Source organism: Apodemus sylvaticus, chromosome 21 (genome assembly GCF_947179515.1).
Source record: "Apodemus sylvaticus chromosome 21, mApoSyl1.1, whole genome shotgun sequence".
Classification (NCBI taxonomy): domain Eukaryota; kingdom Metazoa; phylum Chordata; class Mammalia; order Rodentia; family Muridae; genus Apodemus; species Apodemus sylvaticus.
Window position 1 is genome coordinate 31,510,312 of NC_067492.1, and position 72,089 is coordinate 31,582,400.

Sequence of the window (72,089 nt, forward strand, 5' to 3'; positions counted from 1 at the left end):
CTGAGTTACACTCAATTGACTTGTTTGCCAAGGGGATTGTGTAGAAATCCCCAAACAATCCAGACTTAGGCTAAGACAGAGTTATTCTCCACAAACCGACAGAGGGTTCTCATCAAAGAGGACAACATTCAGACAGGTTATAGAACATGTGGAGTTCAAGCTTCTATCTGCATGCAGCCTTCACCCCTACAATCTAATTTCTTGGATGTGAGAAGGTAATATGCAAGATACTGAAAAAAATTAGACACCAACCCAGCCACAAAACATTTGATGTACGATATGTCCTGTCGGCAAAATAAGCTAGGGCAGTGGGGGTGCAAAACTTGGGGGATGGACAATAATGTGTGATTGAAGTTGATGCTCTCTCCATGAGAGGGAACCCATGCCTGTTGTTGAACCAATGATCAGGAACCAGAGACCTGATAGCCCAGATACAACTGACAAAAAATAAATAAGCAAATAAATAAGTACATCGATATCAATGCAATAATACATGATGATATTCTGCTACACTCATAGCAAGGTGCCTTATCCAATCATCCCCGGAAGGCTTCCTCCTACAGTACATGAAAATGAATGAAGAGGCAGACAGACATTAGGCAGAGAGAGTCTAAACTGGTGATCTCCATCAGGGCCCCTCCTTTCAGAGATCAGAAATCTTATTAAAGATGGGAAGGTAAGATTGTTGAAGTCAGAGAAGAAGAAGGCTACCAGGAGAACAAAGTCCACTCTATCAACTGAGCAGAGTTCATATGGACTCAGAAAGACTGAAGCATCAAGCAAAGAACCTGCATGGGTCTGCCCAGGTCATATATATGTATATGTATGTGTATGTGTGTGTGTGTGTGTGTGTGTGTGTGTGTGTGTGTGTGTGTGTGTATGTGTCTGTGTGTGTGTGTGTGTTTGTGTATGTGTATGTGTATATATAATGATGTGGCTGTAAGCTTGATGTTTTTATGGGACTCTTTTGGAGCACTTCTCTCCAACTCTTTCATCTGGTCTTGGGATTCTTTTATTCCTTTTGGGTAGACATGTCCAGCCTCAGTGTGTTTTGTGTTTTATTATATTTTGTTTTGCTATGTTTGATCGCTGTTTCTTAGAGAACTGTTCTTTTTAAAAGGGAGCCAGATGGAGAGTGATCTGGGGATGAGAGGAAGCCATGGGTAGGTGGGAGCCATGGAGGATGGGACACTGTTGTTGGGATGTATTCGGGAAGGATCTATTTTCAGTTGAAAATTTAAAAAAAATACATTTTTCTAGACAAAAATTATAAACCAAATATTTGATGTGTACTGCCATAAAACCAAAGTAATAAGACAGTGAGTATTGATACAAATATGCATTTTACATTAAGAATTTCACAGACATTGGAACAGGCGAGAACTATGTAAAAAACATAACGTTTTGCCTGCTTAGAAGGTATTTCAGTTCTCAGACAGACAAGGAAATAAGCTGATTTCCCTTAGATACTACAAATAAAGGTACAAAATAAGCTGAGTGACCACGAATTCCAGGAAGCTGGGCTATCTTCTAAATGCAACCATGTTTGTAATTGGTGGTTTAAGGTTAAAATTATATTTTACAATAGACAATCAGTAAATAAATTAATTCCTTAATGTAAAAACACTAATCATTTGCTGTTGTTTTGAAACATTCCTAAAAATATTCCTGTGTGGAACATTCATGCCTGTTAAAAATGCAATTCATTTATTCTCAAAGTCAGAAGTCAAATCATTTTAATCCCATTTCTACCTAAAAAATAATTTTTACTTGTCAGGATCATAAATAATAAAATGTAAAAGTCTGAGAATGATGTTATTATAATGGTTTCAAAATCAGATAAAATGATTAAATTTAAGTAAAATTACTTAATCGATGTATATAAAAATAGCCTACAATCAATTTATATAACATGAATTATTATTTAGAATTATTATAGCAAGGCAGCTGCTCACATTTGTTAATTAACTTTGGCCATAACTATTTATTCAGTAATCATCACAAAATAAACAAACAGAAGTACGCTTATTTGTGTATGTCTGTATGTGTGTGGGGGGGGGGAGTGCATTTGTATAGCATGAGTGAATCTTTCTACCTCTGCAGTTGAAATGATTGACATACTTTGAAGACAAAAATCAAAGATTGTCTATCCACAACCTATCAGAAAACACACTTTATCCTAATACTCTTTCATCATTAGGGAATGCTATCATTCATGAGTTTTCTCCATTTGAAATAGCAGTGAAAAGTGAATTGCTCCTCTCACTATAAAAGTAGAGCATGCATGAGGGAGGGTGGATGGGAATGTGGAGATAAAGAGCAGAAAAAACATGAATCGCATCATAGAATTCAGAATGGAGCCTCCTTTAAAATCCTGCTGTGGATAGTGTACTTATAGACAGGAACCTAGCACAGCTGTCCTCTGAGAGACCCAATAAGCAGCTGACTGAATCAGATAAAGATACTTACACCCAACCAATGGACTGATGTCAGGGACCCCTGGGGTTGACTTAGGGAAAGGCTGGAAGAAGTTGAGGAAGACAGTGACCCCACAGAAAGACCGGCAGTCAACTAACTTGGATTCCCCCAAATCTCTCAGACACTGAGCCCCCAACCAGGCAGCATACACTAGCTGATATGAGGCCCCTGATACATATACAATGCCTGACATCAGTGAGAGAATAAGCACCTAACCCTTGAGAGACTTCAGGCCCCAAGGGAGTAGGGAGGTCTGGTGGGGTTTGTGGAGTGGGGGCATCCTCTTGGAGACTGAGAAGGAGGAATGGGTTGAAGAACTGTTTGAGGGCAGAACTGGAGGGTAATAAGGACTGGACTGTAAAAAGAGATTAAAGATTAAAACAAAAGAGCCTTCTGTGGTTTGCTGAATGCTTCTTTGTTGTCTTTTTTCCCCAGAAGACTTTTTTATCTTATTTATTTTTAATTTTCTATAATCTTTGTTTATATTCCAAATGCTTTCCCCTTTCCCAGTTTGCCCTTCCCCATATGCCCCATAAGTTCTCTTCTCTCCACCCATTCTCCAATCACCCCCATCCCTTTTCTTTGTCCTGGTACACCCCTACAATGCTGGATCAAGTCTTTCACGGATCAGGGCCCTCACCTTCCTTCTTCATGGGAATCATTTGCTACGCTAATTTTGTCTTCAGTATTCAGAGCTCCTGGGCTAATTAATATCCACTTCTCAGTGATTGCATTCTATGTGAATTCTTTTTTTTTTTATTATTCGATATAATTTATTTACATTTCAAATGATTTCCCCTTTTCTAGCCCCCCCACTCCCCGAAAGTCCCGCAAGCCCCCTTCTCTTCCCCTGTCCTCCCACCCACCCCTTCCCACTTCCCCGTTCTGGTTTTGCTGAATACTGTTTCACTGAGTCTTTCCAGAACCAGGGGCCACTCCTCCTTTCTTCTTGTACCTCATTTGATGTGTGGATTATGTTTTGGGTATTCCAGTTTTCTAGGTTAATATCCACTTATTAGTGAGTGCATACCATGATTCACCTTTTGAGTCTGGGTTACCTCACTTAGTATGATATTCTCTAGCTCCATCCATTTGCCTAAGAATTTCATGAATTCATTGTTTCTAATGGCTGAATAGTACTCCATTGTGTAGATATACCACATTTTTTGCATCCACTCTTCTGTTGAGGGATACCTGGGTTCTTTCCAGCATCTGGCAATTACAAATAGGGCTGCTATGAACATAGTAGAACATGTATCCTTATTACATGGTGGGGAGTCTTCTGGGTATATGCCCAGGAGTGGTATAGCAGGATCTTCTGGAAGTAAGGTGCCCAGTTTTCGGAGGAACCGCCAGACTGATTTCCAGAGTGGTTGTACCATTTTGCAACCCCACCAGCAGTGGAGGAGTGTTCCTCTTTCTCCACACCCTCTCCAACACCTGCTGTCTCCTGAATTTTTAATCTTAGCCATTCTGACTGGTGTAAGATGAAATCTTAGGGTTGTTTTGATTTGCATTTCCCTAATGACTAATGAAGTTGAGCATTTTTTAAGATGCTTCTCCGCCATCCGAAGTTCTTCAGGTGAGAATTCTTTGTTTAACTCTGTACCCCATTTTTAATAGGGTTGTTTGGTTTTCTGGAGTCTAACTTCTTGAGTTCTTTATATATATTGGATATTAGCCCTCTATCTGATGTAGGATTGGTGAAGATCTTTTCCCAATTTGTTGGTTGCCGATTTGTCCTCTTGATGGTGTCCTTTGCCTTACAGAAACTTTGTAATTTTATGAGGTCCCATTTGTCAATTCTTGCTCTTAGAGCATACGCTATTGGTGTTCTGTTCAGAAACTTTCTCCCTGTACCGATGTCCTCAAGGGTCTTCCCCAGTTTTGTTTCTATTAGCTTCAGAGTGTCTGGCTTTATGTGGAGGTCCTTGATCCATTTGGATTTGAGCTTAGTACAAGGAGACAGGGATGGATCAATTCGCATTCTTCTGCATGCTGACCTCCAGTTGAACCAGCACCATTTGTTGAAAAGGCTATCTTTTTTCCATTGGATGTTTTCAGCCTCTTTGTCGAGGATCAAGTGGCCATAGGTGTGTGGGTTCATTTCTGGATCTTCAATCCTGTTCCATTGATCCTCCTGTCTGTCACTGTACCAATACCATGCAGTTTTTAACACTATTGCTCTGTAGTATTGCTTGAGGTCAGGGATACTGATTCCCCCAGATTTCCTTTTGTTGCTGAGAATAGTTTTAGCTATCCTGGGTTTTTTGTTGTTCCAGATGAATTTGATAATTGCTCTTTCTAGCTCTGTGAAGAATTGAGTTGGGATTTTGATGGGTATTGCATTGAATCTGTATAGTGCTTTAGGCAAAATGGCCATTTTAACTATATTGATTCTGCCGTTCCATGAGCATGGGAGGTTTTCCCATTTTTTGAGGTCTTCTTCCATTTCCTTCTTCAGAGTCTTGAAGTTCTTGTCATACAGATCTTTCACATGTTTGGTAAGAGTCACCCCAAGATACTTTATACTGTTTGTGGCTATTGTGAAGGGGGTCATTTCCCTAATTTCTTTCTCAGCCTGCTTATCCTTTGAGTATAGGAAGGCCACTGATTTGCTTGAGTTGACTTTATAACCTGCCACTTTGCTGAAGTTGTTTATCAGCTGTAGGAGCTCTCTAGTGGAGTTCTTTGGGTCACTTAGGTAGACGATCATGTCGTCTGCAAATAATGATAGTTTGACTTCTTCCTTTCCAATTTGTATCCCTTTGACCTCCTTATTTTGTCGAATTGCCCGAGCTAGTACCTCAAGTACAATATTGAAAAGATAAGGAGAAAGGGGGCAGCCTTGTCTGGTCCCTGATTTCAGTGGGATTGCTTCAAGTTTCTCTCCATTTAGTTTGATGCTGGCTACCGGTTTGCTGTATATTGCTTTTACTATGTTTAGGTATGGGCCTTGAATTCCTGTTCTCTCCAAGACTTTAAGCATGAAGGGATGCTGAATTTTGTCAAATGCTTTTTCAGCATCCAATGAAATGACCATGTGGTTTTGTTCTTTGAGTTTGTTTATGTAGTGGATTGTATTGATGGATTTCCGTATATTGAACCAACCCTGCATTCCTGGGATAAAGCCTACTTGATCATGGTGGATGATCGTTTTGATGTGTTCTTGGATTCGGTTGGCAAGAATTTTATTGAGTATTTTTGCATCGATGTTCATAAGGGAAATTGGTCTGAAGTTCTCTTTCTTTGTTGGATCTTTGTGTGGCTTTGGTATCAGCGTAATTGTGGCTTCGTAGAAGGAATTGGGTAGTGTTCCTTCTGTTTCTATTTTGTGGAATAGTTTGAAGAGTATTGGTGTTAACTCTTCTTTGAAGGTCTGGTAGAATTCTGCACTGAAGCCATCTGGTCCTGTGCTTTTTTTGGTTGGAAGACTTTCTATGACTCCTTCTATTTCTTTAGGCATTATGGGACTGTTTAGATGGTCTAGTTGGTCCTGATTTAATTTTGGTATTTGGTATCTGTCAAGGAAATTGTCCATTTCCTCCAGATTCTCCAGTTGTGTTGAGTATAGGCTCTTGTAGTAGGATCTGATGATTTTTTGGATTTCCTCAGTTTCCGTTGTTATATCTCCCTTTTCATTTCTAAGTTTGTTAATTTGGATACTTTCTCTGTGCCCTTTGGTCATTCTGGCTAAGGGTTTATCTATCTTGTTGATTTTCTCAAAGAACCAGCTCCTGGTATTGTTGATTTTTTGTATGGTTCTCTTTGTTTCTACTTGATTGATTTCGGCCCTGAGTTTGATGATTTCCTGCCTTCTACTCCTCCTGGGCGAAATAGCTTCTTTGTGTTCCAGGGCTTTCAGGTGTGTCATTAAGCTGGTAATGTATGCTCTCTCCATTTTCTTTTTGGAGGCACTCAGGGCTATGAGTTTTCCTCTTAGCACTGCTTTCATTGTGTCCCATAGATTTGGGTATGTTGTGTTTTCATTTTCATTGTGTTCTAAAAAGTCTTTAATTTCTTTCTTTATTTCTTCCTTGACCAAGGTATCATTGAGTAGAGTATTGTTCAGTTTCCACGTGTATGTGGGCTTCCTGTTGTTTCTGTTGCTATTGAAGACCACTTTTACTCCATAGTGATCAGATAGGAGGCATGGGATTAGTTCGATCTTCTTATATTTGTTGAGGTCTGTCTTGTGACCAATTATATGGTCGATTTTGGAGAAGGTACCATGAGGTGCTGAGAAAAAGGTATATTCTTTTGTTTTAGGATAGAATGTTCTATATATATCTGTTAAATCTAATTGGTCCAAAGCTTCAATTAGTTTCATTGTGTCCCTGTTTAGTTTCTGTTTTCCTGATCGGTCCATTGAGGAAAGTGCAGTGTTGAAGTCACCCACAATTATTGTGTTAGGTGCAATGTGTGCTTTTAGTTTTAATAAAGTTTCTTTTACAAAAGAGGGTGCCCTTACATTTGGGGCATAGATGTTCAGGATTGTCAGTTCTTCTTTTTGTATTTTTCCTTTGACCAGCAAGAAGTGTCCCTCAGGGTCTCTTTTGATGACTTTGGGTTGAAAGTCAATTTTATCTGATATTAAAATGGCTACTCCAGCTTGTTTCCTGAGACCATTTGCTTGTAAAATTGTCTTCCAGCCTTTTACTCTAAGGTAGTGTTTGTCTTTGACCCTGAGGTGTGTTTCCTGTAAGCAGCAAAATGTAGGGTCCTGTTTACGTATCCATTCAGTTAGTCTGTGTCTTTTTATTGGGGCATTAAGTCCATTGATGTTAAGAGATATTAAGGAATAGTGATTGTTACTTCCTATCATTTTTGACGTTATTTTTTAAATTTGAATGCTTAACTTCTTTTGGGTTTGATGAAAGGTTACTATCTTGCTTTTTCCAGGGTGAAGTTTCCCTCCTTGTATTGGTGTTGTCCTCCTATTATCCTTCTTAGGGCCGGGTTTGTGGATAGATATTGGGTAAACTTGGTTTTGTCATGAAATATCTTAGTTTCTCCATCTATGGTGATTGAGAGTTTTGCTGGATATAGTAGTTTTGGTTGGCATTTGTGTTCTCTTAGAGTCTGCATGAGATCTGCCCAGGACCTTCTAGCCTTCATAGTCTCAGGTGAAAAGTCTGCTGTGATTCTGATAGGTCTTCCTTTATATGTTACTTGGCCTTTTTCTCTTACTGCCTTTAGTATTCTTTCTTTGTTTAGAACATTTGGTGTTTTGATTATTATGTGACGGGAAGTATTTCTGTTCTGGTCCAGTCTGTTTGGAGTTCTGTAGGCTTCTTGTATATTCATGGGCATCTCTCTCTTTAGGTTAGGGAAGTTTTCTTCCATAATTTTATTGAAGATATTTGCTGGCCCTTTAAGTTGTAAATCTTCACTCTCCTCTATGCCTATAATCCTTAGGTTTGGTCTTCTCATTGTGTCCTGGATTTCCTGGATATTTTGGGTTACAAGCTTTTTGCATTTTGCATTTTCTTTAACTGTTGAGTCCATGGTTTCTATGGAATCTTCAGCATCTGAGATTCTTTCTTCTATCTCTTGTATTCTGTTGTTGATATTTGTATCTCTGTCCCCTGATTTCTTCCCAAGGCTTTCTATCTCCAAAGTTGTCTCCCTTTGAGTTTTCTTAGTTGTTTCTACTTCTGATTTTAGATCCTGGATGGTTTTGCTTAGCTCCTTCACTTGCATGTTTGTGTTTTCCTGTAATTCTTTAAGAGATTTTTGTGTTTTCTCTTTCATGAGCTCAGCCTGTTGACCAAAGTTCTCCTGTATTTCTTTAGGAGATTTTTGTGTTTCGTCTTTCATGACCTCAGCCTGTTGAGCAAAGTTCTCCTGTATTTCTTTAAGTGTTTTTTGCATTTCCTCCTTGTTGGCTTTTGTATTCTCCTGGATTTCTTTCAATGATTTTTGTGTTTCCCTTGCAAGGGCTTCTACCTTTTGATCCATTGTCTCCTGAATTTCTTTATGTATGACCTTCATGTGTTCCTGTACCAGCATCATGACCAGTGATTTTAAATCCAAATCTTGTTTTACTGGTGTGATGGGGTATCCAGGACATGTTGGTAGAGGAGAATTGGGTTCAGATGTTGCCATATTGCCTTGATTTCTGTTAGTGACGTTCCTGCGTTTGCCTTTTGCCATCTAGATCTCACTGGTGTTAGTTTATCTTGTCAGTGCTGGACTCACCAGTGCAAGCTGCCCCTTCCCAGTTGGCCTCTGGTGCACAGCTTACCTCCTGCACTGCTTGTAGACAGTGTGCTGCTGCTCAGGCTGTTCAGATCCCAAAGCAGGCACCCGAAGGCTCCCGCTGGGGCCCGCTGGATTCACTGGAGCACACTGACTTCTCCCGGCTGGCCGCCCGAAAGCCCAGCTAGCCACTTGCAGGACTTGGAGATGTAATGCTGCCGCCCAGACTGATCTGGATCCGGAAGCGGAGAGAGTAGAGCTAAGGGCTTCTGCCTGAGGCCTTGCCCCAGATTGTGTCTGTGGAGCAGATGGAGCCCGTGTGCACTCCCAGGGAGTGCCGACGGTGTATGCTACTGTGACCTCCCCTGAGTTCCGCTCACTCCGCTTGGCAGCCGATCTGCCAACCGGGCTATCGCACACAAGGTTAGCCTGGCCGCCCAGTCCCTGAGTCCAGGCAAAAGCCTGGGAGGCCAAGGTCCGAGCAAAGTTCCCCTACGGCTTTGACTGTTAATTGGGTTGGATGGCGGGCGTGTGCGCCCGCGCTCCCTGAAAGCGCCGGGAGAGTCTGCTTTGCTAACAATCACCTGGGCGGGTTGACTCACAGATGGCCCACCAAGCCGCCCAGTTCTTGGGGTCAGTCCTGTGCCTTTTGGGGCCTGGACCCCCGCTTTGTTAGCCTTAGGCTATGCCTGTTACAGGTCTGCCCGCCTGAGCTCTCTGTCGTCCTGCAGGCAAAATGGCGGCGGCGCGCTCGCAGGCCTGGGCAAAGAACCTCCTGGTTGGGTTGGCACCCCGATGGCCCCCCAACCCGCCCAGGGCCTGGGTGCAGGCCAACGCCCGTCGGGCTCAGACCACCGCGGTGTTGGCCTCGGATTATGTTTGTGTACCTCAGTCTGTCCGATTCCTGGAGTATGGAACCAAGATGGATCCTCCTCTCCTGACTGGTGGGAGGCCGAGTTCTGAAGTGGCCTCCGTGCAGGAAAGGCGCCGCACAACTGCAGCTGCTTGCTGTCCGGCTGGTCAGCGAAGGTCAGTGGTCGTGGGCGCAGGGCCTAACTGGTCCCTGTGACGCCTTGGTTCCACTGCTGATGGCCCTTCAGCTGGAGCAGCCACTGCTGCCGCTGCTGCCGCCGCCTCCGCCGCCGAAAAAAAAATCGTGAATTCTTTTGTGATTGGGTTACCTCACTTAGGATATTTTCCAGTTCCAACCGTTTGCCTAAAAATTTCATGAATTCATTGTTTTTAATTGCTTAGTAGTATTACATTGTGTAAATACACCACATTTTCTGTATCCATTCCTCCATTGAGGGACATCTGGCTTCTTTCCAGTTTCTGGCTATTATAAATAAGGCTGCTATGAACATAGTGAAGCATGTATCCTTATTGCATGCTGGGGAAACCTCTGGGTATATGCCCAGGAGTAGTATAGCCAGGTCCTCCGGAAGTGTAATGCCTAGTTTTCTGAGGAACCACCAGACTGATTTCCAGAGTTGTACCATCTTACAATCCCACCAGCAGTGGAGGAGTGTTCCTCTTTCTCTACATCCTCGCCAACACCTGCTGTCTCCTGAGGTTTTTTTTTTAATATTTTTATTATCTATATTCTTTGTTTACATTCCAAATGATTTCCCCGTTCCTGGATTCCCCCTCCCCATATGTCCCATAAACTTTCTTCTCTCCATCCCTTCTCCAATCACCTCCCTCCTTTTTCTCTGTCCTTATAGTCCCTTCCCATGCTAGATCAATCCTTCCTTATCCATTCTGACTGCTGTGGGGTGAAATCTCAGGGATGTTTTGATTTGCATTTTCCTAATGACTAATGATGACTTAAGGTGTTTCTCAGCCATCCTAATTTCTTCAAGTGAAAATTCCTTGTTTAGCTCTGTAACCCATTTTTAATAGGGTTATTTCGTTACCTGGGGGTTTAAATTCTTGAGTTCTTTGTATATATTGGATATTACCCCTCCTCAGAAGACTCTTGAAACATTTACTAATGAGAATCAGGGCACAAACCATACAATGGTGGAGAGATTTGTTTTCCGAAGCTTACATTGAAGCTAAAGAAGTTTGAACTTTCACGTCCATCACTTCTAGAGAATCATCCAAGGTTTTAACATAACCTGAGCATTGTTGAGCAATCTTCAGTAAATAAGTGGAACTATCAAGATGAAAAGGAATATATGATCTTCCATGTGACTTTCATCCTGAAGGTAGAAAAACACAGAGATTTCATGTAGAAACTGATGTCAGTACCACCTGAACACACTACTGAGTACTTAAGGATTTCCATTTGGGCAAAAGGATTCATATATGAGAAACACATGCATAGAATTATAAGAGTTGTCAATAACTCTTTGCTCCTTGCATGAAAATACTAAGCAAAAACATTTAGTGAGCAACGGACTACTCAACTTGAAGAATTAAATATACTTTTCAGAAGTCACCACATTGTCATCAAATTTTACAGTGTGCATTTTACCATTCTAAAGTATTGCATAATATCTCTTATTCAATGTTAATCATACCATCCATGTATAGGTCTGCCTTAAGGTAGATGACAAACCTTATTGGATATGGTTTGTCTGTAGTCTTACTACCAATTATTTTTCTAGTATTTAAGAGGCTAAGATTTCACCTGGGAGTCTAGTTAGGAGGAAGTTGAGTGTGTTACTTTTAGTTTCATTTAAATAGTCTATAAATGGGTAGTTAAAATTATTTTGTTCCTACTATAATTGCAGTTGTGCTAGTAGGCTTCTTTATGTTCTTTTCTTGTGTTGATGAAATGAGAAAACTTTCTAGATATATCTGATGCATCTAAAAAACAGCACAGATGGCTTCACTAATTGAAGCAGACCTCTAAGAAGCATAGTGTTTGAAGGAGTAATAAAACATTTCCTGGCAACCAACACAGTTCAGGTCCAGAGGGATTAACATTACAATTCTACCATAGAGTTAGTGCAGAATTACAAACAGTACTACCCAACCACAAACTGAAATAGAAGAAATACCCTCAAACATCTTCTATAAAGCCAATATTTACTGTTAAAGTCAAATAAAGAATCAACAACAAAGAGAAATAAAAACCAATATCCCTGATGAGCATAGTGGAAAAATTTGAACAAAGTCCTTAAAACCAAATGTAGATTCATATCAAAAATTTCACTCACCTTGATAAAACTGGCTATATTCCAGAGATGTGGATCTGGTTCAATAGGTGAATGTAAATAAATGTAATAATCATATAAATGGACTCAAATCAAAAACTTGAAAATTAGAATACAAAAAACCTAATTACACATTAATAAAAAATGTTTAAAGAATTGGAACAGAAACCAGACTGCCCAGAGCTCCCAGGGACTAAACCACCAACCAAGGAGTACACATGGTTCCAGCCACATATGAAGCAGAGGAGGGCCTTGTTGGACATCAATCGGAGAAGAGGCCCTTGGTCTATGAAGGCTCGATGCTCCAGTGTGTGGGAATGTGAGGGCACAGAGGTGGGAATGGGTTGGTGGGTGAGGGAGCACCCTCATAGAAGCAGGGGTGTATCCAATAGGGAGTCCTTGAGGGTGCAGAGACTTGGAAATGGGAAAACATTTGAAATGTAAAGAAAGAAAATATCCATTAAAAATGAAACAGATATGTCCAGTTTTCTGAGGAACTGCCAGACTGATTTCCAAAGTGGTTGTACCATCTTGCAATCCCACCAGCAGTGGAGGAGTGTTCCTCTTTCTCCACATCCTTGCCAACACCTGCTGTCTCCTGAGTTTTTAACCTTAGCCATTCTGACTGGTGTGAGGTGAAATCTCAGGGTTGTTTTGATTTGCATTTCCCTTATGATTAATGATGTTGAACATTTCTTTAGGTGCTTCTCAGCCATCTGAAGTTCTTCAGGTAAAAATTATTTTTTTAGCTCTGTACCCCATTTTTCAATAGGGTTATTTGGTTCTCTGGGGTCTAACGACTTGAGTTCTTTGCATATATTAGATATTAGCCCTCTATCTGATGTAGGGTTGGTGAAGATCCTTTCCCAATTTGTTGATTGCCATTTTGTCCTTTTGACAGTGTCCTTTGCCTTACAGAAACTTTGTAATTTTATGAGGTCCCATTTGTCAATTCTTGATCTTAGAGCATAAGCTATTGGTGTTTTGTTCAGGAACTTTTCCCCTGTGCCCATGTCCTCAAGGGTCTTCCCCAGTTTCTATTAGTTTCAGCGTGTCAGGTTTTATGTGGAGCTCGTTGATCCACTTGGAGTTGAGCTTAGTACAAGGAGATAAGAATGGATCAAATTCGTATTCTTCTGCATGCTGACCTCCAATTGAACCAGCACCATTTGTTGAAAAGGGTATCTTTTTTTCCACTGGATATTTTCAGCTCCTGTGTCGAAGATCAAGTGACCATAGGTGTGTGAGTTCATTTCTGGGTCTTCTACCCTATTCTATTGATCTACCTGCCTGTCACTGTACCAATACCACACAGTTTTTAACACTATTTCTCTGTAGTAATGTTTGAGGTCTGGGATACTGATTCCCCCAGAAGTTCTTTTACTGTTGAGAATAGTTTTAGCTATCCTGCCAATCTTGAAACCATATACACACAAACAGCAAAAATAGACTCAGTAGGATGTGCTTGTGTGTATGAGTGCATGTGTATACATACATCTGTGTATGTAATAAAATCAAAGCAAAAGAGGCTATCAATTTGTGAGTGGGAGTATGGGAAGGGTTTGAAGGAGTTGCTGGGCAGAAAGGAAGTGGAATGTGACTTAATTCTCTTTTAATTAAAAACATTAAAAGTAAAATAAATGTCCAAATTCTCTCTGAAATTAAAAAAATGAAACATAAAATATCAAAAAAAGAAAATTTTCGAAAGAATAAATAACAACAATTTGAGAGTTTGTCTTCTTCGAGATGGAAGGACTGTCATCAATAAAGCAAATAATCAATGCTGGGGAGAAGGTGAGAAAAGAAGAAACCTTATTCACTACTGAGAAAATCCCTCTTCACTGCTGAGAGAAACCCTATTCACTACTTATGGAAGTACAAACTATTATAGCTTCTGTGGAAATTACTCAAAAGTTACTCTGTGAAGATTCCTCAAATAACTAGAAATAAAGGGGTTGCAGTCCCATAGGAAGAACAACAATATCAACTAATTGGTCTTTCCATGGTTCCCAGGGACTAAACCACCAACAAAATATACACATGGAAGGATCCCATGGCTCTAACCATAGCTGTAGTAGAAGATTGCCTTATCTGACATCAGTGAGATGTGAGGCCCTTGGCCTTACAGAGGTTTGAAGCCCCTAGCAAAGGTGCTTGCTAGGGCCATGATGTGGAAGAGGGTGAGTGGGAGGGGGAAAAACTCTCATAGAGGCAGGGAAGGGGGACAGGATTGGGGGCTTGCAGAGGAAAAACCAGGAAGGGGGACAACATTTGAAATATAATAAATAAAGGAAATAAAAATTTCCATACAATCCAGTTCTTTCATCCTGGGCACATACCCAAAGGACTCTCTATCCTAATACAGAAACACATGCTCACCCATGCTCATTAACATAACTAGGAAAAGTAGTCATTGTAGAAGCTTTTGAACTAATGGCTGCATAGTGAAATTATGCTACATATTCATAAAAGAAATATATTTGGGTATAAAGAAAAATAAAATTATGAATATTACAAATAAATGAATGGAACAGAAAAGCATTTATGCTGTTAAGTAATCTTGACATATGCTACATACTCTCCATTATATTTGGATCCTAGCCTGGATCTCTGATTTTTTGAAGTACTTGTAGAAGCTATGATATTGCAAGAAAGTCTTTGGGATTGGAAATACTTAAGGGATTGAGTTAATAGAAGTGAGGAGACATAAAAATTGAGAGAGGGAATACTGAGGATGGTAATCTGTAAGCAGAGAATGATTGGACATAAATGCTAATGAGGCACTATTATGTACTTTGAATTGCTTACTCCCTGACCTAACAAGCTTCTCTATAGGATGGGATATTTCAACTACATTTAGAACATTCTGTGTATTAAGAACTTCCCTACAAGTTGAATAATTTTATCTCAGAGGATATTGATATATACAGGACTTAGGGTAGAGGAAGAGGAAAGAAAGAATTAACCAGAATGAAGAGCTATGAAAAGCCATACTGAAATGTACAAAGTTTTAGCCTAATTAAGAAAATATGATTTATGATTTGTAAAAGAAAGGCTTACTAAAAGATGCCGTGATACCTGCTAAATGCTACTCCTAGAAGCCATAGGTTACTAAACAAATACCCTAGTGCCAGAGTGTGATACTTCTGTAGGAATATTGGTCAGAAAGACCCCAGAGGACCCCAAAACAATATGTGATCTTGTCATTTCTCAGGGTGGCTAAGTATGTAATACAACTCAATTTCTGAAAATGCTCTGTACCTCAATGCATAATGCAGATGCATGAACAAGCTGGAACAGATATGGACATTTCCTGCCTCCTAGCTGACTTTCATAGTACCCCCTGCCCCCTGTCAAAAATATCTATCAAAGCTGTGGAGTGAGAAAATCTCTAAACGGTTTTTTCAGCTTTGAATTCTATTATTTACAGGTAAGATAAACCTTTGGCACAACAGGGACAGTACTGTTTTGATGGTACCCAAATTCTCTATGACTAGATAGATGTATGGTCCACTCCCCAAAGGGACTGCATGCATTGTACTAGGAACCTGTACCATAGCAAAGAAGATGGTAAGCTCTAGGAGATGACTGCATGGAAGTGCAACAATGGTATTAAATGGGCACACCACCATGTTGACTTTCACTTTTTATGTCTCTACTCATAGACAAATGCTACCTACACTATTATTCCAGTGAATGGTGGTTGCTTATTGTTGCCTATGGTATGATAGATGGCTGTGAAATATCATGTTCTGAGAAAGACAGTCATTCAGTTCCAGAAGATGTGATATCTACACTAGGTCTTCACAAGAATGGGCCTGTTAACTGGCAGATGAGGGTAGCAGAGGGGCTCCCGGCACTCCACCACTTCCAACTGAGCTATTCTGTAATAGACTCATTGATCTTAGTTGCTTTCCTATTAATGACCTCACCAGGGTCTAATGGGTCATAATAACCCATTTTGTCACAAAACTAGTACTTCTTAAACAAATGAATCACAAAATAACATGAAAAGCCACTAATTTGGGAAAGATACTAGTGGGGAAGAGGACGGTTGATACTGAAGGAAGGAATGGATGACTCAGTGTTGGATGGGAAGAGAATAATCAGAAGGCATGGCACGCATGCAGGAAATTATAAAATAACAAAGCTAATCTCTTTGTAATGATCAGAAAAGAACACTTGAGTTTAATCCTTAGAAAATATACAGAAGAAGCAAACTGGCTTTTGAGAGACAGTAATGTAATGGCATTAGAATGTTTCTCTCTCTCTCTCTCTCTCTCTCTCTCTCTCTCTCTCTCTCTCTCTCTCTCACACACACACACACACACACACACACACACAAATTGTATACAAAATATATTAGATAATTATTGATATATGTACCATTTTCCATCTTCTCCTTGTCCTGGATGTTTTTGCATTTGTACTGTTTTCCAATTTTCTGTACAGTTTATAATTTATGACTGATCCAAATAAGTTTTCTTTCTTTTTTTTTTTTTTTTTGGATTTGGGTTTTTCAAGACAGGGTTTCCCTGGCTGTCCTGGAACTCACTCTGTAGACCAGGCTGGCCTCAAACTTAGAAATCCACCTGCTTCTGCCTCCCAGAGTGCTGGGATTACAGGCGTGCGCCACCACCACCCTGCTAAGTTTTCTTTTCATTTCTATATTTTTTAACCTGGGAATCTTATGTCCCTTTAAGATTAAAATTTACAGACTTAACATCATCCTTTTGGGAGAAAAGAACATTAGAAGAGAAATGGTGCTCTGAATTTTGATTTCATTAGTAGCTTACCATGTCATATTAGAAAAGTTCATTCCTTTTCTTCAGCTTCATTATACCTTAGTGTTTGGAACCAATTATTATTTTTTAATCTTTTTTCATATGTGATTTAATAAACAAAACTATTAATATATGATATGAATATGATATATGAAACGATATGTTTAGAGATGTTATATGTCTTTTCTTTTTCGACATTTCCCTTCAGTGGAAATATGGAAAAAACTTCAATTGAATCCATCTCCACATCCTCTGATACACAACTGGAATTTATTCTGCAGGTGAGGAACATTAAAACTGTTACTTCCCATGAAAAACTATAAATGATGGAACTAATGCCTTTCTGTCACTGTTGGCAGATGCTTTCAGAGAGATCACAGTAACTCTGCACTCTATGTCCATAAAGAGAAGGAAAAAAAATCAAACAATGTAAATTGAAATAGAAATTGCATCATTTCGTTAGAAAGCACTTTCACTGAATACTTGTTACTCATAATAAATAGGCTCTTTTGGATGACCTGATTATTTATTTAAGCCTTTAGTAGCATTACATTAAAAGAACTCTCACCAAAGGCCCCACTCAACTTGGCTGTTATGATTCAAATTACCAGACAAAACAATTTTAAATGAAAGTTCTACCATGAGCTGTACCAGTGACATTTTAATCCGACCATATTTTTTTTAAGGACTGAAATGTGACCTTGTTGCAAGTTCATCTTCCCAATAGTTCAGCACACACACACACACACACACACACACACACACACACACACAATGACACACTCAAAGGCATACACACTGACACAGGTACACATACACGGGAACAAACACATATTGTGCACGTGTATAAAACACTTATACCATATCTACCCAGTTCAAACATCTGAGTTGGCAATTTCTTGTCAACAGTACTATGCCTGGATCAATATCGAGTCATACAAGATTTGGATTTAGAACTGTTTATGAAATTTTTAGAGCAAAGGCCCAAGCTTCATGGGACAGAGATGACTTCGTCCCTGTAGCTTCATCATTGAAAAAGGAGAAATCCATTTATCAGTGAGTGCATACCATGAGTGTTCTTTTGAGACTGGGTTACCTCACTTAGGATGATGTTCTCCAGCTCCATCCATTTGTCTAAGGATTTCATGTTCATTGTTTCTAATGGCTGAATAGTACTCCATTGTGTATATATATAACGTTTTCTGTATCCATTCCTCCATTGAAGGACATCTGGGTTTTTTCCAGTTTCTGGCTATTATAAATAGGGCTGCTACCTAGAAGCTGGGAATATCCAAGACACAATGCACATATCAAATGATGCCCAAGAAGAAGGAAGAGGTGGCCCCCGGTCCTGGAAAAGTTCAGTGCAGCAGTGTCAGGGAATACCAGGACAGGAACGTGGGAAGGGGTAGATTGGGGAACAGGGGGAGGAAAGAGGGTTTATGGGACTTTCGAGGATGGGAGACCCAGGAAAGGGAAACTCACTTGAAATGTAAATAACGAATATATCAAATAAAATACAAGAAAAAAGAGAAAAAGGAGAAATCAATCATAGGTACATCTACTGTAATATTCATACAGTACTACTACTAATACTAACAACAAGAGAGATGCAAAGGGTCAAAGGTCCTGCACCTAAGGTTTTAGTAATTTCTTCTTTTTGTTTCCTGGTTGGACATGATCTCAGGAGATATTTATATTATAGTGCACAATAACTAATGGAGGAACTCCATGATGGCATTGGTATGAATCCAACAACTATGTTGAGATATGACCTGGTGATGTAATAGTTTTTTAGTCTCTCATGCTCATGTTAAGTCATCTTTCTCCAAAGTTCAAGTAAACAAGCCCAGTAAATGCATTGGCTCATTATGTTGTGTTGCAATTGGTATCATTTCTTCCTTTGTTGTACCATTTAAGCTAAAGGAAGTTGCTGTCTTCTCATTTCTTATAATAGTAAAGTCTATTACAGTAGCCACTATTGTCAGAGATGTTAGGGTCTGTATCTGGAGTTTGGTAATCCTAAAACTCCATCGTTGACGTCATTAAGTAAATTAATAGGAAAAAATAATAGCAAAATCAGAAAAAAAAGATTTTTTTCAATATAGCTACATTTCAATATTTCAGTATAGCCACACAGGGAAGAAGAATTAAACAGTCAAGGGATCCCTCCCCCTCGTCCACCTTTTTTGGTTCTAAAATAAGCTTTAGGTTTGTATCATGATCAGATGGAAGTGTGGTGCCACCCATCATCGTTTTGTCTAGATTTTTCTTGCAAGGCAATGTGATACATTGTTGCAATTGTATGGCATTACTTATAGAGAGATGAATTTTATCTCTGGCAGACACTACACCCCTAGCATGTGATTCCTGGGTAAAATTTTGATTTCTTGAGGTCCATTGTTTCAATAGTCTGATAGTCAAAGGGATACATTATGTATCTCTTCAAATATTTTTCACTCTTGCCAGGATAGTTATACTGCTGCTGCGATTACTACTACTACTACTACTGCTACTACTACTACTACTACTACGAATACAAATACGAATACGACTACTAGTACTACCACTACCACCACCACCACCACTACCACCACCACCACCACCATCACCATTATAACCATCACCATCACCACCATTGCCATAATCATCATCATTATCACCATCACCATCATTACTACTACCACCAACCCTCTAGTACTACTATTACTACCTCTACAATCTGCATGTGCTAAACCTTTGCTCAAGTAGATAAACCTCCACTACTTTGTCTCTTCATTTAAGATTGTCTTGTAAACTATTTCCTCTCCTCATCCCATGTCCTAGTTTTAGGGAGAAGACAATTATCAAGGGTCAGGAAGAGAATAGGTCTCAATCAAAAAATGCCCACAATGTAAAAGTGGTGAAAAAGGCATTCTCCACAAAAAAGAAAACTAGTTCATTTCCAACCAAATCTTACTAGACAAATGGCAGGATGCAATCCAACCAATCACTGTTAAGTATAAACAGAATACCACAGTGTTGCTATCATATTAACCTAGCCTCAACCTGGAATTAAATACTGACTAATTAAAATACTGTACTTTGCATTATGGAAATCATATTGGAGGTCACCCAGCTGTAGTATTTTTGAATGAAATTTGAACTAAGTTAATAGGTTGTACCTGCTTGATGGTCAAAATTGATTAGGGAACTTTTCAAAACTACAAATGAGGAAAAAGGAGAGAGAGAGAGAGAGAAAGAGAGAGAGAGAGAGTTGGAAATGGAGAGAGGGAGAAAGGGAGGGAGAAAAAGGATTAGGAAAGACAATGCCTACTTCCATGAACTTCCAGTTTGAATCATAATGGTGGCCATTTCTTGCAGTCTTAAGAGTATTCTGTTGGTCATCCCACCACTGCTTCCAATAAGTCACTTCTGAGATGATTGATACCATGTTTTATGGAATGTCTTTCTTCTGCAATAAAAACAACTCATTTACATTCCTTTCAGCTGTTAGAAATCTAATTTAGACATGAGTCAAAATAAACATAGTTTTCAGAAACTTTCATAAAAACATATGCCTACTTTTATATTTCCATCTTTCTACTTGGTTTTCCAAAATAGTAACATATGGTGGGATTATCACAAAAGTTACAGGAACAAAAGACCCCCTCCTGCTATACCACTCCTGGGCATATACCCAGAGGATTCCCCACCATGTAATAAGGATACATGCTCTACTATGTTCATAGCAGCCCTATTTATAATTGCCAGATGCTGGAAAGAACCCAGGTATCCCTCAACAGAAGAGTGGATACAAAAAATGTGGTATATCTACACAATGGAGTACTATTCAGCCATTAGAAACAATGAATTCATGAAATTCTTAGGCAAATGGATGGAGCTAGAGAACATCATACTAAGTGAGGTAACCCAGACTCAAAAGGTGAATCATGGTATGCACTCACTAATAAGTGGTTATTAACCTAGAAAACTGGAATACCCAAAACATAATCCACACATCAAATGAGATACAAGAAGAAAGCAGGAGTGGTCCCTGGTTCTGGAAAGACTCAGTGAAACAGTATTTGGCAAAACCAGAACGGGGAACTGGGAAGGGGTGGGAGGGAGGACAGGGGAAGAGAAGGGGGCTTACGGGACTTTCGGGGAGTGGGGGGGGCTAGAAAAGGGGAAATCATTTGAAATGTAAATAAATTATATCAAATAAAAAAAAAAGAAAAAAAAAAAAAAAGAGCATTCCACATACTCCTTGGTAATAAACAAGACAGAACTAAAGCAAAGTGTCAAAGTGTTTGATTGTATGGACAAGTATGTTCTTAAGACTCACTGTTATTATTCATGAAATGATTTCTTGAATGCAGATAATTGCTAGTTAAAGCGATTAATATTTATGCCATTAAAATACAACTCTAAAAGCACAGTGCTAATTGTTCATTTTAAATAGTAAATTTTGTGCTGTTATCATGGTGCTTCCTATAAGTAGAATACTGTCATGAAAAAAACTTAATGCCATGGCCCAATCTCTCTCTCTCTCTCTCTCTCTCTCTCTCTCTCTCTCTCTCTCTCTCTCTCTCTCTCTCTCTCTCTTTCTCTCTCTCTCCCACAGTGGTAGAGAGACACCTGTGTTTGTAATAACCTTTGTTGTTGCTGTCTGCTGTTCTCTTTTTCCTCATTCTGTTCTTCTAACTCTTGCAGATGATAAGACATTGACAAAGTACATAAAATCATATTAGCTCTGATCAAACATTATCATTGTCATAATGGGAAAGAATGAAAAGCAATTGTGAGGAAATAACTTTCATATTGTTTTTAACCAATGTGATTTGATTTTTGATTTGAATCTCATTAATATAAATTTATGATCTTTAGTAGAGGAAAGCCATCTTTCTGATTTGTAAAACATATCCATCTATTGTTGATTACTTTTGGTTCATTTTGTTTGCCTTTTAATGTAAGGATTTTGGTGGAAAATAAGTCACCCAAAATATAAGCGATGCATTTCTTGTGTAGAGAAATTTGGAGTAGAGATCAGGATCTAATGACTTGCTCATGTGCCTTAATCCTCACTCATAGCTAGGCACACCTTTGAGATTTGGTAGCCTTTAGTGTTTCTCCAGTGAGTGAAGGTTTTGAAATATGATCAGATTTTATTCTTATCGGCAATTTAGAGTATATTCTTGAAGGAACATGTGTGTATGTGTGTGTGTGTGTTTGTGTTTGAGTTGATATATAGTAAATTGTTGTGAATATGTATAATACTCCCTTCTTTAATGTAACTTCGCTGTGAATTTAGTAAGCAATAAATATGGTTTTCTCAGCCCATGGTCTAACCAAGTAAACTTAATTATAATCAAAAGTTATTTACTAAAATAGACATTTTGAATGATATATTTCCTTAATAGGATGTACCTGTGGCAGATAAAAGGTCTCTCTTACTGATATTTGGTTTGTATAATAATAAATCATTTTTGAAAGTATTTAGTTTCAGTATGTCAGAAGTAAAATAGTGTACATAGTTTTTAGAATAGTACACAATATGTACCAAAGGAAGGCTCATTAATCTCAGATTCCCTTTTTGTGATAGGTAAAAAATAAGCAGAGCATCATAGTTTTAAATTCTAAACCAGATCTTCAAAGAGGAATTCCTCCAAGAAACAAACAGCTTCATTATAGTGGATGGGACATGTGAGTTGGAAAACAAAAACAACGAAAACTTCTAAAGCATTTGTTTACTCTACTAGATAATTAATTTCATTCAAGAGAAGATGCTGGGCACTGAAACAAGATATGTGGCGTCTGTCCTTGTTCACAAAATCACTGAAGTTTCAATTTATGGTGTGTGTGTGTGTGTGTGTGTGTGTGTGTGTGTGTGTGTGTGTCTTTGTATGTCTTTCTATATTTGTGTCTATGTGTGCATGTATGTGTGTGTGTTATATCCTAAAATGGAAATTTATTCAAAATGAGATCACACCAGAAAACAAAGCTACTAGATGAACAGACATAAAAAGATTCAGAAATACATGGGGACAAAGGTAATTTTTAAAATCCTTCAAAAATAAGGATGTTTTTTAGTATGCAAAGGAAGTGTAATGTTGAAAGACACAAGCAAGTACCTTTTATTTACTTAGCTTATTTTCAGAATGGAAAGATGCAGATAATTTCCAGGAATATTTCAGATCACAATTTCACCACCCGCATTCTAGTCACTGAAAGATGTACAGCTTCTTTAAGGACATTTTATGAAGTAAATGATAGATGTACTAGATTACAGACTGGACCTTGAAAAGAACATCGTAATTCATAAATATGTGCAGCTTCTAGCTGCAGGTAATACTAGCCATGGGAGTGCCCTGTGTATTTCTAGAACATTAGCGAACACCCATAAAGTCCAGGGATAACTTAAATATCACAAAACTGTAAGGGATTGTGAGTGTAGGGGATTGTGTGTGGGGGGTTAGCTGATGTGTCCAACATGACTCTTCCCATGATCTTACATCTAACAAATGTAGTAGAACTTGGATGTCTGCCGTGTCCACACCGGAAGGACTGCTTCTAGGACATAGCATGGCTAGCGATAAATGAGTGTTTCTGGGCATGAGGAGAGCTGGCAGGAAGTTGGGGAAGGTGAAGAGCAAGAGCATTCTGGCCTTGTTTGTTTTCTTTTCTTTATTAATGATTTGATCGACATGAGGAAAGTGGGTGGCAATCAAATCTGCAGATGGTGTGACACAGGGATCAGTGTGAAAACATCTGAACCAGCCTGGCCAGAACCTAGGAGTTCAGTCAAATGTGATAATTAGAACATAACACTGGTAAGATAGACCTGAGGGCATTTAAATGGGTTAAACAATTAAGTTGGAGAGGAATGTGCCAGAGGATACAGAAGTGCCTGAGGCACCCTGAGTTCAAAGAGAAACTACTGGACCCTGTTAGTGTAAATTGGGAATCAATGTTCAATCTTTTTAAACTTGATGATTTTGTGACTTATTTTTTCATATTGAAATATACACTTAACTTTCAAGGAGGGAGACATATTCTCTGGGAGCAAGATATATATATATGTGTGTGTGTGTATATATCTATATATACACACATATATAAAATTCATTATATATACACACATATATACACATACACATACACTTACATTTACACTTACACATACACATATACATCGTATACGTATATGTATAAATATATATGCCACTAGCATGGTAAGTAGGTGGAAGTTATTAATACAAAAAGCATGATGTCCAAACTTTGGGCATCATTGACTCCAGTTTTAAAATAAGTGCTTTATGCTTTTTATTAACAAAACACTGGGGAGGGGGGGTTGGACAAAGAGCTCTGATTAGGTTAATTTAACAGTTTTCCTAGCCCAAAGCAAGCACATTCATATGCTTGTTAATTTGTGTGGCTAAATTGAAGTGAATAATTCGTGGTAGAATGGCAGAATATTAATTGACTAAGTTGTACTCCCAGGAGGCCCCAGGCATTTGAAAGCATGGTTAAGAGTCGCCTAGACTCTGCTAGCCTGAATTTTGTATCTAATTTGTTCCACTACCCAGTTTATTTACCTAGCTTAAAAGAAAATGACAAAATTTCAATTAATGAATAAGCTTTGTGGCCATTGTAGAGGACAGGTTATGTACCATTCCATGCTACATATGGGTTATTAGAAGGTAAATACATTGTGAAAAGAGATCCTGGACCAGCTCTCACTCTTCCTCTTTCTGGAAATTGAGTGTTTAGTCTCTGGAAATTATCTAAATCAGGCCATACAGATCCATATACTATCACTTTACTTTTCGCACACTGCAAAATAAATCAGTAAACAGATTGGTTAAAAAAAAGATATTTGGATTTGTTTATGGCCTTGCCCAAAATTAAATGAGAGAATGTATTATTTCCCCACTGTACCTGTGGATGTTTATAGAAGTTTATGGAAGGTTTATAGAAGTCTTAAAGTTTATAGAAATCCATTAGACAAGACAAAATTATAAGTAGATTTAAATATCAGACCGTTTAGCTGCTTCTGAACTGTGGGGGAGTTGACTACGCCTAGAGCTGTCTACACTTTAGTCCTGACAGGTGCTTTGGAAGGAAAAGTCCATCATGGAGTGAAAATAGCAATAGGAAATTATATGCATGGACAAACTTTACTATCTAGGTACTGATAAATATTACTCCTGTACATCACCTGTGTAGGGGAAGCAACAATGGAAAAGCCAGAATGTTAAATGGGGCCACCAAGCACACTTACCTCAGAAAGCATTCCTCACCAGAAAATTTGTGGCTGTGGCGGTAGACTCAACGGTGAATGAGCAGAATGCAATGGCCAGGTTAAATTAGTACAGATAAGAACCAAAGATTTGTCATAGGCATCATGGGAAATATGTGATAAATAGTGACAAATAAACTAACTCAGTCTGATTATTTAAGACTGGCTACTGCTCACTAATCAGGATTGCCCTCATGAAGAAATGGAAATCACAGGAAGTAACTTGTGACATGTCAGAGGACTTTCCCCAGTACAGAATCCTCCAGAGCCCCTTGGCAGGCACAGATGGTGTCTACTGTTCTATTCACAATAGATAGAACTTTTCTATCTCTTCTGGAATAATCTACAAATTCTTTCAACCACGTCTCCAGCCCTCTATCCACATTTTCAGATGGCTATCTTTCCCTGGTTATTGGTCCTAAATCTGAGATTTCAATGCTAACATCTTAACACATTTTTGGTTTTGGCAAAATCCTTGTAGTTTTCTTAAAATACTGTGTTAGTCCAAGATGGAGGGACCTTTAAGAATCATCCCTCAGCTTAACAGCTCAAGGTACATGTGGGATGCCCTTACTGACAACATCTCTTTTGTAAAGCTGCTTTTCTTCAGTCACACATCCAGACCCCCTGCCAAGGGTGTGGAAATTATAGAAAACAACAACAACAACAACAAAACCAAGAAACAAAACAAGAAACAAACAAACAAAATCAAGCAAACAAAAAATTTTTCTTGCTAGGGAAACAAAAAACACCTTGGTAGGGGATTTAATATTTAGTAAGTTTTGAGTTTGTTTTGCTCGTTTATAACATATTTTATGGATTATTTTGGGAATTTCACTTAATATACCCAATCACACTCATTCCCAAGTCCTCACTGGTCTACAATCTGTCCCCACTTCTTGTGACCTTCCCCAAGAGGGATAAAAAAGGAAAGTGTGTTTGTGTGTGTGTGTGTGTGTGTGTGTGTGTGTGTGTGTTCCTATTGGCTTATGTATTCACAGGAGTGTGGTCAATTTCCCAGTGGCCTGCCCCTTATCAGTTATCTTGTTGTGGTTATTTAAAACCTAAGGAATCTATATTTACAATCACATTGTTAATTTACTGTTAACATCTTTTAGAAGAAAATGTACAATGATGTTTTTCCCATACTTTCCACTTTTGAGCATGATATTTGGATCACATGTCTATTGAAGTGTCTGCCAATGGGGATCTTAACTAGTACCATCTGAACCACAAGCTTCATCTCTATGGTAATAAGATGAAACAGTGTTTATCTTTTGACCTCAATGGTGTCTTTCTTGTTATCTCACTACTTGTTGCCCTTCTTCTTGTTGACACACATTTCTCTTGGATTTCCCATAATTATTCCCTCTGCAGACCTCTGGGCCCTCAGGGACCAGTTCGATTACATTATACACTTTCTGTTACTTATGTGCTTTGAGTCATTTTGTACTGTTGGACTACATTTCCAGGAAGTTGATGTCCCCAAATGGTGACTGTGGTATGGAAGCTTGTGGAGCCTGCAGAAGGTGCATCCTCACAGGAGAAAGTAAGTAGATAGTGGCTAATCTTGGCGTTTTTATGGCTTAGAGCCACTTTCTGTCTGCTACATGCTTGTGTTTGCACTCGAAGCATGACCAGTTGCCTCCGCTCCTGATACCAGGCCTTTTTTGCCGTGAGGATTGTATCCATCCTTAAATCATGAGCCAAAATTAGCCTATCCTCCCTCCAGATGATTTTTAGGTCTCATATTTGATCATATCAGTGACCAAAATAATATATTGGGAAAGTTTTCCAGATAATAATCTGAAGGGCCACAAATTATTTTTGGGCGGGACAGTTTTATGTCAGCTTTGTTTGACACAGCTACAGTCATCAGAGAGATGAGAGTTTCATTCAAGAAAATGCCTCTACTGATCAGTAGAGAAAATCTCTTATAAATATTATCAATAAAAAAGACGATGGCCAATGAGCTGAGGCTGGCAATAGGAGGTGGGGTAAGGAGTAAGTATATTCATATACACACACATATAATACATGTATATGTACACGTACACACACACACATATATGCATACACATATGCACACATACACATATGTATATATTCAACAAAGAAGCCTGGCTATCAATGGATAATTCTCATTTATATTACCTTTCAATTCATATTTAATTTATATTCATTCTTAATTCTTTCGTGTGTCCTTACACTACCCCATGACATAACTGGAGAACAAAACATTATGTACTTGTCTATGTTTAACAGATGGAAAGACATAGCTGTAAAATGACAGTCTATCTCAAAATGTCTGTGTCCATGTGTAATACTGCCCACTACAAGACAGGGAAAGTGTTCTAGAACCTAATGTAATAACGTCTATCGGCAAACAGTGCTTACCAACTGTTACAAAGACCAATTGCTCTAGATGACTGGTAGGCATCCCCAACCACATGAGGACTCGTAGTTTGGTTGACTGGGTTTGAGACTATTGTAGTTGCTCTGATTTTCCTCACATGCCTCGTCTCCTATCTTCTTATTTTTAGTTTTTTTCCTTAAGATATCATCATTCAATATTTTTTTTTTACTTTGATTACAGAGAGTACCCACATTTCCATATAGTGAGAGATTATTCTATACCTTTGGCATCAAATGAAACTCCAAATGTAATATAAATGTGTTCTATTTAATTTATTCTGAAATCATTATTCTGTTTTGGTACCAGCTTACAGAAAGTCATGATGTGTAATTATTTCTTCCTCCACTTCTTCCTTGATTTTTACAACAAACAATGTAAGGATGGAATTTTTTCCTTTCTCCTCAACCCTCCTCCAATATCTTACTTTATTTTTTTAAATAGAGACTATTTTATAAATACACATTTTTAAAATATTTTAAATGCATGTAGGGTTGTGGGGTCCTGTGTCTACTCAGTCATAGGGCTTGGCCTCTTGGGGAGGCAGGGCACAGAAAGTTTGATCTCATTTATCCCAGGCTGTCGCAGGGCAGGTATTGGGCCAGAAGGCAGCCCCAGTTCAAGGATGGGGAGCACAGTCTGAGGTCCTGGAGATGGGGGTTGGGGGGAGGAAGGTGGGAACTTCAGCTGGTCCTTCAGGGAGAGTTCTTGGCTTGAAGACAGCAGGCTTGAGCTTGGCTTGGTGGCTGCTGTGGCTGGGAGTACAGAGAAGACTTCTAGGAGGGATTAGAAAACTATGGAGAAGCTAGGTGAAGGCTTCTCCATTGTTTCCCGCTGTGGATCCTGATGAAAAGAGGCAGTCCATGGATTTAAGGCATTTACTGTCATGGTGAAAAGCTGATGAGTAAAACTGTACTCGACTTCTCAGGGCGGGCCTGAGGTTAAATGCCTTTTGCAGGGAATAGTGTCTGGGAAGGAAGATTTATTGGCTAGGGCTTCCAAGCCTCAGGAAAATGGAGATCTGTCTTGAGTCTATGTGACCAGAGGTCATGTCCTCTACCTGTGGAGGGTTTTGGGACATTGGCCTTACCTTACTGATGGCTACAAATCTATGGAGAGCTGCAGCTAGTGACAGAAGCCTGGTGCCCTAAAACAGGTGAAATGCCTTAGCTCAACCGGGAAAAAGGCTGCCTTTCACCATCCTACAAATACAGAATTTATTTATTTATTTTTAAATACAGAATTAGAACTCTGGTCTGGCTATCATAGTCAAAGCCCCAAACTGACTATCACAAGTTATTCTCCTGCCTCTTGTACTATCATTGACTGCTTACTTTTTTTTTTCTTAACGTCGGCCATATTGATATCCAGAGCATATTGGCTACTTTTATGGCAACGTGACACCAACTGTAATTATGTGAGAGAAGAGAACCCCAGCTGAGAAATTGCATCTGTAACTTCTGGCATGTGGGACATTTTATTAATTAATGATTTTTGAGAATTATGACTTATACCACCTCTGAGCTGCTGCCCCTGAGTTCTATAAAAAAAAGGATAAGCAAACAATCTAGTAAGCAGCACTCCTCCATGGTCTCTGCATAACTCCTGTCTCTAGATTTCTGCTCTATTTGGTTCTGGGTTTTTTACTTCAGAGAGCAGAAATTTGGAAGTATAAGCCAAATAACCCCTTTCTTACCCAAGTTGCTTTTGGGGATGGTGTTTTATCAATTTCAGTTAAATAAATAAATAAATAAATAAATAAATAAATAAATAAATAAATAAAATAAAGATCATTTGCCAGCAAACCCATTGAGATTTATTTGTTTGTTTGATTAATGTTCTGTGCTGACTGATGGAACAATACTTTGTGTCACTAATTTGAAAGTATTTCCATATTTATTGTGCAATGGTTGAAAGTATTTCCATATTTATTGTGCAATGATTGCTATAGGTTAAATGTAAAATGGCCTTCACAGGCTTGCATGTGTGAATGCTTATTCTCAGTTGGGGGGGCAGGGCTTATGCTTTGGGAGGTGGTAGATATTTTTGACAGTTGGTACTAGCTAAAGGAAGTGTGCTACTGGTGCCAAGCTTCAAGAGTTATAGCCCTTACTAATTTCTATTCCTAGTCTGTCTGCTTCTTGGTTGGCAGTGGAGACCTGAACAAGCCTTTCTACATGTTTTCCTTTTCATGGCCAGTGCGCCAACTGCCATGTCTTTCTATCCTAGGCTGGGTTATAATCCTTCATCCATGAGTTAAGGAAATAAAATCAAAGAGACAAAGAAACACCTCTTTCTTTGATTAAAGTATTTTGCCTCACTGTAAATAAAAGTAACTAACATTTGTAGACTCTGAAAGGTTAACTCTGCTAGTCCATGACAAATACAGAGGGGTCACTCTCTGCCAGCCATTGAACTGAGCACAGGGTCCCCAATGGAGGAGCTAGAGAAAGGATACAGGGTCCCCAATAGAGGAGCAAGAGAAAGGAGCTGAAGGGTTTTGCAGTGCCATAGGAGGAACAACAATATGAGTCGCCCAGTACTCTCAGAGCTTCCAGGGACAAAACCATCAATCAAAGAGTACACATGGAGTTGCTCATGGCTCCAGACACATAGCAAGTAGAGGATGGCCTTGTTGGACATCAAAGGGAGGAGAGGTCCCTGGTCCCGGGAAGACTCCATGCAGCAGTGTAGGGGAATACCAGGACAGGGAAGCAGGAGAAGGCTGATTGGAGAACAGGGGGAGGAGAGATGGGTTAAGGAATTTGGGGGGGAGAGCAGAAAATGGGAAAATATTTGAAATGTAAATAAGGAATATGTCCAATAGAAAAAGAAAAGAACAGAAAAGAAAAAAAGAAAAAAAGAAAAGAATAAAAAGAAAAATATGGTTAGCTGTGTGAAATCCTCCTCGTGTGGAATGAGATGCTCTGGGCTGCAAAGTTGGTAGCACCTAGAGAAAGTCCCGATGCGAGGCTCTACACAGCATATTGCCTGAGATCTACTTCTACCACTTGCACAATCACAAGAACTGACTTGTAATCCACAAATCTATTCACCCAATTCCCCTTTTTATATCTATAAAACAGCAACACCACCACTGCAACAATATACAGCCTTACCACAGCAGAGTGACCGTGGCCCTTCGATTAGGATTTAAAGAGCAATTTTGCCCCCTTAGTAAAACAGACTAGGCAGGCCATCTCAAGTTAAAGTAAGATTTGGACCTAAAGTGGAACTAAAAATTATAGTAAAGACATAAAATTTAATTGTAGGACAACTTTCTATAACCCATGTGATTTTCTTTTACAGTGTTGTTGTTATTATTTTTGTTTTGCTTTGCTTATTTTATTTTTGCCTGTGCTGTCTTTCTTCTGCAGGTGCCTGCCTTTCTTGTATTATCTCTGTGTTGTTCATTTCTGATCTAATAGAATAGGGTTTTTATTTTTTGTTTGTTTTGGTTTTTTGTCTCTGTTTTTGTTTTTGATTTATCTTTCCTTTCCATGAAAAGATTGAAGTTTCCTTCATAAAGATCTATCCATTGCCTCGATTTACTCACAACTGCATGGTTATTAATTTTGTTGGAATTTCAAATCGCTTATTTTGAAAATGTTTTGATGCTTCAAAGTGATACAAATAAATAATTAATTTTTGTTAATGGATCCAAATATCTGTGTAAGTTTTCAGTCCCAGTAGTTTATAGTCAGCTTGTTAAACCTCCAATCACTTTCTATAGCGAGACATAGCTATAGGGTTCTGGTCAATGACCAGATTAGGTAGAGAAAGAGAGAGACAGAGAGACAGAGAGAGAGAGACAGAGACAGAGACAGAGACAGAGACACACAGAGAGAAGAATAAAATTAAATGAACACAAAGAGCTGCAAGGTAATTAAATTTTTGGTCTCTGTTATAAATCTTAGTTCTACTTCCTTTGCAAATAATAAATAAAAACCATGTATAATCACCTACCAAGAAAAATTTGTTCTATAATTTATCAGGTTAAAAGAAATCTTATTTCTGAAATTATAGTTCCATGGAGAAGTATGTCAATTAATCCTGTCTTTTACCTTTCACAGGTAATATGAAATCACATCTGTCATTCACATGATTCAAATCATGTTGGGTTTTCTCTGAACACATTCTACCATCTCACAAAATAATATGATTTTAAGACTGTGCCAATGAGTTTGGTTTGATAGTTGAAGGGAAATTTTGTTTCTACATTTTCTTTGTGTATGGGGGGAGGGGCTATAGGGATGTACCATGTATATGGGTAGATCTCAAAAGTGTTGTATCTAGCAGCCAGGACTGAGACTTGAGGGAGGTTGTGTTGATTGGGCAGAGAACCACAGGTATTTCCCTGTCTCTGCCTCCCCAGGACTAGAATTAGATGGCCCAAATGAGTTCAACTTTTTTACTCGGGTTTTGGAAATCAAGTACTGGTCCTTATGTTTATGCAACAAGTGTCATGCTGACTGACCTCAGTCCTTCTCCTTAGATTTTTAAGTGAGATAATTGTTAAATCTTCCTAGACCTTTGTCTTTAAAAAGGTTTACATTAAACAGTAATAAGTACATTGCTGTTTAATGTCTCAGTGCTACTAAGATAAACACTTGCTTCCTGCATATTAAAACATTAATTGCTTTTTTGATTTTCTTTCTTTTTTTATTCGTTTTTTTTCCCTGAAATTAAAAAAAAAAATTGGAACACACAAAACTTATGCTCAGGCTGTTTGTTAGACTTAAATAAAATGTCACATGTGAAAGTGCCCAAGGCCATGTGTGGCACATTGGAGGTCTGCTCTAAGAAGCTCACTTGCCCTTTCCTTTTGGCTATATGTTTTTAAAAGGAGAACAGGCAAGTCGGGCAGTTCTCTTTTGTAACAACAGCTTAAAATAGCCATCAACACTGGAGTCAGCAAGTGTGTTTGGATTCCATCAAAAATGTTACTTGCAGAAAGCACACAGTGTTCTTTTGCATCGTTAATCCCCAGGCTAGACGCCTTTCCCAGAGGGGTTATTATTACTTAAATCTAAGCCAGTTTATTAGGGAACACATGGTGAACTCTTTGGCTTTCTTTCCCTTCCTTTACATGGATTGCTGCAGGTCCAGGTTTCAAACTGAAGCTTGACCTATGTTCCAACACAGGGAAATACAGGTAAACCAACTTGTCTTTAGGAAAGTTCCAGGAATTTGAAAGGACTATATGGAGGCCCTGTATCATCTGCATTTTCCACTGACTTGGTAATTGGCAAAATGATTTTCACTATCACTTTAAGACAAGCACCCTGTGTTGTCTTTTGGTATTAAGTTGTTGAAAAAGGCAACTGATGTTTCTGGGATTATAGAAGACCATTGTAACAAAGGGCAGACTGTTATATTAGTTCCCGCTCCACCATTTCTCTCTGTGTTGGAGATGACACAAAGAAAAGAAAAAGAAAAGAAGAAGATACTACACCCTGAAACTAATACTTAATAGGAAAGGAGTATACAATAAAAGATATCAAAAATCATGAAGTTTCTCACCACATTATTTTTGAAAGGAGGGAGGGAAGGAGAGAGGGAGAAAAGACAGACAGAGAGAGAGAGAGAAAGAGAGAGAGAAACAGACAGACAGACAGACAGAGACAGACAGAGACAGAGACAGACAGAGACAGAGAGACAGAGAGGCAGAGAGAGACAGAGAGACAGAGAGGGAGACCTAAGAATATATCTACAAGGTGAGATTTGTGTCTGAGAAAGGAGAAACAGGAAAGATGTGATCCAGTATGTCTTTCTTGATAGGATGTTTCTTGATCAGGATGTTACCTAAAATGCAGGGGACTTAGCTCTTTTCATGTCTTCAGGACTCCTCAAAGTGTCTCAGGTATTGCTATCGATTGTATAAGAAAACTGAGTTCTAAGACCATTCAATTAAAAGTTATAAGTTGTGGTATAATCCTCACCTAGCTGAATTGCTAGGATGTCATGTCTCCCTCCTGGGAAGCTTACTGCATTGGCTATTCCATTTCTAAGACTGTAAAAATGAGCCAGTCAAGATTAGGAACTGTGCCTGTGGGCCAGTAAAGGGATTCAAAATGGATGCTTATATATCAAGGAGAATTGGCAAAAGTGTAAATATTTATTGCAATGTAAAATGAATACAGTCTGATGCTATCAAGGGTAATTTTAATAAAAGGATGAAAACATAGTTTGACCATGTTGGTTTTTTTGTTTTTGTTTTGTTTTGTTTTGTTTTTACCATTGTGCACTGCAATGTGTTGCTTTGCTTTATTTTGTGACAGTCCAGTGAGTAGTCTAGATTGACTTGGCAGTGTGTAGCATGGTGCTAATGACTAGGAATAAAATGCAAAGTAAATATTTTGTTACCCAAAGTGATGCCGTTCCAGCATATCTGTCAGGGGCCAAGTATAGATGTTTAGAGATACATTATTTCTGTAATATAAAATATTCATTCCCTCTCTCTCATTAAGTTTTTGTTTTTAAATTCATAATAAACCAAACTTTTTACATCCTCTGTATTGAACATAGACGTTATAGATCAAGTCACTCTTTCTAGAAAATTCTACTAAATAACCAGATATGCCTTGAATATAAGTCACTCCTTTTTTCTTAACTAATTCAATTTATATTCCACTCAGTATCCCCCTCCAGGTCACCCTCCTTCCACTATCCTTCCCCCAAACTCCCTACCCTGCTCCTCTTAGCCACCTCAGTGGCTATCAAACATTTTTGAGATAGACACATCCTCTCCAACAGAAGCCAGACAGGGCTGGCCAAATAGAAGAACATATCCCACAGACAAGCAACAGCTTTTGGGACAGCCCCCACACCAATTGTTCAGGACCCACATGAAGACCAAGCAGCACATCTGCTATATATGTGCAGTGAAACCTAGGTCTGGCCTAGATCCAAAGGGGCCTGCAATCCTTCAGCCTATTTTTCCATAAGATTCACCAAGATCCATTCACTTTAGGCTGTGGATATCTGATCTGACTGAGTCAGCTGTTAGGTGGAGCCTCTCAGAAGATAACCATGCTAGACTCCTGTCTGCATGCATAGCAGAGTATCATTAAACAGTGTCACAGACTGGTGCTTGCCCATGGGATGGGTAACTAACTTAGTCTCTTATTTGTTTGGCCATTCCCTCAGTCTCTGTTCCAATACCTATCCCTGCATTTCGTGTAGACATAAATTTGGGGTTGAAACTTTTGTGGGTGTGTTAGTGTTCTTATCACTTCACAGAGGTTTCTGCCTGGGTATAGGAGGTGGCCTCTTCAGGTTCCATATTCTCAATGTTGCGAGTCAGAGCTAAGATTGCCCCCACTGATTTTTGGGTGTAACTTTAATTTTTTTTCAAAGTCTACTTTCAATGATGGTCCTTAAATTCTTTAACCTCCCTTCTAGCGCTGCCCCAGAACTAGTGGAAAAGAAAGGGGGGAGTGACCCTGTTCAGAAATGGTTCTTTGGGACAACTATGGTCTGTGCTGCCTGAAAATTGGCAGTTCTGTTCACAGGTGGGCAATAATTCAATCCACTTGTAAAAACTTCATGGATATGCCAGCAGTCCAGTTCAGTAGATTCAGGATAGCAGCAATGGTGGCAAGACCTAGCAGAGACAGACAGGCTTTAGCCTGGAGTCAGTAGGAGGGACCAGGGCCAAGAGGAACTCTGGGAAAATTTCTTGACTATGCCTCTCCCCAAAAAGCAAAATTCAGCAAAGATGTGAAAACAACAAGCATTTAGTTGTTCAAGCAAACTAACCTCAGTCCTGGTCAATGTCCCTTGAGTCTCTTTGAGAGTCCCCCCAAACATCAAGTGTCCTTCACGGGTCTTGCCTAAGTATGTGTCCTGCCTCAGCACATGTCCCTGCCTCAGCTGACACCACTCTTCTAAGTGAGATTCCAGCATCCTCACATTTGCCTTCCTTCTTGTTTAGCTTTTTTGGGTCTGTAGAGTGTAGCATGGGTATTCTGAATTTTATGGCTAATATCAACTTATAAAGGAGTATATACCATGAATATCATTTTAGGTCTGGGTTATCTCACTCAGGATTCTCAAGTTCCATCCATTTGCTTCTCACTTTCATTATGTCTTTGTTTTTTAAATATTCTGTATCCTTTCTTCAGTAGGAGGATGTTTAGGTTGTTTCCAATTTCTGGCTCTTATAAATAAAGATGCTATGAACATAGTTGTGCAAGTATCTATGTGGTTGTGCATCTTTTGGGTATATGCCCATTTGGGTTGTGGGGTAGAACTATTCCCAGTTTTCTGAGAAACCACCAAACTGATTTCCAAAATGGTTATACAATATGCACTCCCACCAGCAATGGAGCTCTACCTTTTCACTAGCACATGCTATCTGTTCAGTTTTTGATTCTAGCCATTCTGATCGTTATAGAATGAAACTTCAAACTTGATGATTTGTATTTCCATGATGACTAAGGACTTTGAATATTTCTTTAAGTTCTTCTTGTTCAGTCAAGAGTCCTCTGTTGAGAATTATCTTTTTAGCTCTTTTTTTTTTATCATTTTATTAGGTTATTTGGGTTGTTGATGAATAGCTTCTTGAGTTCTATATAAATTTTGAATGCTAGCCTTCTATCAGATGTAAGGTTGATGAAGGTCCTTTCCAAATCTATAGGCTAATGTTTTGTGCTATTGATAGTGTGCTTTCATTTACAGAAACTTTTCAGTTTCCTGAGGTGCCATATATTAATTATTGATCTTAGAACCTGAGCCATTCATGGTCTATTTAGGAAACTGCCTCCAGTACCAAAGTGTTTAGGGGTGTTTCCCACTTTCTCTTTTATTACATTTTGTGTACTCAGTTTTATATTGAAGTTCTTAATCCACTTGGACTTGACATTTTTACAAGATAGTAAATATTTGCATCTTCTACGTATCTAGGTTGACCAGCAGTATTTGTTGAAGGTGCTTTCTTTATTTCATTGTATGGATTTGTCTTCTTTATCAAAAATCAAGTGTCCATAGGTGTGTGGTTTTATTTTTGAGTTTTCAATTCAATTCCATTTATCAATATATCTGTTTCTATACCAGTACCAAGCATTTTGTATTACTATTGCTCTGTAGTATAGCTTGAGATTATGGAAGGTGACTCCTCCCAAAGTTCTTTTATTTTTCAGGATTGTTTTGGCTATCCTGGGTGTTTTGTTTTGCCATATGAAGGTGAAAACTGAGCTTTCAAGGTCTATTAATATTTTGTTAGAATTTTGATGGGGATTACATTAGGTTGTAGATGGATTTTGGTAAGATGACTATTTTCACCATGTTAACCCTACCTATTCATGAGCATGAGAAATCTTTCCATCTTCTTTTTTTTTAATATTTTTATTTTCTATATTCTTTGTTTACATTCCAAATGATTTCCCTTTTCCTGGATACCCCCTCCCCATATGTCCCATAAACCTTCTTCTCTCCATCACTTCTCCAATGACCTCCCTCCTTTTTCTCTGTCCTTATATTCCTTTCCAATGCTAGATCAAGCCTTTCCAGGATCAGGACCCTCTCCATATTTCTTCGCGGGCGTCATTTGTTATGCAATTTGTGCCTTGGGTATTCAGGGCTTCTGGGCTAATTAATATCCACTTATCAGAGATTGCATTCCATGTGTATTCTTTTGTGATTGGGTTACCTCACTTAGGATGATATTTTCCATATCAAACCATTTGCCTAAAAATTTTGTGAATTCATTGTTTCTAATTGCTGAGTAGTATTCCATTGTGTAAATATACCACATTTTCTGTATCCATTCCTCCTTTGAGGGGCATCTGGGTTCTTTCCAGCTTCTGGCTATTATAAATAAGGCTGCTATGAACATAATGGAGCATGTGTCTTTATTGCATTCTGGGGAATCCTTTGGGTATATGCCCAGGAGAGGTATAGCAGGGTCCTCTGGAAGTCTCATGTCCAGTTTTCTGAGCAACCTCCAGACTGATTTCCAAAGTGGTTGTACCATCTTATAGCCCCACCAGCAGTGGAGGAGTGTTCCTCTTTTTCCACATCCTCACCAACACCAGCTGTCTCCTGAGTTTTTGACCTTATCCATTCTGATTGGTGTAAGGTGAAATCTCAGGGTTGTTTTGATCTGCATTTCCCTAATGACTAATGATGTTGAGCACTTCTTAAGGTGCCTCTCAGCCAGGTGAATTTCTTCAGGTGAAAATTCTTTGTTTAGATCTGTACCCCATTTTTTAATAGGGTTATTTGGTTCCCTGTGGTCTAACTTCTTGAGTTCTTTGTATATATTGGATATTAGCCCTCATTTGACAAAATCCAGCATCCTTTCATGCTAAAAGTATTGGAAAGAACAGGAATTCAAGGCCCATACCTAAACATCGTTAAAGCAATATACAGCAAACCAGTAGCCAACATCAAACTAAATGGATAGAAACTTGAAGCAATCCCACTAAAATCAGGGACTAGACAAGGCTGTCCTCTCTCTCCATATCTTTTCAGATAGTACTTGAAGTTCTAGCTAGAGCAATTAGACAACATAAGGAGGTCAAGGGGATACAAATTGGAAAGGAAGAAGTCAAATTATCACTATTTGCAGATGACATGATAGTCTACTTAAGTGACCCGAAAACCTCCACCAGAGAACTCCTACAGCTGATAAACAACTTCAGCAAAGTGGCTGGTTATAAAATCAACTCAAGCAAATCAGTTGCCTTCCTATACTCAAAGGATGAGCAGGCTGAGAAAGAAGTTGGGGAAATGACACCAGTCAAAATAGCCACAAACAATATAAAGTATCTTGGTGTGACTCTAACCAAACAAGTGAAAGATTTATATGACAAGAACTTCAGGTCTCTGAAGAAGGAAATCGAAGAAGACCTCAGAAAATGGAAAAATCTGCCATGCTCGTGGATCAGCAGGATTAATATAGTTAAAATGGCCATCTTGTCAAAAGCGATCTACAGATTCAGTACAATGCCCATCAAAATCCCAACTCAGTTCTTCACAGAGTTAGAAAAAGCAATTCTCAAATTCATCTAGAATAACAAAAAACCCAGGATATCTAAAACTATTCTCAACAATAAAAGAAATTCTGGAGAAATCAGTTTCCCTGACTTCAAGCAATACTACAGAGCAATAGTGTTAAAAACTGCATGGTATTGGCACAGTGACAGACAAGTGGACCAATGGAATAGAATTGAAGTTCCAGAAATGAATCCACACACCTATGGTCACTTGACCTTCGACAAAGGAGCCAAAAACATCCAGTGGAAAAAAGATAGCCTTTTCAACAAATGGTGCTGGTTCAATTGGAGGTCAGCATGCAGAAGAATGCTAATTGATCCATTCTTATCTCCATGTACTAAACTTCACTCCAAGTGGATCAAGGACCTCCATGTAAAACCAGACACACTGAAACTAATAGAAAAGAAACTGGGGAAGACCCTTGAGGACATGGGCACAGGGGAAAAATTTCTGAACAGATCACCAATAGCTTATGCTCTAAGATCAAGAATTGACAAATGGGACCTCATAAAATTACAAAGTTTCTATAAGGCAAAGGACACTGTTAAAAAGACAAAATGGCAACCATCAAATTGGGAAAGGATATTCATCTTTCCATCTTCTAATATCTTCTTTAATTTCATTCTTCCGAGAAATACAGATCTTTCACTTCCTTGATTAGAGTTACAGTAAGGTATTTTATATTATTCTTGGCTATTAAAAGGGGCATTGTTTCTCTAATTTTCTTCTTGGCCCATTTATCATTACTATACGGGAGCACTACTAAGTTCCTTAAATTAAATTTTTATCCAACCCTTTGGCTGAAGGTGTTTATCAGCTGTAGAAGTTCTCTGGTCACTTTTATATACTATTATATCTCTGCAAATACAGAGTCTTTGTCTTCCTCCTTTCCAATTTGTATCCTCTTGATCTCCTTTAGTCGTCTTATTGCCATGGCTAGAAATGAAAGTACTATATTGAATAAATAGAGTGAGTGTGTGTGCAGCCTTGTCTTGTCCCTGATTTTAGTGAACTTACCTTCAGTTTCTCTGAGTTTAATTTGATGTTGGCTATTTTATTGCTATCTATTGCTTTGATTATGTTTAGGTATGTTCCTTTTATCCCTGATATATATAATACTTTTAATATGAGGGAGAGTTGAATGTTGTCAAATTCTTGTTCACAGATGATCAGGCAATTTTTTTCTTTTGGTTTTTTTATATGGTGGATTATGTTGATGGGTTTTCATATATTGAAACATTCCTGCATCCCTAGGTGAAGCCTACTTGATCATGGTATATGATGTTTTGGCTGAAGACATTTAGTCTTCCCAGGAATTCTAGTGATAACAATAGCCTTTAAAAAATCTACAATGCTCAATACTCTAGATTGCCTGAAGGAACAACACAGTGATGGTGATGGACAAAGAGACTAATGCTGAAAATACCTACTTATAAAATATTTATACAAGATTAGTAGGCTTGGAAATAATAGATCTTAGATTCAAGTACACACATGACTGAAAGCAGAGCCCAAGACCACAACTACTATTGAAATATAGATACATTTAGCAAGTTATTCTGTGTACATGTTATGTAAGTACTGAAGAGAACCGGCATTGCATGGAGATCTCTGACTACTAGGCAAGGCATTGAATGCAAATGATAGTTGCTTGGGATCAGTGGATGAGTGCACAAAATGTGTAATAGAAAGGAAGTAAAAAAATATTCTTGCTGTATCTTTTTAAGCCAGTATTAATTTGATACTTGTGACTGCGATTTTCATAGATATATACCAGTTATATTATCCCCAAGATCTCATACATTGACCACTATGGTAATATCAAGAGCTTCACATGCTGTCCTCAATTGAAATTTTGACCAAATTTTGTAAATTTATTAGGAAAGCTCTAGAGTAAATTGTAAGCCACATTGCTGATCTTCCATTTAGTGTCACAGTGAGAATCTAATACAGGCAGTATGAGAGGGATGTAAAGAAAAAGGACCCTTTCTAAAGAAGAACACTCTTTATTTGTGCCTGATTGATCTTTGCCTGGATTGAAACAGGGATGATTTGATATACTTGATAAAAAGCCTTACACTTGATAAAATAAGTCTTAATTTGAATCTTTCTTTCATGCATTGAGTACAGGCTCAATTTGAAAAAAATGAGACTTTTCCAAATATTTTCTGTAGCCAATAAATATTATTCTCTCTCTCTCTCTCTCTCTCTCTCTCTCTCTCTCTCTCTCTCTCTCTCTCTCTCTCTCTCTCTCTCTCTCTCTCTCTCAGAGTACCCTACCTCCCACTCCTGCCATTAGTTCTATGTGAGTCCACATTGAATGACTGTATAGCCATCCCACTTCTCTCAAGAATCATGGCTTTTCCTAACAACCTTAACACTGCCCTGAATCATTTTTACCTTGACCTTGAAAATGTAAGAGCTATATGTTCACACTACCTTTAAAATTAGTCAGTAAAGCAAAATGTGATTTCTTTTACTAGGCATAATGTGGTCCTTTAAACAACTACATCCTATCTATATACTCCACACTTAGATTTCATGGCATTAAATTTTTATGAGTTCAATTTTCATCAGTTTCCTAAATCTGCGTGGCAATTTCTGTAATGGTATATGTGCTTCACAAACAACAACTGAATATGCATACTGCTGTTTAATTAGAAAAAATCAGAAGTTAAATTTTCTCTGATCTTTTTTAAAAACAATTTTTCATAAGACGGCATAATTTTTAGAAATTTGTTGAGCCTGGTGCTTTTCTTTTGATGCTACATTTAGAGCAAATGATTAAAATAACTCAGTGCCACATGACTTAGAATATATTTCTGGAAATTAGCTAAAATTATAATACACTTATACCTGTGGCTTATAAAACTAGCAAATTATGCTCAGTCAGTGTTGGGTACTGAAAATTACTGATAAGAGTAATCTGCATTGGTGACCTCAGCTTATTCACAAACATTTCTCAATTTAGTAATTCTAGTTTATTCTATTTTGGGCACTATAATTACAAAATACAGCATTGTCTTTTCATTTTGTGTTTGTTGTTTTTCCTTGGAAGATACTTCTCTTTCAGAAGAAATTTTGTACACAGCCTTGTGAAACAAGCTGTGATGACAGTGACTCCAGTTTGCTGTTGGTTAATGTGCAAAGAGGAAAAGAAGAAATTGAAAGAAATTATAAAGAAGTGTCTCATTGAACTCGAAATGGCTTTATACTTGCTTGTTCAGCCTAGTGTGATCTTGAACTTCTGATTCTTCTGTTTCCACCTCCCTCATGCTGGGATTATCAGCTTAAACCACTACACTCAATCCTTGGTGTGCTGAAGATGGATCTTTTCTGTATCCTTGGCAGGCATTCCAGCAAACTCTATATGTTCATAGTCACAGAATACTCAAGCAAGAAGCTGATTTGGTTTTCCTTGTCCTCTTTGTAGGCTTCCAGAACCTGTTCCACACATTCTTGGAACGCAGTGCCAAGGAGAAAAACTGTTCAAGGCTAGATAGATTTCCAGACTTCAGGGATTCCATTGCTATAGAAAGAGATACTCTTGAGAAACTAAAGTAAATATGTCATACAGTTTCATCAAATTAAGTGTATACATACACATGTACATATACATATACATACGTATATGTATATATATTTATCCTTTATGACAAAATTATCCATGAGTATTTCTAGTATAGGTATATCAAGATGTCTCAACAGATAAGTAGCGTGCAGCTCAATCTGGTGGCCTTAAGAAATAAATAAAAAACCACAAAAAAGTTGAAAAACAACAAAAGAACCTGACGCTTAAAATTATACTCATCTCCACATATACACCATGACATTTATATTTCCCACATCATCAATCTTCTGGTTCTGAAATGCACACACACACACACACACACACACACACACACACACACACACACGCAAGCATGTAAACTCCTGCACACACGCTCACTCACAATGATAATGTTTTTTTTTTTAATTCGATATATTCTTAATTACATTTCAAATGATTTCTCATTTTCTGGGTCCCCACTCCCTGCAAGTCCCATAAACCCACTTCCCTCCCCCCCTGTTTCTCCGTCTACTCCTTCCCACTTCTCTGTTCTGGTATTCCCCTATACTGTTGCACTGAGTCTTTCCAGAACCAGGGGCCACTCCTCTGTTCTTTTTGGGCATCATTTAATATGTGGATTATGTCTTGGGTATTCCCAGTTTCTAGGCTAATATCCACTTATCAGTGAGTGCATACCATGATTGATCTTTTAAGACTGGGTTACCTCACTTAGTATGATGTTCTCCAGCTCCATCCTATTGTCTAAGAATTTCATGAATTCATTGTTTCCAATGGCTGAATAATACTCCATTGTGTAAATATACCACATTTTTTTGTATCCATTCCTCCATTGAGGGACACCTGGGTTCTTTCCAGCTTCTGGCTACTACAGATAGGGCTGCTATGAACATAGTAGAGCATGTGTCCTTATTGCATGCCGGGGATTCCTCTGGGTATATGCCCAGGAGGTGTATAGCATGGTCCTCCAGAATTGTCATGCCCAGTTTTCTGAGGAACCACCAGACTGATTTCCAAAGTGGTTGCACCATCTTACAATCCCACCAGCGGTGGAGGAGTGTTCCTCTTTCTCCACAACCTCGCCAGCACCTGCTGTCTCCTGAGTTTTTTACCTTAGCCCTTCTGACTTGTGTGAGGTAAAATCTCAGGGTTGTTTTGATTTGCATTTACCTAATGATTAATGATGTTGAACATTTCTTTAGGTGTTTCTCAGCCCTCTGAAGTTCTTCATGTAAAAATTCTTTGTTTAGCCCCATACCCCACTTTTAAATGGGGTTATTTGGTTCTCTGGGTTATACCTTCTTGAGTTCTTTGTATATATTAGATATTAGCCCTCTGTCAAATTTAGGGTTGGTGAAGATCCTTTCCTAATCTGTTGGTTGGCATTTTGTCTTTTTGATAATGTCCTTTGCCTTACAGAAACTTTGTAGTTTTATGAGGTCCCATTTGTCAATTCTTGATCTTAGAGCATAAGAAATTGGTGTTCTATTCAGGAACTTTTCCCCTGTGCCCATGTCCTCAAGGGTCTTCCCCACTTTCTTTTCTATTAGTTTCAGTGTGTCAGGTTTTATGTGGAGGTCCTTGATCCATTTGGAGTTGAGCTTAGTACAAGGAGATAAGAATGGATCGATTCGCATTCTTCTGCATGCTGACCTCCAACTGAAGCAGCACCATTTGTTGAAGACTATCTTTTTTTCCACTGGATGTTTTCAGCTCCTTTGTCGAAGATCAAGTGACCATAGGTGTGTGGGTTCATTTCTGGGTCTTCAATCCTATCCCATTGATCCGCTTACCTGACATTGTACCAATACCATGCAGTTTTTATCACTATTGCTCTATAATAAAGTTTGAGGTCTGGGATACTGAATCCCCCTGAAATTGAGAAATGTACACATAATCATGATACCAGCTTTCTGGAATGAGAGGACTTATTTTTGTTTAGACAGAAAAGAAAGAGAAAATGAAAAAAAAAAGAATGATGGCTGCTCTTGTACAAGTTTTAATTCTCCTTGTTTTGCAGTGTTTTCAGAGAATAGGCCTTCCTTCAGGCACCTGTCTAGACAAAGCTTGGGTCTAATTTAAAGGCAATCTACTCTATGTCTCCTAGTAGATTAGTATCCAGGAAAGTGTGACTAGGAACTAAATAACAATGAACATTTCTTTCAAAGTAGTGCCTTCAACTATCTATAAGATTTGTATGAATCTTGACCTAGCCCTTGCCCTCTGTGTATAGGAAAATATTTTCTATAGTATTTATAAAAATAAACAACTAATTTTTCATTTTAAAAACAAACAAACAAAAGTTAGGCAAGATATGAGGCTAAGAGCACCAAGACCTTGTGAGTGTGATTATTTAACTCCCTATATCTACCATGAACATCAAGAATTAAATGTTTCATGTCAACTAAAGTAAGACTTTGCCTAAATGGAGAAAGCAAATAAAAGAGGGCAATAATACCTGGTTTCCTTTGAGTAAACTCTAATTACTTGTGGACTTTCTTGAAGGTATTTTTTTCCTTGTATTATTGTTTTTCTTTTTGTATTCTTGAATTTATTTTCTTTCATTGAAAATGGATTACTTTCTTACATAATATATATTGATCATAGTTTCAACTCCTTCTACTCCTCAGTTCTCCTCCCCCTTCTCTACCAACAGGGTCCACTCCCTTCTGTCAAAGAATATAGTATAATAAAATGAAGCAAAAACTATCACACTAAAGGTAGACATAGCAATACAACAGGAGGAAAGGGGTTCTAGGAGCAGGCAAAAGAGTCAGAGACCCACTTGTTCTGACAATCAGAAGTAGCCCTTTGAATTCCAGAACAGGGAAGTGGGAAGGGGTGGATGGAAGAACAGGGGGACTGAAGAAGGCTTATGGGACTTGAGGGGAGTGGGGACCCAGAAAAGGGGAAATCATTTGAAATGTAAATAAAAATATATCAATTAAAAAAAGGAGTAGCCCTTTTCTCTTTATCTAATCTCTCTGGATCTACAAAGTGTAGGCTAGTTATTTTCTACTTAATGGACAGTATTCCCTTAAATTAGACACATATTATATTTATCTTTCTGTGTCTGGGTAACCTCATTAAGGATGTTTTTTTCCTACTTCTATACATTTACCTGCAAAATTCATGATGTTATTGTTTTTAAAAGAATTGAGTATTTAAACAAATACTCTATTGTTTAAATGTTCCACAGTTTCTTTACAGATTCTTTGGTTGAGAGAGATCTAGGTTGTTTCCACTTTCTGGATATTATAAATAAAGCTGCAATGAACATAATAGAGCAAGTATACTTACAGTAGAATGGAGCATTCCTTGAGTTATATGCCTAAGAATGGAACAGTTATGTCTTGATGTAGATTGTTTCCCAGTTTCCTGAGGAAGAACCATATTGGTTTAATATTGGCTGTACATGTTTGCACTCCCACCAGAGATGAATGTGTATTCATTCCTCTTGCTTCAAATCCTTGTCAGTAGAAACTGTCATTTGTGTTTTGACCTTAGCCATTCTGACAGATATTTGGATGAAATCTCAAAGCTGTCTGAATTTCCATTTGTCTAATGGCTAATGATGTGGAACATGCCCTAAGTGTTTCTCGGCCATTTGTGATTCATTTTTATAAATTCTCTGTTTAGATCTGTACCTCATTTATTCCCATTTTTATTGATATATTTTTATATACATTTCAAATGATTTCCCTTTTTCTGCGTCCCCACTCCCCGCAAGTCCCATAAGCCCTCTTCCGTCCCCCTGTTCTTCCATCCACCCCTTCCCATTTCCCTGTTCTGGAATTCCCCTATACTCTTGCACTGAGTCTTTCCAGAACCAGGGGCCACTACTCCATTCTTTTTGGACATCATTTAATTTGTGGATTATGTACTGGGTATTCAAAGTTTCTAGGATAATATCCACTTATTAGTGAGTGCATACCATGATTGATCTTTTGAGACTGGGTTACCTCACTTAGTATGATGTTCTCCAACTCTATCCATTTGTCTAAGAATTTCATGAATTCATTGTTTCTAATGGCTGAATAGTACACCATTGTGTAAATATACCACATTTTTTGTATCCATTCCTCAGTTGAAGGACACCTAGGTTCTTTCCAGCTTCTGGCTACTACAAATAGGGCTGCTATGAACATAGTGGAGCATGTGTCCTTATTGCATGCTGAAGAATCCTCTGGATATATGCACAGGAGTGATATAACAGGGTCCTCAGGAAGTGACATGCCCAGTTTTCTGAGGAACTGCCATACTGATTTCTTGCAATCCCACCAGCAGTGGAGGAGTGTTCCTCTTTCTCCACTTCCTTGCCAACACCTGCTGTCTCCTGAGTTTTTGACCTTAGCCATTCTGACTTGTGTGAGGTGAAATCTCAGGGTTGTTTTGATTTTCATTTCCCTAATGATTAATGATGTTGAACATTTCTTAAGGTGTTTCTCAGCTCTCCGAATTTCTTCATGTGAAAATTCTTTGTTTAGCTCCGTACCCCACTTTTTAATGGGGTTATTTGGTTCTCTTGGTTCTACTTTCTTGAGTTCTTTGTATATATTAGATATTAGCCCTATGTGTGATTTAGGGTTGGTGAAGATCCTTTCCCAATCTGTTGGTTGACATTTTGTCCTTTTGACTGAGTCCTTTGCCTTACAGAAACTTTGTAGTTTTATGAGGTCCCATTTGTCAATACTTGATCTTAGAGCATAAACTATTGGTGTTCTATTCAGGAACTTTTTCCCTGTGCCCGTGTCCTCCAGGGTCTTCCCCAGTTTCTTTTCGATTAGTTTCAGTGTGTCAGGTTTTATGTAGAGGCCCTTGATCTATTTGGAGTTGAGCTTGGTACAAGGAGATAAGAATGGATCGATTCGCATTCTTCTACATGCTGACCTCCAATTGATCCAGCACCATTTGTTGAAAAGACTATTTTTTCCACTGGATGCTTTCAGCTCCTTTGTTGAAGACCAAGTGCCCATAGGTGTGTTTGTTCATTTCTGGGTCTTCAATCCTATCCCATTGATCCGCTTGCCTGATATTGTACCAATACCATGCAGTTTTTATCACTATTGCTCTGTAGTAGAGTTTAAAGTCTGGGATACTGAATCCCCCTGAAGTTGTTTTACTGTTGAGAATAGTTTTAGCTATCCTGGGTTTTTTGTTATTCCAGATGAATTTGAGAATTGCTCTTTCTAGCTCTATGAAGAACTGGGTGGGATTTTTATGGGGATAGCATTGAATCTGTAGATTGCCTTTGGCAAGATGGCCATTTTAACTATATTATTCCTGCCAATCCATGAGCATGGAAGATTTTTCTAGTTTCTGAAGTCTTCTTCGATTTCCTTCTTCAGAAATCTGAAGTTCTTGTCATATAGGTCTTTCTCTTGTTTGGTTAGAGTCACCCCAAGATACTTTATGCTGTTTGTAGCTATTGTGAAGGGAGTCATTTCCCTAATTTCTTTCCCAGTCTGCTTATCCTTTGAATATACAAAGGCTACTGATTTGCTTGTGTTGATTTTGTAGCCATCCACTTTGCTGAAGTTGTTTATCAGCTGTAGGAGTTCTCTAGTAGAGTTTTTGGGGTCACTTAAGTATATGATCATATCATCTGCAAATAGTGATAGTTTGACTTCTTCCTTTCCAATTTGTATCCGTTTGACTTCCTTATGTTGTCTAATTGCTCTAGCTAGGACTTCAAAAACTATATTGAAAAGATACGGAGAGAGGGGGCAGCCTTGTCTAGTCCCTGATTTTAGTGGGATTGCTTCAAGTTTCTCTCCATTTAGTTTGATATTGGCTACCGGTTTGCTATATAATGCTTTTACTATGTTTAGATATGGGCCTTGGATTCCGGTCCTTTCAAAGACTTTTCCATGAAAGGACGCTGAATTTTGTCAAATGCTTTTTCAGCATCTAATGAAATGATCATGTGGCTTTTTTCTTTGAGTTTGTTTATGTAGTGGATAGCATTTATGGATTTCCTTATATTGAACCATCCCTGCATCCCTGGGATGAAGCCTACTTGATCATGGTGGATGATGGGTGTGATGTGTTCTTGGATTCCTTGGGCAAGAATTTTATTTAGCATTTTTGCATTGATATTCATAAGGGAAATTGGCCTGAAATTCTCTTTCTTAGTTGGATATTTGTGTGGTTTTGGTATCAGCTTAATAGTGGCTTCGGAGTAGGAGTTGGGTAGTGTTCCTTCTGTTTCTATTTGGTGGAAAGTTTGAAGAGTATTGGTGTTAAGTGTTCTTTGAAGGTCTGATAGAATTCTGTGCTGAAGCCATATGGTCCTGTGCTTTTTTTGGTCAGAAGGCTATCGATGACCACTTCTATTTATTTTGAGGTTATGGGTCTGTTTAGATGGTCTATTTGATCCTGGTTTAATTTTGGTAATTGGTATCTGTCTAAGAAAATGTCCATTTCCTCAAGATTCTCCAGTTGTGTTGAGTACAGGTTTTTGTAGTAGGATCTGATGATTTTTTTAATTTCCTCGGTTTCTGTTGTAATATCTCCGTTTTCATTTCTAATTTTATTAATTTGGATACTTTCTCTGTGCCCTTTGGTTAGTCTGGCTAAGGGTTTATCTATCTTGTTGATTTTTTCAAAGAACCAGCTTTTTGGTCTTGTTGATTCTTTGTATGGTTCTCTTGGTTTCTACTTGATTGATTTCAGCCCTGAGTTTTATGATTTCCTGTCTTCTCCTCCTCCTGGGTGAATTAGCTTCTTCTTGTTCCAGGGCTTTCAGTTGTTCCGTTAATCTTCTAGTGTATACTCTCTCGAATTTCTTTATTGGAGGCACTCAAAGCTATGAGTTTTCCTCTTAGCACTGCTTTCATTGTGTCCCATAGATTTGCGTATGTTGTGCCTTCATTTTCATTAAATTCTAAGAAATCTTTGATTTCTTTCTTTATTTCTTCCTTGACCAAGAGAAGAGTATTGAGTAGAGTATTGTTCAGTTTCCATGTGTATGTGGGCTTTCTGTTGTTTTTACTGTTACTAAAGACCACTTTTACTCCATAGTGATCTGATAGGAGGCACGGCATTATTATAATTTCTTATATTTGTTGAGGTCTGTCTTGTGACCAACTATATCATCTATTTTGGAGAAGGTACCATGAGGTGCTGAGAAAAAGGTATATCCTTTTGCTCTGGGATGAAAAGTGTTATATATATATCTGTTAACTCCAATTGGTTCAAAGCTTCAATTGGTTTCACTGTCTCCCTGTTTAGTTTCTGTTTTCCTGATCGGTCCATTGGTGAGAGTGGAGTGTTGAAGTCACCCACAATTATTGTGTTAGGTGCATTGTGTACTTTGAGCTTTAGTAAAGTTTCTTTTATGAATGAGGGCGCCCTTGTGTTTGGGGCATATATGTTCAGGATTGAGAGTTCTTCTTGTTGGATTTTTCCTTTGACCAGCAAGTAGTGACCTTCCATGTCTCTTTTGATGGCTTTATGTTGGAAGTCAATTTTATCTGAAATTAGAATGGCAACTGCGGCTTGTTTCCTGGGACCATTTGCTTGTAGAATTGTCTTCCAGCCTTTTACTCTAAGGTAGTTTTTGTCTTTGACACTGAGGTGTGTTTCCTGTATGCAGCACAATATAGGGTCCTGCTTATGTAACCAGTCTGTTAGTCTATGTCTTTTTATGGGGAATTGAGTCCATTGATGTTTAGAGATATCATGGAGTAGTAGTTATTGCTTCCTATCATTTTTGATTTTAATTTTATATGTGTGTGTGTTTATCTTCTTTGGGTTTGATGAAAGAAGCTTAATATCCTGCTCTTTCCTGGGTATAGTTTCCCTCGTTGAAATGGTGTTTTCCCCCTATTATCCTTTGTAGGGCTGGGTTTGTAAAAAGATATTGTGTAAATTTGGTTTTGTCATGGAATAACTTGCTTTCTCCATCTATAGCAATTGAGAGTTTCGCTGGGTATAGTAGTCTCGGCTGGCATTTGTGTTCTCTTAGAGTCTGCATGAGCTCTGCCCAGGATCTTCTAGCTTTCATGGTCTCTGGTGAGAAATCTGGTGTAATTCTGATAGGTCTTCCTTTATATGTTACTTGCCCTTTTTCTCTTACTGCCCTAAGTATTCTTTCTTTGTTTAGTTCATTTGGGGTTTTGATTATTATGGGACAGGAGGTATTTCTGTTCTGGTCCAGTCTGTTTGGAGTTCTGTAGGCTTCTGGTATATTCATGGCAATCTCTCTCTTTAGGCTAGGGAAGTATTCTTCCATAATTTTGTTGAAGATATTTGCTGGCCCTTTAAGTTGTAAATCTTCACTCTCATCAATGCCTATAATCCTTAGATTTGGCTTTCTCATTATGTCCTGGATTTCGTGGATATTTTGGGTTACAAGCTTTTTGCATTTTGCATTTTCTTTAACTGTTTAGTCCATGGTTTCTATGGTATCTTCGGCATCTGAGATTCTTTCTTCTATCTCTTGTATTCTGTTGTTGATATTTGCCTGTACCTCATTTTTAATTAGATTACTATTATTTTTTAAATCAAGGTCTTCTGGAAGAGCAGTCAGTGTTCCTAACTGTTCAACTCTCTCTCTATGTCTCCTGTAGTTTTGGTTTTGTTTGTTTGATTATTTGATTGATTGGTTGTTGTTTTTTTCTATTTTATTTTATTTTATTTTTATTTTTTTAATATTTTTATTTTCTATATTCTTTGTTTACATTCCAAATGATTTCCCCTTTCCTGTATACCCCCTCCCCATATGTCCCATAAATCTTCTTCTCTCCTTCCCTTCTCCAAACACCTCCCTCCTTTTTCTCTGCCCTTATATTCCCTTCCAATGCTAGATCAATCCTTTCCAGGATCAGGACTCTCTCCATATTTCTTCATGGGCGTCATTTGTTTTTGGTGCCTTGGGTATTCAGGGCTTCGGGGCTAATTAATATCCACTTATCAGAGATTGCATTCCATGTGTATTCTTTTGTGAATGGGTTACCTCACTTAGGATGATATTTTCCAGATCAAACCATTTGCCTAAAAATTTTTTGAATTCATTGTTTCTAATTGCTGAGTAGTATTCTATTGTGTAAATATACCACATTTTCTGTATCCATTCCTTCTTTGAGGGCCATCTGGGTTCGTTCCAGCTTCTGGCTATTATAAATAAGGCTGCTATGAACATAATGGAGCATGTGTCTTTATTGCATGCCGGGGAATCCTTTGGTATATGCCCAGGAGAGGTATAGCAGGGTCCTCCGGAAGTCTCATGTCCAGTTTTCTGAGGAACCACCGGACTGATTTCCAAAGTGGTTGCACCATCTTACAGCCCCACCAGCAGTGGAGGAGTGTTCCTCTTTCTCCACATCTTCGCCAACACTTGCTGTCTCCTGAGGTTTTGACCTTATCCATTCTGACTGGTGTAAGGTGAAATCTCAGGGTTGTTTTGATCTGCATTTCCCTAATGACTAATGATGTTGAGCACTTCTTAAGGTGCCTCTCGGCCATCCGAATTTCTTCAGGTGCAAATTCTTTGTTTAGATCTGTACCCCATTTTTTAATAGGATTATTTGGTTCCCTGGGGTCTAACTTCTTGAGTTCTTTGTATATATTGGATATTAGCCCTCTATCAGATGTGGGGTTGGTGAATATCCTTTCCCAATTTGAGGGTTGCCATTTTGTCCTTTTCACATTGTCTTTGCCTTACAGAAACTTTGTAATTTTATGAGGTCCCATTTGTCAATTCTTGATCTTAGAGCTATTGGTGATCTGTTCAGGAACTTTTCCCCTGTGCCCATGTCCTCAAGGGTCTGCTCCAGTTTCTTTTCTCTTAGTTTCAGTGTGTCTGGTTTTACATGGAGGTCCTTGATCCACATGGAGTGAAGTTTAGTACATGGAGATAAGAATGGATCAATTAGCATTCTTCTGCATGCTGACCTCCAATTGAACCAGCACCATTTGTTGAAAAGGCTATCTTTTTCCACTGGATGTTTTTGGCTCCTTTGTCGAAGATCAAGTGACCATAGGTGTGTGGATTCATTTCTGGATCTTCAATTCTATTCCATTGGTCCATTTGTCTGTCACTGTGCCAATACCATGCAGTTTTTAACACTATTGCTCTGTAGTATTGCTTGAAGTCAGGGAAACTGATTCCTCCAGAATTTCTTTTATTGTTGAGAATAGTTTTAGCTATCCTGGGTTTTTTGTTATTCCAGATGAATTTGAGAATTGCTTTTTCTAACTCTGTGAAGAACTGAGTTGGGATTTTGATGGGGATTGCATTGAATCTGTAGATCGCTTTTGGCAAGATGGCCATTTTAACTATATTAATCCTGCTGATCCACAAGCATGGCTGATTTTTCCATTTTCTGAGGTCTTCTTCGACTTCCTTCTTCAGAGACCTGAAGTTCTTGTCATATAGATCTTTCACTTGTTTGGTTAGAGTCACACCAAGATACTTTATATTGTTTGTGGCTATTTTGACTGGTGTCATTTCCCCAACTTCTTTCTCAGCCTGCTTATCCTTTGAGTATAGGAAGGCAACTGATTTGCTTGAGTTGATTTTATAACCAGCCACTTTGCTGAAGTTGTTTATCAGCTGTAGGAGTTCTCTGGGGGAGGTTTTCGGGTCACTTAAGTAGACTATCATGTCATCTGCAAATAGTGATAATTTGACTTCTTCCTTTCCAATTTGTATCTCCTTGACCTCCTTATGTTGTCTAATTGCTCTAGCTAGAACTTCAGGTACTATATTGAAAAGATATGGAGAGAGAGGACAGCCTTGTCTAGTCCCTGATTTTAGTGGGATTGCTTCAAGTTTCTCTCCATTAAGTTTGATGTTGGCTACCGGTTTGTTTTATATTGCTTTAATGATGTTTAGCTATGGGCCTTGAATTCCTGTTCTTTCCAATACTTTTAGCATGAAAGGATGCTGGATTTTGTCAAATGCTTTTTCTGCATCTAATGATATGATCATATGGTATTTTCTTTGAGTTTGCTTTTGTAGTGGATAGCATTGATGTATTTCCTTATATTGAACCATCCCTGCATCCCTGGGATGAAGCCGACTTGATCATGATGGATGATCGTTTTGATGTGTTCTTGGATTCGGTTGGCAAGAATTTTATTAAGTATTTTTGCATCAATATTCAGAAGAGATATTGGCCTGAAATTCTCTTTCTTTGTCCGATCTTTGTGTGCTTTTGGTATCAGCGTAATTGTGGCTTCATAGAACGAGTTGGGTAGAATTCCTTCTGTTTCTATTTTGTGGAATAGTTTGAAGAGTATTGGTGTTAGGTCTTCTATGAAGGTCTGGTAGAACTCTGCACTGAATCCATCTGGTCCCGTGCTTTTTTGGTTGGGAGACTTTCTATGACCCTTTTTATTTCTTCAGGTGTTATGGGACTGTTTAATTGATCTATTTGATCCTGATTTAATTTTGGTGTCTGATATCTGTCTAGGAAACTGTCCATTTCCTCCAGATTCTCCAGTTGTGTTGAGTATAGACTTTTGTAGTAGGATCTAATGATTTTTTGAATTTCCTCAGTTTCTGTTGTTATATCTCCCTTTTCATTCTAAGTTTGTTAATCTGGATACTGTCTCTGTGCCCTTTGGTTTGTCTGGCTAAGGGTTTATCTATCTTGTTGATTTTCTCAAAGATCCAGCTCCTGGTTTTGTTGATTCTTTGTATGGTTCTCTTTGTTTCTACTTGATTGATTTCAGCCCTGATTTTGATGATTTCCTGCTGGATGAAATACTCCTCCTGGGTGAAATAGCTTCTTTTTGTTCCAGGGCTTTCAGGTGTGTCATTAAGCTGTTAGTGTATGCTCTCTCCATTTTCTTTTTGGAGGCACTCAAGGCCATGAGTTTTCCTCTTAGCACTGCTTTCATTGTGTCCCATAGATTTGTGTATGTTGTGTCTTCGTTTTCATTATGTTATAAAAAGTCTTTAATTTCTTTCTTTATTTCATCCTTGACCAAGGTATCATTGAGTAGAATATTGTACAGTTTCCACATGTATGTGGGTTTTCTGTTGTTTTTTTGCTATTGAATACCACTTTTACTCCATAGTGATCTGATAGGAGGCATGGGATTAGTTCAATCTTCTTATATTTGTTGAGGTCTGTCTTGTGACCAATTATATGGTCGATTTTGGAGAAGGTGCTATGAGGTGCTGAGAAAAAGGTATATTCTTTTACTTTGGGATGAAAAGTTCTGCTGACCATTCTCCTTCCAAAACACATAGCCTTTCTCAGATTCCTTGTAACAAATGGTCTATTGAAAACTTACAGAGTTTTCAAAATATTCATGAATCCTGCTGGTTTTATGATCTGCCGATGTAGGGGGGAATCTTCAGGACATCTCCAACTTGAAAGGATGTTAGCCTTATCATTCAGAATATCTCACTCTGTGAGGGAGATGTTCACTGAAAGTTGGTAAGGCCTGTTTCTGCTTGCTGCCTTGTTCTTTCGCTGAAACTACCTTCTTACTCAGCTTCAGAATTTAGACATCATTTACATTTGTAAGCTTCACTGCCTTTTCATCTAACGTTTTCAATAATTCAACTTGTACTTTCTCTAAGAACTTCCATTAAAATTCTTTCTATTTAAGTTATCTCACAATATATTCTTTTGTATTGCGGAAAGTTCAGTTTAATTTTAGACATTGTTTTATATGTGGGAGAAATGGATGGAAAGATTTAGTATTCCACATGTCCAGGGAGTCTATGAAGTCCAGAAGCCATTTGTTCTTTACTTTCAGCAATTGTACTCTCTAAAACACATGCAAAACTTCTGTCTATGTCAATTTAATTATTGTTACTTCTCTTGCAACTTAAAAAATGTCTTCTTTTCTAATTGAAAGAGCTGTGAACTAAGAGATGCTCATTAATAAAATACTTCCATTTATGTTAATCCAAAGACTTGTGAAGGAGAAAAATGAAATGCACTTCAAAATTTCTTTTGACTTTATGATATATTTATGTATAAAATAGAAAACTCAATGTATTTGACTACCATTAGCTATTCAGAAAAGTTAATGTTTTTTAGAAAGCTCTATGCATTGATTGTCAGAACTAGTGATGGTCATGCTCGTATTTAATTTGTATATTTTCTTACGTATTATAGATATTAAGTCCTTGTCTAAAGAGAAGTTGGCAAAGTATCTTTTCATTCTATAGCTGCCCCTAAGATCCCGTAATAGTGTCTTCTGCTATGTAAATTGTTTTAATTATCTTGATGTAATCCTATTAGTCATCTCTTGGGACCATTTCACATGCTACCCAGGGCTTATTCACATGGTACTTAACTATATCTTCATCTTGAAGCATGTCTCTGAATCTTGTCAGATCAGTCAGCCCCCAGGAAAATGCAAAGTAAAAGTATTATATGACTCTACTTTACTCTCTCCAGAATGACCATCATTAAGAGAAAGAATTGTGACAGTTATTGGCTAGGTTGTAAAGAAAAATAAACTTACTCGTAGCTGGAAAAAGTGCAAATTGGTGTAGACACTAGATATTAGTGTAGCGTCTTCTTAGAAAAACTGAAAATAACTATCAAATGTCACAGCTTCCTCCAAATGATTACACAGAGACATTTATAAATCCATGCATATGACTTTTGTTTTCATGATAGCAAGGAAATTGGACTAATCGTGAAAATACATATACATTTGCACAATAATGGAATTTTATTGAACTCTAAAGGAACAAATTAAATTTTTATTTATTTATTTATTTTTTAGTGATTCAAGCTTGATAATATTAAGGGGGATTAAACTAAGGTTTAGCAAGATGAAGACTGTATACATTCTTTTTCATATGTGGATCCTAGCTCATAATTTTAGAATATGCATACTTACACAAGAGTAGGCATGGGGAAAGAGGTTAAAGGTCCAATTCCACAGGATTCCCCAAGCTCCACTTAACGTGTGGCTGTGGGTTTCTGCATTAGTATCCAACCATTGTTGGGTGAAATTTCTCTGATGGCATTTATGTTAGGTTCCCAACTGTGAGTATAACAAAATATCATTAGTAGTGTCTGGGGTGAGCTCCCTCTTACTGTATGAGTCTCAAGCTGGGCCAGTCACTGTTTTGCCATTTTGTCAAATTCTGTTCCATTTTCTACTCCTGCACAACTTATATGCAGGACAAATTGTGGCTCTAATGTTATGTGACTGGGTTGCTGTACCAATCCTTCTATTGGAAGTGTTACTTGGTCACAGGTGATGGCTGGTTTAACTCCATTGCTAGGAGTCTTAGGTTGACCCTTAAATATTCCTGAAAGTTGCCATTGTACTAGGTTTCCAGCTCATCCCAGAGATGCCCACTTCAATCTAATTGTCTCTACCAAGACTCCGTTCATCCTTTCAAGCATTTATCAGTAGCAACTGAAGATGAAAAAAAAGTTAAAATTGTATAATGTCCCAAAATCTCCAGAATAGATCAATCAAGAAATAGACATTTTTGCTGATATTATTGTATGCCTCATTACTGAATTATTAGTAAAAAAGATCTCTTTGCTAGTTTGAAATTTTATAGAATGTTTATGAAGTTTGTCACTGACTAGAATGATGACTTTTCATTCCTTGCATTTGGGTGAGAAAAGAAGTTTATGTAATATTTTCCAATACATGGTATTTCCATGAAAGTAAATTCTTAAAAATACTTTGTTTGCTTGACACAAATGCCACTTCTTAGTTCTATATTATGAAAAATCATTGGTTCCTCTAGTCCTGTAATATGAAAAGCATTGGTCCAATTATTAGTAGAAATGTTTCTTTAGGTGACAGAAACTATCAGGTGTTATAGGTAACTATAAAATTATAGTAATCATTTCCCACTTAAAATTCAATTTTCCTTAAGAGAATATGTACATACTTACACTTTATTTTGAGAATACAGATCTGTCATCCATCCATTCATTGTTAAATTCATGACATATGAGACCTTAGAAATTTGAAACTTCTTCATTGAGAAACATTTTGAATCATAAATGAGTAACCACACTTTTTGACATTCGTTTTTTTTTTTTTAAACCTATTGTAGTCCTTTCTACGAGTCTGTAATTTATAGGAAGGTATACAATTTTTTAGTAAAAATTTTTACAAATAACTCAAACCCAAACAGGAGAAACTCTTTTTGGAAGGCGTGCAATGTTCTGAGCATGAGAGAAGCAGCTTCACTGAATGGGCAAGATGTTATAATAAATTAAAGCTTCACACCTACAGCCATTTTAACACAGTACTGAAAAATGACACATACTTCTCTGATTAAGGGTGACTTGTTGGTCATAGAAAACCAAAGCTTAAATAGTAAACATTTAACATATCTTACAAAACGGGCATATTAAACATTCTTTTACATATAGATATTTTAAATGATTTTGATTCTATATGTTGACATGAGGAAAGACTAATAGAGTATTATAGGAAAAAAAATCACTCATTTGGACAGACACAAAGGTAAAGAAAAATAGATGTAGAAAGAAAGAAACAAATTTTACTAAGCAAGCATAGGGTTTTCCACCAGGAAAATTCATGATCTACACATAAATTTTCACTTAAGGAAATTCAGCAAATTAATAATGACAAAATTTAAAACCCAATAAAACCTTACTTATCTGCATAATGAACTGATATTGCAATCAGTACATCAGGCCCATTTTGGGGGAATGCAACTTCAAAGACTTAAGAACAAATTTAGTGGGAGATATTAAAATGATTGTGGGGATGTGTACAGTGCTAAAGGCAGAATATTCTTAGAGAAAATTTAGAAGTATAGCGCTATTTTACATCAAGTGCTAAGAAAAAGCAATAAAGTTAATATTGTTACATAGCAATAGGAAAATATAAAAATAAGTTAAATCTTAAAATTATGCAACTCTTTTGCTATTTCTCTCTTTGAGGATGCAAGGTAGGGCTGAGACAGTGTTTCATGTAGCCCTGCCTTGCTCCATGTTCACTCCTTATGCAGTCAAGTCTAACCCTGAAGTCCTGTTACTCTTGTCTCTTCATCCTAAGTGCTGGAGTGACTCACTTGCACCACCATACCCAGTAATTATCTCCATTATATTTAAATAACTTCATTATATATGAACATACATGTTAAAATAGTTAGTCAGGTCATTGTTGCATAATAAGAATGTCCAATATTCTGATATCAATACACAATAGTAACTTCTACTAAGTCAGTACTCAAGGCAATTGGAAAATTATTCATGTTTTATTAAGGAAATTGACAATTTTATATGGGACTGGGCTGTGTTCATACTAACCTTGTGGTCCAAAAGAAAATACATCACTAACTGAATATAACTATATTGAATGAGATGTTGATGAATGTAAAGAGTGGAGGCAAGAACAAGGTTACAATTCAAAGAAATATGAAAAGATACAGGATGAAAACTGCCATCTATATGCAATACATGATGTCTGAGAAGAAACCACCCAGCTTGTTCTTGAACACTTAATTTTAGACTTTTCCTTCCTGGGAATAGGAAAAAATAAATATTTCTTATTTTGACTGAAAATAAAAAGAAAATAGAAGAAAAAGAAGACACTGGTAGGGCATAAACCACTACTTGGAAGACATCCACACATGTGTAGTCACTTGCATTATGAAGAAAAACAAACCTGCACCTCTATCTCATACTGCACAATAAAACCTCAAGACAGAGAAATAGATATGTGGAAAGTGTTGAAGGGACGTGAGGGTTGGATGAACATAGGAAAGAAATGGAAGAGAAAATAAGAATGAATTATAGGCATTTATGAAATTATAATTTATAGAAAAATAGTATTTCTTGATAAATAGCACACCAAATAACTTAGTAACATTTTTAAAAATGAGAAATACTTTTATATCCAACAAGAGCAGGCTTGAAATAACAAACAGAAAGCTTAAAATAAAAAGATTGATCTATCCAGACCTGGGTAGGGCGCACTTTAATCCCAGCACTCAGGAGGTAGAGGCAGGCAGTTTTCTGATTTCATGGCCAGCGGGATCTGCAAAATGAGTTCCAAAATAAAAAGTTCTACAAAGACAAACCCTGTCTCAAAAAAAAACAAACAAACAATAAACAACAAACAGCAATGTTTCAAAGTTCCAATAATTCATAAAGTAGAAAATTTATGAATTACACAAAATGTGTACTATTATAAATATCTTAAAATGCTACATACCTAGAAACTTATGAAAGGTGCAAATTTAAATGCTGCAAAACACTTTATTACAATAAAATGGCAAGCCAATTAGGAAAATGAAGAAAATATTGATAAAGAGAAATAACTGTGGCCAATAAACATCATTTCCCTTTGAAATATTCACAAACCAAGAACACCATTTTTATACATTATAGTTGTGGAACTTAGTAATCCTAGTAAGTTTATACTTAGCAAGGTATCAGATCAAAAATAATTTCTTTTACACTGTTGGTGTGAGTGTAAAATTTTATAACCAGAGCAGATGAACAGTCTGGGTTGACAATATCACCTATTAATTTTACACCCAAAGACATATCCTAGTATACTCATCCTGGTATATTCATAAAAAGATAAACTGAATATTTGAACTTTGGGAGGAATGAAAAGCAAAAGGAAAGTATTTCTGACAAAAAATGAAGAAACATATTAAGATTAATACCACATGGAACAGGTTAACAGATGATACATTTAAAAATGATTAATTCGCAAAGCAAAATTAATAATAATTAATAATAATTATTATTAATTGATAATAATTTATAGAAGAATTAATAATTTGTAGGATTTATAAGAAATTGGAATATGTCTGGTTTCACTGTAAAACAGATGGAAGACTGCAGATATCTTCAGCATTGCTGTTTGTCAAAACCACAGCCTGTGCTGTTATCAGCATCTGCCACCAGAGTGCCATTTGTTGAATTGATGGAACTACATTGACACATCATTATCACTCAAAGTCCATAGTTCACACAGGCTCTGACCCTTTGATGGTGTTCATTCTGTTGGCTTGAACAAATTTATGATGTATCTCTAGAGTTTTAGTATCAATCAGAAGATTGCTACATTAGATTTTATAAACTATAATACATTATTTAAATCATTGGAAAGTTTGAAAAATTATATTTTATATACAGGTAACTATAAATTATAAGTACAAATGAACTGTTATGGTGAAATATTCTATTTCAGTATATAACACACAGATACACATGCATGCATGCCCTCATTTATGTCCAGGTGCATACACATTGCACACACACACACACACAAATGTTCACAGAAGCATACACACACACACACACACACACACAAAACCACATTTACAAAGATACAAAAGTCAATGGTTATTTTAATCCTTATCTTACCATTAAGATCTAGGCTTAGTAATACTCGGGAACTCATGATATATACTTTAAATTAAAGCCAACAATAATCCTTTTGACAACCCAACAAATACATTGTTCTTTGCATTCTATTTTGTTGCCTTTGTTAAGAAATGAGCCTGGTAAGTGACAGAATTTAAGAGACTTGCTAGAGAGAATGTCTGCTGAAATTAGGTTTTTAAATAGCATACCAGTCACAAAGAGACAAATCAGACAGGCTGTTTTTATCCTTATTTGCTAGAACTTTGGAGTCCGAGGGACCTTTCTCAGTTTCTAAGTCAACACAAATCAAACACAATAACACTAGTTTGTCCTTTCTGTCTCACTGCCCAACAATCACAAGATTATCCAGTGTCCTCAGGGCTGGAGCTAGACACCTTTTATCTTGACATCTAAGGCAGTTTGGTGATGTCCTTGGCATTAGAATTCAGGCTAATCACATTGAAGCACAGAGGTAAGATAATTCTGGCTTCAGACACTAATTGTTCTATGAACAGTTTTTAGTTACAGTGAAATTTAAAGTCCAGCCTGTGTAGTATGCAGCTCTAGAGGCACAGAGGTATTTATTCACTGAAAAATTAAAATGAGACATTATGATGAGAACTACCTCAGGAAAGTAAAACACAAAAATTCCCTCCTGGAATGAAGAACAGAGTTTACTTCTAATAATAAATTGCGAAACTGTAGAAATCTAAGCCCACCTCTCTCTGTCTTCTCAGCCCTCACTTTTACATGAATAAGACCAAGGTTCATTATTGTCTGTTCAAGATGCCTGTGTACATTCTAGGAGCTTACTCTTCACCTAGAAAAAAAGTTCTATTTTTATGTTACAATTCTCTTCCAGTTATTTTGTGGATCTGATATTCATTTAACTTTTTCTATTGTCTCTCAGGCTAAACATCATTAACATATATGAATATATATATATTTACATACACTTACAGCAGGCATATAACACACACATACAGTATGTGTGTATATATATATATATATATATATAATGTGTATATAAATTTTGTCATACAGCTTATCTATAGCATTGGCAGTTCTATGCATATGGTGCATATATTCATACATGTGTATGAATATACATGTACAAGTCACCTACTGCTATGTTTGTCTGTTGGAACAATTTCAGTGTTGTGTTGTACAACTGATTTTGGAAATACATTTTCTTGGTGTTTTACCCTGTTTATTAGCGGTGCTCCAAAATGTGAGTGTAATTCCTCAAGTGCCGAAATTTCGTGGAGGGCTTTTGACTTGAGGTATTGACAGAAGCCAGAGGGAGGGCACACAGACACTTTTGCACTGGGCATAATGTTGTAGCCCCCTGCCAAGAGAGTGCATTTACCATTCTGAACCCTTTGTGTCTCCCCACAACGCTTTTGCGGGAGCATATGTTCATTGCTGGTGTGTAGTTAAAGGCTACTTGGGGATCCAACTCTCACTGTAAGCCTTTAAAAGAAAAAAAGAAAACAAAAGTAATACCACATGGGTCTTTCTTTGAGTAACTTGGGTTCCTGTAAAGGATAATTCTTGTTTTACATTTCTTTGGGCTTTTAGCAGGGTGTTCGGTTTTAGGCCCACACTCAGTGCAGTTCAACTACACTTACAACTGAAGACCAAATGCTGGGTCATTTCTTTTCTCACCAACAATGTAAAACAGAAGCCTGTGATTTGCAGAGGTCATCAGTGTTAAGGAAGAACACTTACCATGCAGTGGCCCCTACTATGTAGTGAATATTCATCTAGTGTCTGCCACTACTAATCAGGAAACTATTAATGAGTCTCCATTCCCCATGCAATTATATCCCCTCTTTGTCTCTAGGCTGTAGGTCTTCTGTTCTAGGTGGAAGAAAAATGAGCCACATAGAAAATAATAAGCTCCAGGGTTGTACACCTAACATATTTCAGTGCTGAGATTAAAGAACGATGGAAGCATCCAGACTTTTGTAAATATTGGCAGTGGGTCATTAAATACTAAACGATGACACCTTTGGTTTTTACTGTTTCGCTAAGAAGAGAATAGAAAGAGTTACAGATATGGACCTATACACACACACACACACACAAACACACACATTTGTGAAAGTATGTGTATATGTATACACATACATAAAGCATGCACATAGCACAAGTTAAGTCATACTGTAGTGTAAAACCACAAACGTGGAAATAATGAGATTCAGCTGGAATTATAAACTGTGACGAAACAATAACTGAGACCACTTGGTGAACCAACACTAAATGTATTCAGTATAAGCAAAATTTCCTTTAGTGTGATTGTGGCCGCAATTACTATCCTAACAGAAATTGAGGAAGCGAGAAAGTGGAGATACTTGGAAGATGTATTTGATAGGAACTTCAAGTTACTTATGTACATAAACATATTAAAATTTACAATGTGTTCAGAGTGAATAAAGAGCTATATGCTTAGATCCGTGTTATGTGTTTTAATTTGGCTCTTGTGGGTTATAGAAAGGCAAGGCTGTGCTTATTTTTCTTGAACTTCATTACTGAAAGCTAATGATCCTCCATTCTATTTTATTACACCCTGCAGTTTTTTGAGAAACCCATAATTTCTAAGTAGCACCACTAATTAACTAGATGTTGTTGTTTGCATACAAATAATAGTCACCGTAATTCTGCTCATCTTTATATCAGAATCAGAGCACATTGCCATGATCAATTCCTAAGCAATGTGATGAAGTGGTTTGCACAACTCCCCAGGTACAAGACCCTACATAATGTAGTTAAGTGCTGATTTTCAAACATGGGATTGAATTTTAGCCACAAGAGCAGTGAGTGTGTTTAGTCGCTGAGGCTGAATGTTATTAAAACTTAAGCTTTGCGTTTTAGTGGGAGGAGAATGTGTGCAAAGATGAAGGGGTCATATGGTAAAAACCACAGCATGCTAAGGGGTCCTTCTAGAACTCATCAACAGACTCAACATTAATTGGCCCCACTTTCCGCCCCTGCAAAATGCTATGGCCCGCGTGTAAATAAGAAAAGGAGGCTTTTAAAATTCCGATTTCAACTCATGACTTAGAATTTAATGAAACCGTTCAAGTTCAGCACTTTAATCTCACAAATTGGTTTATCACAGCCTAGTGGCCACTTCTTGTTTTATAATAAGCACAACAAAAAATATCTATGAACACTTAGAAAATTAAACCGAGAAAAGTGTATGTAATTCTGAGCTCATTAGAAGCAATTCGTATTTTCATCTGTCTCATTAGAGTGCTGTTTTTATGAACTGAAAAGTGTACTTTTGTATCTGTATTTCTTATATATATATTTTTAGGTCAGTAGAAGGAAAGGCTTCATGCAAACAATATACACATATCTTTTTAAAGTGCATCTTATGATTGCTGCACCAGGAAACTGGGGCATTGAAGAAATCCCCAAAAAGAAAGGTATAATTATATAATAATTCTAGCATTCTGAGATACTCTAGTGGATTTTTATGTATTCCAAGAACATTAAAATAATTATGTGTGTTGCATATCCATATGAGTGTATGACACTCATGTTCTTGTGTCCATAAAAGTCAGGGGCCGATTCTCTAGTAATTCAGTCACAGGCTGTGTGACCTGAGTTGGGTAGTGAGAACCAAACTTTGGTCCTTGAGAAGAACAAGGAGCACTCTTAAACCACAAAGCCATCTCTCCAATCCATTACTTATGAATTTAATCTCCCATTTCTGGAGATTTTTTAAATGAATTTTTAATTTTTTAAATGAAAACATTTTAAGATCTGAAAGAAACAATATTCATATTCTATTAGCTTCATAAGACTCAAAAAAACTTACAAAACTACTATCATTTGTCAATGACTGTTGTTTAGCTTTCCCCTTTAAACTCTGTTAGATTCAGCATTTGACATTTAATAGTGAGGATAGAAATCTTCTTTTCTGTATTTTCTCAACTAAATTAAGAATTAAAGTTTGTGGGAACATCACTTCACTTCGACATGAGGCAAAAATCATTTACTCTCTGCCTGACTTGGGAAAGTAAATAGAAACTATGTCTGTGATTTTAGAGTTGTTGAATCTTTAGACTAAGTCATATCATCACCATATGGGCTAAGTGCAGATCTTTAATTCTAGTAGTAACACATGATATCACTCAGACATGAGCTTGGCTTCAGGGTGAACCTGTATATGCTTTGTCCTGGACTCCTTTGAGTCACAATAATATTGAAAAACCTTAGAATCTATTAGAAGATCACAAGGTTTATCGATTTCTAAATCTATCTGGAAGATGCTTGAATTAAGTGTATTGAATTGGATTGCCCTATTGTCTTAGTTACTCCCAGGCTGCAGTGACTCCCTAAGGTCATTGCAGTATTTGGGGAAAAGAATTGCAATTCATTCCTCTGTTTTATCAACAGAATAGGGAACCAACTCTAGATTTCTTTGTATCCACTATTTAATATATCTTCATTGGTATAGGCCTAGGATTCAGGTAACAAATGTTTCATAATCCATACATGGCTGACTCTCTGCATATGAAACCAGAAATTCGGCAAGCCCTCCTGCCCCCTCCCCTTTCTCTTTTCCCATTTAGGTATGTAAAAAGTAAACAATTTAGTTATAATCTTAGCTGCTAACTTAGAGATTTTCTACATAATAGTGGATCTCTAAATTTTAGTTCTCATCTCTCATTCTAAATCATTTCTTGAAGATGAATTTTTTCCCACAGATTAAATAATTTGGAACACAGGATAATGCATAAAATTAAATGAGATTACCCATCTTATATTTTTTCCAAACGACTCCAGTTCACTATAAATAACACAAAGATATCTCTTTCAACATTATTAAGAAATAATTTTTACAATGACACAATATATGTTGAATTGTGTGCCCAAAATTCATTTTGTCTGTTTTTTTTTTCATCAAATCCCAGAATGTGACCTTATTTGTTTTCTGAGACATAACTGCAAAATATGTTCTTACACTGGAGTGGGGTGGGTCCTTCGCTCATTATGCCTATATCCATAAGCAAAGAGCAATTCTGGGATAGGAGAAGAACACCACATAGAGATTAAAGTTAACTGAAAGTCAAGGAAAACCAAAGATTGCCAGAATACCAGAAACATGACTCTGTTATCTTCCTTGCAAGTGTTTGCTTTCAGAGTTGTTTAAATCAAACATGTTTTCAGCTTCCAGCTTGTGCCACGTTAATATGGCCATCCTAAAAAACTAGTAGAGTCTATTTTCCTTTAGTCATGAACTTATCTTTTAGCACACTATGAAGAATTTTACTTATATTATCTGGAAATCAATTTTTGTGTGTCCCAAGATAAATTATGCAGAACTCTTTTAGAGGAATCCCCAAGAATATTTGTTTGTTTGTTTGTTTGTTTGTTTTGTGGCCAATAGTGTCAGTAGCTACATAGGACGCAGATGTTAGGTAAATGTGGTATAGAAAAAAAATATAGATAACACTAGACTGTGAGACAATATTTTACAATGCTTAATAAATATTCCTCACTTGGGTATGTGGCAAATATTTGTTGATGAGAGGCTTAATGAATCAATAAACAAGACAATCAATGAGGAAAAGAAAAACATGAAGTAAATATATATCACCAATCTTCTCCCAATAGGATGGGATTTCAGCCCTGATATTAAAGAGAGGTTAGAAACGGTGCTGACAGATCTGAGGACAGATCTGTCATTTCAGTAAATGAAAAGGTATACTGGGATTTGAGGAGAATCTTGGGGAGGGGAGTGAAAAATTATTGAAGATGTTTTATGTTTTTGCAAAAGAATATAGATTTTTATAACTAAAATAGTATGAATTACCAGATATTTCAATACAGAAGATACTGTCATGAATATATTGAGGAAAGCTCTGCTTCCAACGATTCTTTAAATATCTGAAGTAGAATTCACTCTCCTGGAGTGCATAGAGCAGTGCCCATTTCAGCCTGGACCTATGTTGTTTGCTGGTGGCAGCCTTCTGTTGTCGTGGCTGTATATTGATATTCAGAGCACAGCTTCAGAGTCTAAGCTCACCTTCCATGTATGGTCCTGGAAGCTGTCCATTTTTACGATTACTCAAGTGCCAATTTCTCCCTCTTGGCTCTCACTCCTTGTCCATTTAAATCAAGTTTCCTGGATCCATGTCTATTTTGTTTCCCAAGATTGTTGGGGAAAAAAAAAGAGTAAGAGGGAAGCACAGAAACTGAGAGGCTGCATATAAATTTTCTTCAGGCATATGATATTATATTATATATGTAATATTTCATTCATAGAACTGTAATGCAGGGGGGGAAGCTGATGTTGCATGTTTGTTTACAATATAAGTTAATGAGCACATTCAGTGCAGTTTCCTATTGTAAATCTTCTCCCTGCCAGTATATATAGGTAAGAGCCTGCAGGATTTGTAGCATGTGAAGATAATGTGGGTGTGAGTTGGAAGTCAGCCCAGTATTGAAAGGCTGTCATTGCTCTAAGATGTCACCTGGGACCAGGCCATCAATCTACCCACCTTTCCTGAATGGCTTTGATGCCGATCAGTCTGGTTTCCCTTAGTATTAAAGTAATGGGCTCCTGGCTCTATTTCAGCTCTGTCAAAATAGCTGCTGAGCCTCTGTATTGCCTTCCTACAAGGATTTAATCTACTCCAAGCTCCCTGACACATTATAAGGAGGAAATCTGTTTTCTCTGTCACTTTTCCTTTCTCAGATGGGTCTACAGCAGAACATCTTTGCTTTGGATGACACAGTACGGACTTGCTAAGAAAGCCGGTGTTCTCCTCAGTGCTAAGTTGTCTAACTTAATCGTATTGTTTCCCCCCAACACACACACACCCTGGAGGCTTCCTGTGCGTTGTTTCCTCTAGAAGAATGACTTTATATACATGCACATCTTTATACTATTTAGGTTCTCTACTTTGAAGTATTTGACTGCACAAAGATACAACACTATTATTCTTGAATTTGCAAAATAACACTGTTTAATGCCTTCATTATTGTGAAATATTTCAAGTTCCTTTCCTCTGTTCCTGCTTCTGGACAGGAAATAATAATGACAGAAATTATATACCTGTGTATATATTTAATAAAATGTTTTTTGCATTGCTTACGATGAGGGAAAAGAAAACACACTAAGTATATGTGAGTGGCCTGTGTGTGTGTGTGTGTGTGTGTGTGTGTGTGTGTGTGTGTGTGTTGTGTGTTGCAAGATACTGAAAAGAAATTTAGGCATGTGTTCAAGCCAGGGTAATTAATAAGTGATGAGGTTTGAGCATAATTTCAATACAATAAATTCTATATTCTTCTCTTCTAGAGTTCGATGTCTATCCCAGATATAATGTATATTTCTAATCAGTCATTACACATTTAAAAATGAAGAAATAGGAGTGGCAGCTGAGTGAAATTCTAGCTATTAAGAAAGCTACCATTATAGAACCACTGTAGACCCATAGAAACACAGAGACAAATTGGAATAGGGAAGGAGGCATAGAAGTGGGGAGGGATAGGAAGAGATGAATCCAGAGATGTTTCAGTGATTAGGAACACATTCTGCACTTGCAGGAAGACTCAGGTTTCATACCCAGAACCTTCACGGTGACTCCCCACATCCTGCAACTTCACTCCCTGGTGATGCAATGCTCAGTTTTTTACTTCCATGGGGTTCTGCACACATGTGTATACATAAACTCAACAAGGAAGCACACATAAATTAAATTAAATTAAATTAAATTAAATTAAATTAAATATTTTTCAAATGATAATACAATTAACTAAAGCCATTCTACTCACTATCAGAAGTTCAGATAAATAAAAAACTATGTTTTTATGTACCCTGCTTTTCTAGACAGGAGTCTGGCCAAAGGCCTTAAAAAGGTTGGTAAACATTTGGCAAATCTGTTTGATTCTCTCTCTCTCTCTCTCTCTCTCTCTCTCTCTCTCTCTCTCACTCTGCTGTGTTTGTGTGTGTGAATGTGTATGAGTAAGTGAATGTGCATGTATGTATGTGAGAGTGTATATATGTGTGAGTATATGTGTGAGTGTGCATGAGTGTGTGAGTGTGTGTGTGTGTCTGAGTGACTGTGAGTGCATGTATATGTGAGAGTGTATATACGTGTGAGTATATGTGTGAGTGTGCATGAGTGTGTGAGTATGTGTGTGTTTATGGTTCATCACACTTTGCTATATAAAGCCTCTATAGGAGTTGTCAATGAGTAATCCATACACCTTTGGAGAATATTGCTTGAAAGACCAAGAGAAGCATGCTCCCATCCTCTGGTTGTTGTCATAGCTATATACAAGTCTTAGCATCATTTTGGCATAAACAGGAATCCTTGGAAAATCCCAGAGAAGAAGACAAATGGAGAAATGTGTAGATAAGTAGCAATGGAACATAAGGATTACAACATCACTGGCCTAGCCATGTAATCCCAGTGATGTATTGTCTTAACTGCCTTCTTAGGTACTATCCTGGATTGCTATTTGACAAGAAAGCATTATCTGAGGGGATGACATATCTGTCTAAATTATTCATAAATATGAGAAAGAGAAGGAAAAACACTCCTCCAATAATCTAAAACCTCATAACCAATTATTGGCTAATATGAACTATTTATATTTTTATGTTGTCTCATGATACCTTTTTAAAAAATCAAGCCTAGAGCTGGAAGATGATTTCTAAGGGCTGCTGAAATGACTCAGTAGTTAGGAATATGTGTTATTGTGGCAGGTAATCCTAGTTAGATGTTAAGCACTCAGATCAGGTGGCTTACAATTGCCTTTCTTCCAGGTTCAGGGTATCTAAGACCCTTCTCTGAACTTTGAGGGTACCTACATTCACACATATGCAAATATACACAATTGAAAATAAAAATAGGTGGCTTGAAAAAGCTTTCCAAAGCTAATATTTCTTGATCCTATCAGAGAGAATCCAGGGTCAGTTGAATCTACATGGTAACTCATGCTATCTATAAACTCCACCTCTAAGGGGCTGTGGACACCAAGTACACAGACACACAAAAAATTAGTACTACACATAAAATAATAGTAATTTCAATTAAATATTTTTTAAATTAAGATAATACAAAAGTAAGTCTTTAAAAAATATATCAGTGTGCTCCATGGAGCACTGTCTGGTACCTCAATTGGGATAAATGTTTATGCTTGTCTTCCCAATCTCAGTTCCATCCAGAGTAATTGTTGCCATTGTCATCTCTCTCTGTATAAGATAAAATGATAGAACACACAGATCAAACATGAAGCTTACCAAACCCCTTAAAACACTTTATCATTCTGGATGAACTATAAATTTCAATAGATAGATAGATAGATAGATAGATAGATAGATAGATAGATAGATAGGTACATAGATACATAGACACATAGATACATAGGGAAGCAAATAAATAAATAAGTAAATAAATAAATGAGGAAAAAGAAACAACAATAAAAATAATTGACAAAGAAAAAAATTCTCAGTGAGTATCAAGTATTTTGGCAGATCCAACATTGGAGAATATATGGCAAGAGGAAAAACTCTTTTACTAAATACCAATGGATCAATAAGTTTGTTAGGAAAAATGACAACAATAGTAAACTTATAAGTCAATCTGCTCATAGTTGCTGTTATACTATAACTGAAAAGATATTTCACTCTTGGAAAATTTTAAGTGTTGATAAGAAATTAAATGGTTGAAAGAGAAAAACTATCTGTTTACTCTTTGTCTCTATTTTTTCTGTGAAACAGGGCAAGGCTCAAGGGTAAAGCAGACTAGCATGGGGACCTTGTACATACACCATAGGGCAAAAGCCCTGAACGTCTGAGAGTCATCTAACGCTGCTCAGCGCAGTTAGTGTATTACCAGGCACCTGTGTGTGGTGTGTTTGACCTTCTGATGGTTGGTGTTTCATCTGAACAGAAATTTCTAATTACAACAAAAGTAAGATAAAACTGTAGTCAGAGGCTAAGCAATTACAATTCTGGTGGATGAAAGAAAAACGATGGCAATTTTCATAAAACAATATTTTTGGAAGAGATTATTGAAGTTTCATTTACCAAAGAAAGAAATGAAAAAATACTTTGAAAAAAATTAATTATATGAGCAAACTATATTCTTTGGAGTATTTCTGATATGCCAATTTCGCATATATTTTTCTGCAAACATTAGTAATATAAATGTCCACTGTGGTAGGGCTGCATGCAGAGTGTGTGTTGATCACTGCATAGTTGAAATGAAAGAGTACATGTTACATACTCTCTTCTATACAATAAAACATCAGAGAATAACTGAAATCCCATAGGTATTAGACAGCTAGTTAGTTCTCAAACACATTCAAATGCACTGTACATCTCTCTTTAAAGAGATAAAAAATATTGTATTAGGTTTTAGAAATTGCTTAATGAGTGAAACATTTGGTCTGGGAACCTAAACTAGCATATACCTTTAATCCTAGGTTTCCTAAGGATTAGAGGGGCTGTGAAGCAGAGACAGGAGAATTCTGGGATGCTCTTAGGCCAGTTACCCTGGTGTACATAGCCCTGAACAACAAAAGAGATGTAGTTTCAAAAAAGGAGCATGAGAAGAACTGAAACCTAAGGTTTTCCTTCTTCCTCCAGGCATATCTTTTCTCTTCATGCAGAGACCCCCCCAACCCAGCAGCAGGTACTGTGTAAAGCAGGGGTGGGTAGCACCAAAGGTTTACAGCAGCAACACTTGGTTTTGCAAGGGCAAAAGTTGCTTACTTTTTGCAATATTTATCTTTCTTTAACTCTTTACTGTTCTAAGATCAAAAGGCATTGGATTCTAGTAATTAACTCCTGCTGCTAAGCCACAGGGGATACTTTGCTCCATTTTAGAAGGGGAAACAACATACCCATGGGAGGAGATACGGAGACAAAGTGTGGAGCAGAGACTGAAGGAAAGACCATCCAGAGACTGCCCCCATGTCTATCCCATATACAGTTACCAAACCCAGACACTATGGTGGATGCCAACAGTAGTAGCATCCGTGGCTCCATGAGAGGAGCCTGATATAGCTGACTCCTGAGAGCTTCTGCCAGGGCCTGACAAGTACAGAGGTAGATGCTCTCAACCAACCATTGAACTGAGCACAAGGTTGCCAGTGGAGAAGCTAGAGGAAGGACCGAAGGATCTGAAGGAGCTTGCAGCCCCATAGGAACAACAACAGTATGAACCAACCAGTACCCCAGAGTTCCGAGGGAATAAACCACCAACCAAAGAGTACACATGCAGGGACCAATGGTTCTAGCTGCATAAGTAGCAGGTCTTGTCAGCCATTAAGGGGAAGACAGGCCCTTGGTCCTGTGAAGGCTTGATGCCCCAGTATAGGGGAATGCCAGGACAAAGAAGTGAGAGTGGGTGGGTTGGTGAGCAGGAGGAAGGGGGATGGGATAGGGGTTTTTTGGAAGGGAAACCAGGAAAGAGGATAAAATTTGAAATGTAAATATCTAAAGAGAAGAAGAAGAAGAAGAAGAAGAAGAAGAAGAAGAAGAAGAAGAAGAAGAAGAAGAAGAAGAAGAAGAAGAAGAAGAAGATTAGAAAAGAGGGTTAGTTGGTTAGTTGGTAGAGATCTTTTTTCTCTGGTTTGATTTTTCCCTGGTCAGGGTACAGGCTGGAAACTTGTTAACTCTTGGTGAAGCAGAGAAAAAGACAGGAAGTAAAACAAAATTCATATACACAGACAACATGCACAGGTGTATGTAGACTCATACATATACATACTCTACCCAGCCACAAAGACCTGTCTCATCTCATCAACTCCAGAAGTGTTCATCCATACTTAATATGCATACATAAAACCCTAAACATGCATGTATAGACACAAAAGCCACACTGTATTCCCTATCTTTGCCATCTTATACCTTCCAC